This window comes from Vigna radiata, chromosome 2, assembly GCF_000741045.1.
Source record: "Vigna radiata var. radiata cultivar VC1973A chromosome 2, Vradiata_ver6, whole genome shotgun sequence".
Classification (NCBI taxonomy): Eukaryota; Viridiplantae; Streptophyta; class Magnoliopsida; order Fabales; family Fabaceae; genus Vigna; species Vigna radiata.
Window position 1 is genome coordinate 11,717,053 of NC_028352.1, and position 65,165 is coordinate 11,782,217.

The 65,165-nt window shown below is 32.3% G+C and overlaps 2 protein-coding genes across 2 annotated transcripts; one reads left to right on the forward strand and one right to left on the reverse strand.

The window, feature by feature from the left end:
* Positions 1 to 45,660: 45,660 nt before the first annotated feature.
* LOC106776306 (dnaJ protein homolog 1) lies at positions 45,661 to 48,727 on the forward strand. The gene is made up of 3 exons (XM_014663716.2): positions 45,661 to 46,068; positions 46,440 to 46,873; positions 47,972 to 48,727. Exons 1-3 carry the CDS (start codon positions 45,904 to 45,906, stop codon positions 48,408 to 48,410), a joined length of 1,038 nt encoding a protein of 345 aa, XP_014519202.1. The 5' UTR covers positions 45,661 to 45,903; the 3' UTR covers positions 48,411 to 48,727.
* Positions 48,728 to 58,925: 10,198 nt separating this feature from the next.
* LOC106780416 (protein DMP7) lies at positions 58,926 to 59,534 on the reverse strand. Its single transcript, XM_014668706.1, has one exon. The coding sequence runs from the start codon at positions 59,532 to 59,534 to the stop codon at positions 58,926 to 58,928; it is 609 nt and encodes a 202-aa protein (XP_014524192.1).
* Between the last annotated feature and the right edge of the window lie 5,631 nt (positions 59,535 to 65,165).

Below are 65,165 nucleotides of genomic sequence, written 5' to 3' on the forward strand. Positions count from 1 at the left end.
TCACTATAAATAAATATAATACTTTCTACAATTATTATATAACCCACTCACCTCCAATCATAATTAGATATTTTCACACTTTTTATTCATCAACATCCATCCATACGTACCATCCTTTGCAATTAACTATACAAGATATTAATATATATATTTCCACTGTTGATTAAAACTACATGTTAATAAGTAAAAATGAAATTAATTAATTAATTAATAGGGTTCAGTTTCTGTTGTACTTACTTTTAAATTATAGATGATAATTTATTAATATATGCACCCTTAACAATATTTAAGAAAAAAAATCACTTATTGTATAAGGTATATGCAGCTTCAACAAAATAAAATACAAACACTTTCGAAAATTAACAAGAACGAAGAAAATAAATATTGATCGAAACAATGAATATTAAGAAATTAATGGGAGTGAATGAATGAGATAAACATGATAAGGTTTAGGTTAAATAGTATTTTTTGCTGGTTTTCTTCAAATAGGTTTCTGTATTTTTAAAATGATCAATTTGGTTTCTGATTTTGAAAAATTAGAGTAATTAAGTCCATTCTGTTAACGATTTTAAAAATCGTGTTTTCTGGTAGGAAGATGTGTCATTTTCGAAATACGTAGCATATAATCACTTTATGACGTGGACTTAAAGTATTTGTTTAGGATTTAAATTAAAAAAACATGTGCTTTAAAGAATTGGAGAAATTGGTTATTTTTTTTTCTTTTAAAAAAAAGTGAAAGGAACCATATCTGGCCCAAGGATCCTCACAAGCAGAACTTAGGGGTTCTGTTTCCCCTACCCATTCTAACATTCTCAGCAAACCCATAATTCTTCAAACTCTCGCTAATCGACCCCAATCCCAAATCCTCCGGCACAACAATCCCGACTCCTCCTCTCTGCCACCCCTTATCCCCACCCTCCACCCTTACCGAACTCTCCTCATGCTTGAAGGGCACTAGCACCGACAACGACCGAAAAAACTGCTGAACCAGGCCATTCAAGCTGGCCCCAAAGTCCGCCCCAGCTTGCCCGATTCTGTTCCCGATGTCAAAAATCGTCGACATGCCATTGATCTCGTACTCCTGAGTTGCCAAAGCGAAATCCCTCTTCCCGAAGCTCTGCGTTGGAAACTCCAGATCAAAGAGCTTCGATTGCGGAGGGTTCGGCCACGCAAATTGCGGAGGATTCATATGCGTATGAATCAATCCGCTGAAACCCTAGGCAAGCAGGTCAGCCAGGTCCTGCCCGTGACGCTGCACCTCTTCCCATGCCTCAAGCGACCTTTCCATAGACATCCTCAGCAGCAGAACTTAGGGGTTTTGTTTCCCCTACCCATTCTAACATTTCACTCAAACGAGACTCAAAGTCTCTTCTCTGAACGAGATCCCCAAAGAGGGGTTGGCCTCCACTGCACACACACTCGATGAAAGCGCGATGATGGCGCGGCAACGGCGTGAAGGCGCGTTGGCCGTTTTGTTTCGTCTCCTTCCCTCCGGTCTAGGTCACGACGCAAGGAGGGAGACTGGGTGATTTCAGTGTTTTGGGACTTCTGCTTTGTGTTCTGTTTCGCGTTTCCTGTTAGGATTGAATTAGGATTTTGGTTTGTGAAATTTTGGCTTCCTTTTTGAATTCAAATTTGGGCTGGAATTCTTATTCTTTTTTGCAGATCGGCAGCGGGGTTTCGCATTGAATTTGGGGCTTTAGGGATTGTTCTGATGATCGTGATTAAGGGTGAGTTTACCTCCTTTCGTTTCTTGAATTTGATTTCGCGATTCTGGGTTCGGTGGTGGCTATTGTTAGATGCACGGGTGGCGAAGGATGCCGCCATAGGGTGGCGGCAGGCGTTGGCAGTTCCATTATGACTGAGGAGTCCTTGGTTTAGGTTAGGTAGGCAATTTTGGTTGGACTGAAAATTTTGGGTTGGATTAACTAATTGGATTAACCTTTACTTAAACTTAAAGCACGTGTTTTTTTAATTTTAATCCTAAATAAATAATTTAAGTCCATGTCATTAAGTGGTTATGTGCCACGTGTTTTGGAAAATGACACCTCCCCTGCCAGCAAACACGATTTTTAACGCCGTTTAGAGAAGTTAATGGAATGGACTTAAGTGCTTTAATTTTTTCAAATCAGGGACCAAATTGATCATTTTGAAAATACAGAGACATATTTGAATAAAACCAGCAAAAATAGGAACCACCAAATCTATTTAACCTAAGATTTATATAATAGTAAGGAATGACATATATATTTTTAAATTAAAAATAGATAAATCCTATTTGATATATTTATAACAAAATAATTTTACATTTTCTTTTACTTCTTTTAAAAAATCTTTAACAGTGTAAGCTAATTTGATATTTTCTTAGTAATATTAAATCATTTAAATACATTTAAACTTACACTTTATAATTTTCTATTTATATTTCACTTTCTTGTCTTAATATTATAGCTAAATATTAATTTGACGTTGAAGTTTCTAAAACTCAAAACTTTTACATAATATCAAGATTTTAATTTTGAATTTATCACCATATCAACGTGGACAAAGAAAAAATTCTTACAAAGTTCTCGTTTTAAATTTAAGATATTGGCTAAGAACATGATATTAAAAATGCTCTGAACTTACTTTGTATCATTAATCATTGTTTTATGAGAAAAGTTTTCAAATGGGCAATAATTATATAAAGAAAATGAGATAGATAAAATCCATGAAAAGAAAAGAAAAAGCATTATGATGATGCTTAAAAGAATCTTCTGTGTTGGTAGATTATGTTTGGTGAATGGAAATGTTGCATGGAGATTTTTGTGGTGAGAAATAGTTTGTATGTTTACGTATAGAAATACGTATACAAGGAGATTCTCAGATTCTGTCGGCATCGTATTTATTGTAACACCGATTCTTGTTAATTCGTGGGGCACAAGAAAAGGACCCAAAATGTTCCTTGGATAATTGGGCCACTTGGCCCACAGTACTTGCTAATACGAAACCAATCCTGGTTTTCATCAAAAACCACTGCGCAAAAACCTTTAAAACTACAAAACAAAAAACCACTGTTATGAAAATTGGATTATATATAAAAGGATGGATAATGATATTTAGACAATATTTTTTTTACAACATTTGAACATTGATTACGTGTCAATATGTGATTGGTCAAAAATTACTCCACAATAATGTTTATGATTATTATTATTGATTGTGGAGTAACTTTTGACTAATCACAGATTGACACGTAATCAATGTTCAAATGTTGTAAAAAAAAGTTGTCTAAATATCATTATCCTATATAAAAACATCTGGAGTTGGTTGATTTTGTGTGTGTTCTTATTAAACTTAATTCACCCTATATAAACAACATTATTGTGGAGTAATTTTTGACCAATCACATATTGACACGTAATCAATGTTCAAATGTTGTCAAAAAAATGTTGTCTAAATATCATTATCCTTAAGTTATATTTAAAATCTACTTATTAAGATAATATAAAGTTATTTAAAATCCATAATTTTGTCTTTTATGTTGGTTTTATATGATTAAATTAAATTTAAAATTTACTTTTTTTTAAGAGCTTAAACTAATTATAATGTAAGAACTTAAAAAATAAAAAAAAACAAGATATAATTGTTCAAATTCTTATATTTCAAATATCATTGACATATGAAAAAAAATCATAAGAAGCAATAAAAAGTTAATGTAATAGAAAATACAACTAATATTTAAGTGAGACAAAAAGAATTACCTTTTTTGACATGTGAGGAAAATAATATAAAAAATATCTTATTTTTTTTTTATATTTAATCAGTCATTTTATTTTATTGTATTTAATTGTATGTTAGTGTTTATTAAACTTAAACGACATGGGTTATGAAAAATTAAAAATCCTGATAATTTTATTCTTATAATGAAATCGCTTTAAAGCACAGTATTTATTTAGTGATTTTACACAATAAGCAAGCACTTCAGGAGCTTATGATTTCAAATAACACATAATGAAGTGTTATAATTAAGTTTCTGCACATCTCTTTTATCGTCTGTTATAATTAAGTCATAATCATTCTCTTTACATGGACATTGAATTATTGTATGAACTTCATCAATTAATGTTTATAGCTGATATCAACATAATCACATTATCACTGAATTCTTCCAAATCTTTCACAATCCAAGCATCTCTGCTTTATTCAACATAAACACTGAATTAGTCCTGCTTTGCTGCAGGCCACAAATCTGAGGAGGGAGTGGATGATTCAGAAGCAAACACGTAAAGTTTAAGCTGTAGAAATGGTGGAGTATAGGAAGGTATACGTAAGTTTATTCATAGCCATCATTCATTGAAAAGACACGACGTTGATGAAAAAGGAAGAAATAAAGCTGATTCCAAATGTGTTTCAATATTTGAAGTTTGGCCCCCATGGCTGCACTCAGAATTCAGTACTGCATGTCATTCTGATGTAGCATGTGTGTGTATGTGTTTCACGGAAGCTTTAATAGACAAAACTTTCAAAAAAATATACGTACAATTAAATTTCCAAACACTTTAATATTTTAACGTTTAGTTCATTAGTATTAAATGTTTTTATCCAACCCTGAGATGGTTGATGTTACTAGTGAAACACTTTTGTATTCCTGCTATTGTCTCTTCAAGTTATATTCTAAACATTTCGTATTTCTAGATCAACTTGTTCTTTTTAACTCGTTTCACATCATTTGTACCTTTAAGACTGATTTTATGGACTTCCCACATTTTTTGTATTGTCTTAGAAATTCAAATTCTATAAAACTCATCAACCACAACAACAAAAGATATTATATTACGAGCATTAATATCAAATTGAGCTATTCTTTTTCCCTCAATAGTCCAATCTAAATAAGGTTTTTCTTGCTAAAAGGACCATTTCAACTTCTTCTCATATACCTCTCTCAATAGACTCCATAAAGATTTGCATTCCGACTTTCTAGAAAACAAAATTATCACGTGTAAAAAGAGATGGTTTGTTGATAGAAGTATCTCCAGCATACCTTGGTTATAACCAGCCATTTTTGGAAAGTTTGAAAAACTATCAAAGCGAGCTCTGATACCAATTGTTGAGATTGGTATCGTGCAGCGAAACTTTTTAAAGAGCGTGATAAACAGTCATTAACCAAGAGGGGAGGGTGAATTGGTTCTTTTAAAAAATTTTGAATCAACAAATTCTACGTTCAGTCATTAATCATTATAAAGAGTGATTAACTTTTTTCTCTACAAATCAATATCAAATTACAAAGAGAATAATAAAACAAGAAGAATAGGTTACACCTTCCTTCGACACACGATGGAATGAGTACCAGCTCAATCAACTTGAAGAGAATCGCTTGCACCTATAGACACACTAACCACAAGCTTCTATTTTCACAAGACTTGATTGAACCCACGCTTAAACTTAGAGAAATTCCTCATAACTATTATGTGGTCTCTAGTGGTTTATGTAACCTATTAATGGTTTAGAAAGGGTGTATATATAGGCCAAGGGTCAGAAATGACGAAAACAACTCCCAACTGCCAGTGATAATTGATTACCATAAGTGATAATCGATTATTTTAGGCTGTTATCAGTTTTTATGAGAGATTAACAACCATTTCAAGTATGTTTTCATTGATCAACTAAAGGAACCAATCCTCACTAGAAAAAGTGTTTCACTCAAGCACACTAGTGTGTCATTCTCTCATTTACCTCTAATAGCACACAATTTGACTTTGCTTTTCATTTCAAGAACAAAGAATTATCAAAGCATACAAACATAACAAGGACTTTATTTGATGTTGGGACAAGGTAAGAAAGGAAATTGGTGTATCTAGGTAGTATGAACGCGCCAAGAGAGAAATTACATCAATTCCATAGTCTTATCATTCGACTCTCTTTTATCTGAAAACTAGAACAACCAAATGCCAAGTTGCATTCACCTTATTCTTATATTTTCTTTTTCTTTTTTCTATTTTTCTCTTCCTTTTTCTTTTATAGATGACATATATACAAGAATGCATCACATCGACCAAGACCAATTCACAATTGTTACTCGTGTTCTCCTTCTAATAATAACTTCCCCCACACTTGAATCAGACTACTGACCAAGGAAACTTTACTCTCTTACCAAGGTGAGATGGTCAATCATATTCAACAAGGCTTAAGGTTTCAAAAGTGAAGGTAAGTTTCTTTAAATGCTCAAAGGTTTGCACAAGGGTTCTGCCTTTCAAAACACAATTGGCTATTTTGGGTATATGATATAAGGAGGGAAAGAAAGACGACCTTGTTTCAATGTAAGCATCCAAATGAATAACAACTAGTAATGAAACTCAAGCAAAGTTAATTGTAAACCAAAAGTGGTAGCACTCATAGATAAAAACTCTGAGGCACAAAATCCCACCCGGTTTAATTCTTTGGTTTCCTATGGTTTTCACACACGATGTCATAGTCATTAACCACAGTAAAAACAATAACAACATTCTCGATATACTCACATGAGAACAACCACAAACATAAGTTTTCACTAAGTGACAACACATTCTCAATGTATTAAAAAACCAATTTGAGTAAACACAAATTGTTCTCCTCAAAGTGATGCAAAACTCACTCAAAGTCACAACTAAATGCATCATATTTGTTAGACCAGCCAAGTTACACTTATTATCAACAAGCATGAAAAGAAAATAAAAAGGGAAAGAAAAAGCAAACTCCTCTTTTTGTGTGGACCAATTTGTTGCTCAAATTCCTCAACTCCTTGTGTATTCTTCTTCATCAACATTCATACCTATCACTTGCAAGAACACCAAGAAACTTGAAAAACCACGATTTGAGAATTGAAAATTGTAAAACATAAAGATAAAATAAAAATAACATATAGAAAAGTAAAATAAAAAAATGAAAAACACAAACAAAGAAATAAGGAAAAGAAGAAACAAAAATTGCAGTATGTGAGCACACCAACCAAACAACAGTTCCAATTTGCAGAATGATTGAAATGGATTTCCTAAATAACCTCACTCAGATCCCTTTTGTTGCAAGATCACTTAGTACTCTCCCAAGGTGATGAATACTACTTTCCGTGTTCTCTAAGATAAAAACACTTGGATCCTTCTTGTTGCGCCTACGTAAGTCTGACAAACCTTACCTAATCCTTTGGCCTAAAAATGTATCAAATCTTGCATTAAGAACTAGAAAAGTGGGGGCCAAATTCACAATCCCATCCCTGGTGACTTGCAATGTCTGGGTTGATTTAACTAGTTCGATTGCTAAAATCCCATCCCTAGGACCTTCCAACAACTGGATCATGCTCTAAGGCGTACCCTAAAACAAGCTTTAAGCACAAACCAAACCAATGGAAAGTATAAACATTTGTAGGCAAAATGCAAAAAAGAAATACAAACAAAACAGACATACAATTGATAAAGAATTCCACTTTCCTTGTTTTCTAAAGTTAGAACACTCAGATCCCTCTTGTTGTGCCTACCTAAGTATGACAAACCCTCACCCATTCCCTTGGTGTAAGAAGTCCATCAAACTTGTCTTAGGTTCCAAAATAGTGAATCCAAACACAACCCCATCCCTTGTGATTTGCACATCTGGCTTGATTTAATTAGTTTCGCTATTGAAATCTCATCCTTAAGAACTTTCAATAACTGAATTAAGCTCTAAGGCGTACCCCGAGACAAGCATTAAGTTCAAACTAAATTAATGGAAAATCTTAAAAACTAAACCCAATTGCATACAAAATAGCATTCAAAAGGAAAATTCACAACAAAGCCTAAAAGAGTTACAAATGCCTAAATTGCCTTGTGTTAGAACATAAGTCCACAGCAACGACACCAAAAACTTGTTGGCTGCAAAACCAACGGTAAGTGCACCGGTCACAGTGTAGCAAGTGATAAATATCGTTCTCTACCAAGGAACTTGTGCAACACATGACAACTTTTCCTTTTATAACTCAATTAGACATCAAAGTGCACAAAAAACACAATAAACTCTTTTTTGGTAGTTTATCAAATAGTTGATGTGCAAGGAATTTAACATAGTATATTTACAAATTCTTAAGACTAGATTTCATCCACTTCATTCTCATGTATTCATAAACACCTCAATTCCATCCAATAGGTGTTCAATTTCAATTCTAGGTTCAAATAATATTTCTCAATAATCAAGAACCACAATTCATGCATGGGTGATCAATCCAAAGCACGCATGAAGCATAAATATTGAATACTAACATGAATTAGAAAAACATATATCATTAATATCACAAAATATATAAGAATTCCATGTTTTACAACTAATCTCAACAAACAAGAAAAACCCTCCATGGTGGAGAACTTAGGGTTTACAAAATTAGAGTGATAGGAAAGAAATTGGAACCAAAGAGAAGATGTATAGCCTTTCCCAATGTTCTTTGCAGTTGCTCCGTGCTCTAATTGCGCCTCCCCTTTGCATCTTCACCTCCAATTCATGACCCATCTTCTTCCTCAATCCAAAAGGGGAAAAATCACCATTGATGAAGTTTGAAGACCCAATGAGGAGTGGGAGAGCTTCCTAACACCCCCAAACAACCTCTAAGGGCCTCTCCCAATCTCTCTAGGTGAAGAATGAAGTGTAGGAAGAAAAGAAGAACCAAAAATTGAGAGAACCATGCTTAAATAACTCATTTTGACTTGTCAGCTTCGCCACGCTCAACTGCACCCCAACTGTAGCATTCTAGAGAGTAAAGCGCTCAGCTGCACCCCATCGGCAACATTCTAGAGAGCAGACTGCTCAGTTGCACCCTAGCGACAACATTCTAGAGAGCGGATCGCTCAACTGCATCATTAAAGATAGCAGAGTGCTCAATTATAGCCCAACTGCACCCTAGTGGCAACATTCTAGAAAGCAAAGCGCTCAGCTGTAGCCGAGCTACCGCTCAACTACATGCAATTTTGACAACTTTCTAAAATTCAAGTTCTTGTGTGATTTCAAAGGCGTCCAACATTGATATTTGCTTCAAATTAATCTTTTATTGTCCAAAAACATGTTTCCTTAAGTTCTTGCTTGTTTTCCTCTACTAGAATTGTTTCCTATTTACTTATTTCACACACTCAAACAAAAATATTAGAGGTAAAAATCATCATATACTAACTAAAACACAATAAAACTAGAAAACACACTAAACTTAAGAATAAAATAAAGTAAAAATTGTGAAAGAGTTTATTTATTCACTAAAATATATACACAAAAACACGTAAAATCAACTGTTAATTTCGTATTAGTAATATTGATTAAAATAAGTAAAATTAGTATTGACATTAATGTTATTTACCTTTAGTATTTATATATTTAAGTTAGCATTATATTAATATATATTATATGAAATTGTGATATTGTAAATTATTTTTAATTCAAAAATTCATATTTGATTGAGAACGAAAAGTCAACTTGCAATTTTCTTTTCAATTTTATATATAAATTTTCCCATACTCATCCTTTTACTCACATTTATCTTCTTTGCACTTATCTTATTTATCTATATTTATCTTTATCCACAATTATGTATCCATACTTAATTTTTACATCTACACAGGTCTCTTTATCTTTTACATTCATAATCATATCTTTCATCAAAAATTCATTCACACTCGTCTCTTTTATCAATTATAATTTACTTATTATATTTTATTTTATAAAAGATAAAGGAGTTATTCTAGATTTTAAAATTATATGACATTTAAAAAAATATTATCATTAGCGTCAATTTTATTAATACAATTAAATTATAATAAAAATGATTTTTATTTAGCATCGATTTATATTTTTAAATAACAATAAATCATATTAATACAAATTAAATTATAATAAAAATAGATTTTATTCAACATTGATTTATATTTTTCAATAACAATAAATCATTGACAGAAAAACTAACGCTAAGCTAGTTTCCTTTAAAATTAATTTAAAAATTAACTATGAATCAACATCAACAGAGTATTTAGAGTTAACTTTCAAAAATTGACACTAAAGCATTAGTATTTGTGGTTTAAATCGAGTAGGCTATACATGCGATACAAGTACAATACAATTTGCTCCCTACACCTCCCCAAGTGGGATATGTACCTCTTCATTAATTTAATTTATTTCAAAAATATTTTACATCTCTCTACTATTTTTTTTATTCCAAAAATACCCTACACCTCCCCATTATCCTTAACAATCTTTCTCTTTCTCTCTCTACATTAATGGAACATTTACATGACTCATTAATGGAGCATTTAGATGACTTAAATTTGAAGTTAGATATATTTTCTTAAATAAGTTTGATTGAATCTTATTTTGTTGTTGAATATATTTTTTTCTTTTTAAATTACTTAATAAATGGTAAAATTTTGTTCTAAATTTCTAGAAAAATGTTTATATACATGTATCTTTTTTTTTTTTACATATAATATCTATAATTTTTAACATTATATTATGTTTTAACTCACCGACATGTTTGACTCAAATAACTTGAATAAAATATTTAATTTATTAGATAATTAATATAAAAATATTATTAAATACTTAAAATATAAAAAAAAAAGTTATTTGTTAAAGATTTAGAATTTATTTAATTCTTTCGTCATTATAAAATTAGTATATAATAATAATAATATTATTATTATTATTATTTACTATTAATATTATTATGTTTATTATTTTGTATTTGCATCTAACTTTTAATTTTATAAAATGGAAATGGTAGAAGTACTACTGGAAGTTTCTTCTGAATTTTATATTTTGTTGTATGTTACAAATTCAAACCTGAACCACGTGAATGGTCCATTAATGTAGAGAGAGAAAGAGAAAGAATCGTTAAGGATAGTGGGGAGGTGTAGGATATTTTTGGAATAAAGAAAATAGTGAGGAGGTGTAGAATGTTTTTGAAATAAATTAAATTAATGGGGAGGTACAGGTCTCACTTGGGGAGGTGTAGGGAGCAACACCCTACTATTAATTAACTAAGTCATTTTTTAATTGTTAATATTGGTTTACATGACACTAAATATTTATTTTTCTTATAATGAAATAAAATAATAGAAAAATATAAAAATTCTCATAATTTTATTCTAAAAATCAAAGGATAATAATTAATAATAATAAATTAAAATGATTGATTTGGTTTGGGTTCTCTCATGCATACGGTGAATTTAAATGAATAGTCCTATTAAATTGTAAAACTATAAACAAATATATAAAACTATTACAGAAAACTTTATGATTCCCAATGAAGAAATCATAGCCATTTTTTATATAAAACCAATGGGTTGTGATTATCGAAGATAAAAATAAAATAAAAATAAAAGTATAGAGATATAAATATTCGTTTAGTTCTATCTTTATTCGTTTTTTTATTTTTAAATTACTACAATACTTATTTTTTAAACGCATGTAATTATAATCTTTCAAAGATAAAATTTATGTCTTTCTAAAAAATTAAATAAAAAATGGAAATATTTTTAAAAAAATAACATAAAAACTGTGTATTGAATAGGAGAGGTGTAATTGTTATTTGACTCATAGGAAGAACAAAGGCGGAAAAAGAAAAATTAAGAAATCTAAAGAGATGGGCCTATTCGAAGGTGGGCTGAAGGAATTCATGGAGAGGCCCAATAGAAGGGTGTCCAATTAGTAAGTAGACTCGGCCTACACGAGTTGATTTGGTTCATATGATTATTCTTAGTCAAGTAAAAAATAAAATACAAAAAACCATTAAATATAATAGACTCCCCAAATAGGTTTCTTCGCAAGGTTTTCTTGTATTATACAAAATATACATTTAAAAGTATTATTATAAAATAAAAATCTCCACTACTTTAAATACTTTAACTCAATAGAAAATAATTTTTATATTCAGATAGTAATTTTAATTGACTCCATATATGTTCTAAACAACAAGTAATCTAAACATGCATGATACAATGCATATTACAATAAAATATTATAAATACAAAATTGTACCATTATAAGAATTGTCAAAAATTAACTTGTCAAGAATCATCTAAATTATTGACACAAAATTAACGTAGAGAGAAAGAGAAAGATTGTTAAGGATAGTGCGGACGTATAGGGTATTTTTGGAATAAAAGAAAATAATGGAAAAATGTGAAATATTTTTGAAATAAATTAAAGTTTTAATGGCTTCTTTTCTCCCTAGTTTGGTTGAAGTGTGTCAAATTCGTCCCCCTTTTAGAAAAATGTCAATTTCGTCCCCATATAGAAAAAATTTGTATCAATCAAGTCATTTCCGTTAAATACAAATTAATAGTGTTAAAAACTTAAAGTGAGTTTTGAATAATAACCACTTCATGGGTCCGATCCCTGATTTTGCAGTGGATAAAATGAGTTTTGAAAGCAATGATTTTTAACGGAGATGACTTGATTGACACAAATTTTTTCTATATGAGAACAAAATTGACATTTTTCTAAAAGGAGGACGAATTTGACACACTTAAACCAAACTGGGGACAAAAGAAGCAATTAAACCTAAATTAAAATAATGGGAAGGTACAGCACTAGTACAAAAATCATATTTTATGACGTACAAAAACGAACTATGACGTACATAGTTTTGTAAGTTATAAGAATAGGAGATTTGTAAAAAAAAAAAAAATGTTAGTTTACCGATAACAATGGAATTGTTCTTTGTGTCTAAAGAAACCTGAGAATGAGGAGCAGTTGCAGGTGTGTTCACTTGATTCACTGAGTCAAAGAAACAAAGAAAAAATCAATTCAACATAAAATTATTCAAAATAACACCATTCAAATATAAGTAATAAATTATTTATACAACCTAAACAGAAGGAGATATTAGCATTAACTTGAAGGTTGCAAAGAGCTGGTAACTGCAGAGCAAGTGTCCTGTTGATGGGAAAAGAACCGAAGTTAGTGACATTGGACAAGAGGCAAAGACAATGTGACTCTTGGCTGTAGATCTGTTTGAGGTTGCCACAACATAGTAACCCTGGAGAAGGGTCACTACCCTGCACAAATGGGGTGCAAGGAATAAGGGGAATTAGGCTAGATGTGCATTCAGCTATGGTGGGGTTGAAGGGNTAGAGTCTTGTGAAAATATGTTGGGAAGATTAGAAATAAACAACAAGAGAATAATCTGACACAAATTGGGGACAAAAAAGAAATTATTCAGAGAAACCATTTTGTTGTTTGTGTTAGTGTTTATGGAAGGTGTCTAAAATAGATAAATGATCACTTTTTTGTGAGTTGTTCCATATAACTCTTCTTTAAATCTTGATTATTCTTTAAGAATCTTTTTACAGGTTCTGCTCTTTTATTTTATAAATCGTATTGCTGATAAATCTCTTTACATATTCCCTCTTGATCGATAAATCTCTGCGAAGCACACAAAATGCTTCTTCCGAATATAAATCTCCGTCAAAGAGAATTGATGCGATGGATTTTGGTTGTTCCATCAAAAGACACAAATTAGAAAGTGGAGAATATACAGAGGTAAAGTAATTATTATCATTACTATTGCATTTTAATTTACATTTTTTAATCTTTTTTCGTTTTTTTTAAGGTTTATCAGAGACCAATAACTGGATCAAGTATGAGAAGAAGAATTATACCTTGGCGGTATGAATTTATCGAAATTCCCATAAAAGCTTTAGCTAGGGCCCCTGCTTCAACACCCCTGCTTCAACACCCCCTNCTTCAAGCCCATGATACTGAAGAACAAGAAAACAAAGGACTTAATTTACCTATTTTGTTCAGAAAAGAAGGATGGAGAGCTTTCATTGCGGCTTATTGCATCTTTATTTTTCCATTTGTTACTAAATCTGATATTAAGTCTGTAACAAAAGCGACGTGGCGTAGTTTGTTTCTTGGAATTCTAGCTAAGCCGATCATTGAAACTCACGTCTATAAATTTCTAAATATGAAATATGGAATAGCCATATTTTTAGGGATGACGATAATATCTGTATTGGGTCATCTTTTAGGGGGCGGATTTGTTATTATGTTTTGCAGTGCTCTCCAGAATCGCAGCCATAGTTATTCTGGAGAGCACTGCAAAACATAATAACAAATCCGCCCCCTAAAAGATGACCCAATACAGATATTATCGTCATCCCTAAAAATATGGCTATTCCATATTTCATATTTAGAAATTTATAGACGTGAGTTTCAAGGATCGGCTTAGCTAGAATTCCAAGAAACAAACTACGCCACGTCGCTTTTGTTACAGACTTAATATCAGATTTAGTAACAAATGGAAAAATAAAGATGCAATAAGCCGCAACGAAAGCTCTCCATCCTTCTTTTCTGAACAAAATAGGNAAATTAAGTCCTTTGTTTTCTTGTTCTTCAGTATCATGGGCTTGAAGNAGGGGGTGTTGAAGCAGGGGTGTTGAAGCAGGGGCCCTAGCTAAAGCTTTTATGGGAATTTCGATAAATTCATACCGCCAAGGTATAATTCTTCTTCTCATACTTGGTCCAGTGGTCTCTGATAAACCTTAAAAAAAACGAAAAAAGATTAAAAAATGTAAATTAAAATGCAACCGTAATGATAATAATTACTTTATCTCTGTATATTCTCCACTTTCTAATTTGTGTCTTTTGATGGAACAACCAAAATCCATCACATCAATTCTCTTTGACGGAGATTTATATTCGGAAGAGGCATTTTGTGTGCTTCGCAGAGATTTATCGATCAAGAGGGAATCTATAAAGAGATTTATCAGCAATACGATTTATAAAATAAAATAGCAGAACCTGTAAAAAGATTCTTAAAGAATAATCAAGATTTAAAGAAGAGTTATACACTAGTACAAAAATTATATTTTATGACGTACAAAAACGAACTATGACGTACATAGTTTCTAAAATCAGTCCATTTTTAAGACTTATTATAACTTACAAAACTATGTACGTCATAGTTCGTTTTTGTACGTCATAAAATATGATTATTGTACTAGTAAGAACCCACTTGGGAAGATAGAGAAAGCAACACCCACCACAATTTTATCGAATAGAAAGCCCATGAATGTAAAACCATTCACAATGAGGAAAGAATAAGGCCTTTGGATCACCAATTTAGTCACAAAAAGAGGTTGTTGTAACCGATGTGAAAAAAATAAAAAAAAAAGAAAAATTACGAAAAAATAAATGTCAATTATTTTAATTATATAACTAATTGACATCTCATGAACTAGTGATTATAGATTTATATGACTTGATTGTGACTTCTTTTATTTTGTCAAACTTTGTTTTTTTCTTGATTATTCCTTGGTCAACTTATATGAAAATTGAGAAAATGTATAAAGATCAGTGAGGATTTGAAATTCAACAAATCTCATATTCATCGTAAAAGAAATCACTATTTTGGTATTGCTAAGTAATTTGATTTCAAGTGGTTTAGTTCTATTTCTAGTGTTATTAGTTTAGATTTTTCCATTGTAAATAACTCATGTTGCATAATCCTTTATATAAAGTTTGATTTCTATTGTTTAAACATAAGTTTGGTTTAGTTTCTATATTTTTATTCTTGTTTTTTTAAATGGTATGATTCATGTGTTGGATAATAACATAAGAGATAAAAAGTGAAGTGTATTTTTTTTTTTTTATAAATAATTGATAAAATAAATAAATCTTACTGTTAGACTATACTCATCTAATAATAACTTAAACTACATATAGAACTAAAAGTGAACAATTATCTTATTAACAGTAAAGATACAAATTATATTTTTACTACCTCTATTTGTAAATTAAATTTTTAATATTAGAAAAAAAGAAACATTAAAAATAATTAGAAATATTCAAAACATTTTTTTATATATTTTAAAAAAAATATCTTAATATTTCTCTATTTAAAATATTATGTTCAATCCAATGATGACTTAAACTATGTAAGAAAAAAAAATCAAAAGATATGTTTTCTAATCAATATAAATGTTCTTATAAAAGTATGGTTCTCCTAAAGTGGTAAACAAAGTATTATTTGAAAGCCCGGTTTGTAGGAATTGATGACTGAGTTGTTAAAGAAGGTCAAGAAGATATCTACTTTTAAAATATTCTCTTCCAATTATAAAGTAAGAGCATGAGACAATAGTTTCATACGATTTAAAAGTCAAAATTAATGATAATTTAAATACACTTTTTTTCCTTACATTTCTATGAAGTTTGTGCTTGTTTCGAGATGAGTATTGTTTTCGATGACGAGTTTGTAGGTTGCAGTTGTGTTTGAACTAGTTAATATAAGCGAAAATATGACCATGAAAATGCAGAGAAAGTAAGAAAGTAGTACTTCTTAATTTTGGAGAGAAAGCCAAGAAAATGAAGGAAATCAATTGTGCAATGTCCTAATTACCCTTAGCTTTTTCTAGCTTTGTAGTCTCTTTCACATGTACATTCTTCGCCATGCAGAGACACAAAAATTCTCCCCTAGTATAATTAAGGCTTAAGTGTTTATTTGGTTCAGTATTGTTTTTTAATTTAGTATCCAGTTTTAAAAATACATACATTAAGTTTTAAAATTATAAAAATTGTATGAATAAAGTTTTGGAAAATGATATTTTAACACCATTTTTCGACACTATTTTGACACTGCACACGTGTCAAAATGTGGTTGGACGATTTAAAATTAAAAAAATAAACTTTGGTTTTTCTCTTCCAAATATACCCCTGCCTTAACTTTTTTTAATTTGAAATCGTCCAATCACATTTTGACACGTGTACAATGTCAAAATGGTGTCAAAAAATGGGGTTAAAATATCATTTTCCGTAAGTTTTATCCGTTAAATTGACAGTATCTAGGTTTTTCTCTCTCTTTCATTTAATGGTACATTGAAGTTGGACAGTGATATTTTGACAACACTTTTTGACAACTTTTTTTTATAAAGGGACACTATTTGAATTTATGTTTAAAAAATATTTAAAACGGACCAATCACAAACTGCCACGTATGCGTTGTCAAAAAGTTGTTAAAAAAGTGTTATTAAAAGAAGTTTTTCGATTCAGATAAGGTTTTTATTTGGGATAATGATATTTAGACAACATTTTTTTGACATTATTGTGTAATAATTTTTTTGACAACATTGATTACGTGTCATGTGATTGGTCAAAAATTACTCCACAATCAATAATAATAATCATAAACATTATTGTGTAATAATTTTTTTGACAACATTGATTACGTGTCATGTGATTGGTCAAAAATTACTCCACAATCAATAATAATAATCATAAACATTATTGTGTAATAATTTTTGACCAATCACACATTGACACGTAATCATTATCCAAATGTTGTCAAAAAAAATGTTGTTTAAATATCTTTATCCTTTTCTTTGTTTTGATCAGAAACCCAAAAGGCTTCTCCCTCTTATTCCACATATGAGAGGCACGTCTTCATCTGCCAACGCAAGGGGCTTATCAAACCCTACAACCAAGGTCGGAACGTCATTTATGCCGGAAGCACCATCGTCCCTAGACTCCTCCTTCCGTGAGCACAGGTTCTTTGAATCCTGCCCTCATAGGTGCTGCAACGATGATGGCTTGTAAACGGGAAGTGGGGATGTTACAGCGGTGGCGCGTTCATGACTATATGTGTTGAGAAAATCAAGTCTAAGGAATAATTTATGTTTGAATCTAATCTATTTTCTGTCATTGCTCTTTCACCCTTCTTTTGTTTTCTCCTTGTTGTTTTACGATTCATGTTTGTTGGAAAATCATAAAGGTTTTAGAATGTGAGTAAATGGGGGTATATTATTCATTTCTTTGATAATTGCTATTTGAAATATCATTGCACGCTTCTTATTTTGTAGTGAAAACTGAAGAATTCCTTTCATAAAAAAATCAGTGAAAAATTGGAGAAACTGCAGGGAAGGAAGAAGTTGTTATGGTGAAAAAAAAAAGAATGAAGATTCGGCCCCATTTGTAGGTACTACAACGTGTCGGTAAGGCTAATTGACGGCTAGAAAAAAGAAAAAGATGAAATTGGAAACCATTCAATGCAAGATAGATAAAAACCTGAACACAGCATAGGGGAAGAGAAAAAGTTCTGACTCATTTGTCATCTCAGCACAGATTTAACGCAGATACTGTGAACTTAACTGATAAGACTTTATTGATACAATTTTTACAATTTTATATATGTATTTTTAAAATTGAATACTAAACTGAAAAACAACATTTAACATAGGGACCAAGTAAGCATTTAAGCCTATAATTAACTCATGCAGAATCGATTCTCCTATTCTTTGATTCTTTAATAATCGATTCTCCTCTTCTTTGATTTTTCAAGAATCCATTCTCATATTCAGTTTTTAGAAGGAATTTCTTCTCATTCATTTTGACTCACAAAGAATCGATTCTCCTACTCATCCATTACTTTTGGCATGAGTGATTGCACTAGCTTTGAGGATTGGTCACAAGCGGAAGGGTTTCTGTTGATGGGTTGAAGTTGGTGAGAATAAGAGCTTCCGTAGAAGCTTTCGTAGTGGGTGGTGGTTTAAATGTCAAAACAAAAATTATAAAAATAAATAAATTAGGGATGCAAAATGTCTTTTGTATCACGGTATATGAATATTTCATTAATTCCAATACAAGTTAATAAGTATGTTTTGAACTTTTTAAAATAGATATAGAAAAGGTATTTTGATGATATTATAGATGAATTAGAAAATCTTGGACTTGATATTAATGACCTTAGAGGATAATGGATCTAATATGAAAGGAAAACATTAGAGGGAGCAAACAAAAAAATGGTGATATTAATCCTAAATCATTTTATGCTATATGTAGTTGTCATAGTTTAAACTTAGTAATTTGTGATATAAGTAGCCAAATCAATTCCTTTAAGCTATTCTTCAACTGTATAGTCCCATACCTATACAGTCTTTAGATCCCTCTCATTCCGGTGTATGTTCGATTTGTCCATGTACCCCTTCCACTGGAAGCTTACGAGGAGTCGCTCCTTGTCCGTGCCCCCTGCACTATGCCTCTTGCACCGGCGATCACTCCCCGCCTTCGTCAGTGCCCGGATGTCACATGCCCATCAGCTTCCGTCTGGTTCGTCCTCGAACCATACCGTAGTGGGAGAGGCTAGGCTCTGATACCATTTGTAACGCCCCGACAACTAACAGGGACTGCTGACTGCCCCCACACATCAACACGAGGCTTTCCAGTGTGCTTTGTCCTCACTCACACACTTTCCGAGAAAACTTCCCGGAAGGTCACCCATCCCATAATTACTCTAGGCTAAGCACGCTTAACCATGGAGTTCTTATGATTTAGGCTACCGAAAAACAAATTTGCTTTTCGGTAGCCTAACTCATAAGAACTCCATGGTTAAGCGTGCTTAGCCTAGAGTAATTATGGGATAGGTGACCTTCCGGGAAGTTTTCTCGGAAAGTGTGTGAGTGAGGACAAAGCATACTGGAAAGCCTCGTGTTGATGTGTGGGGGCAGTCAGCAGTTCCTGTAAGTTGTCGGGGCGTTACAAAAATGCTTAAATCTTAAAGACTTAAAGGCTTAAATACTACTTTTGGTGTAACATTCCATTTTAGTAGAATAAAACTACTAAAATAAAACATTACATGGATGATAACATACCAAAAACTACAAACTACAATTGAAGAAGATTTTATACTTGGAGAACAAAATTCTATCTATGATGTTGCTGCTCTCTCAACCTCATGCTGAAAAGACTGAAAAGGCGTCCACCCTAAGTTCACACCATTTTAAGGTGATCATTGCAAAAGAGAAAACACACACAAACAAAAAAGACAAAAGCAAGGGTAAGTTAGATACAAGACAAAGCATATCACCTTTATAACAGCATACATAAATTAGTTATATCACATACATCAACCCAAACATCTTAACATGCAAAGACCTAGACTGACTATCCGGATACGGCATGAATGTCGAGCTACGGTGGTTCATGAACTTGTGGTGGCCTCCAACAATACCCATTCAAATCCATATACAAACACCAACCTATGTCATCCACAAGGTTAGTTCGTCAACATTTATATCCTTTACCGGTGACCATGGACTAGGACCTCCTACTACTCTCCACCACATAACGATTCATCTCTACTTAAGATTAGGGTTATTAAGAGCGTTAGGATAAACCTCCAGCCTAACTCCGACCATTCATACAAACAACAATACAGGGCACTACCATGTAACCTCTCCACGAGTCAGGAATTACGTCCATCAATACCATTCACATAATCAACCACATATTTATTTTACAAATCAATTCATACTTCATAATAAGTATTATAAACCAATCATTCAAACATTTACATACATTAAACACACTTTAAGGAAATATATATAAACTTAGTTGAAAATATGATATTTTCGCTCAGCCACAAACTCTTTTCGCTCAGCTAAAAGTGTATGCCAGCCCACTCGCTCAATGCACCAAGGCTCACTCAGCAAAAACAGAAACAGTGGGTTCTACTCGCTCACCTCTTGCTCGGCGAGATTATCGCTTAGTTAGAAGTGTTCTGATTGCTCAACAGGGAGCTCGCTCAGCGAGATTGCATGATTATGCAGCATCAAATCTACAGAATTTGCACCCCTCAACCCCTCATGACCTATCCTATGCATATTTTCCAACTTCTAACACTCCTAGATTGTATTATACACTCAAATGGACCTAAGCAAATGTATCTAAACCAACCTAAACTCATTTTAAAGCGATTGATCACAAGATTCCAATCCAAAATTAACCAAAACCTCACTTTATAGACCCAAATTGTATTCTACTAGTTATAGCTTGTTTCCAAACCACTTAGGGACTTCAACAAGTCCCAAATGACTTACTAACACTCCCCAAAATGACCATTTAGTCACATAACCCATAATTCAAATTCTTACTAGTCCAAACCCCCAAAAACTAGTTTTAAACCAAACTAGACTCTACCATCAACCACCAAACACTCTTACACCATATTTCCTCCATTTTTATGCTTAAAAAAAGTCATAAAACATCTCATAACAAACCCAAATGCCTCAAACTAGTTTACAATCCTTCTCTCAAAATTTCACTATCTCAAACCTCATTTTCCTTCAAAACAACTGCCAAACTTCATCTATAAACTTTAGATTCATTATAACTCAGATTTCAACCCCAACATACACTCAAAAATTATCAATCTATTACAACACATTAAGATTACACAATTACACCTACACTCCACATCATAACATCCAAATTGACAATTAAACACACTTATCAAACACTCAATCATAGTAAATTCTTCAAAATCAACAACAATTCATATATATTCCCAATTATTAATATAAACATAATTAAAGCAAGAATCCTAGCTTCCCTTACCTCTCAAAGAAACTTCCCAACTCTAAAAACGCTTCGTCGATTATTTTAACTGCAAGGAATACCTAGACGAACCTACGAAACAACAAATTGAAAACGGACAGAGTCCTTAGAACTCTAGATTAACTAAGAACAAGTGGGAGAGACATGATTGTACATGCAACAGTACCAAATTATTCTAAAACTCATTTGGGAACAAAAGGAGAAAAATTGAGTCGAAACTTACTTGCTCTATTGAAGAAACTGATTGGGTTGAAACCTAGACCTTATCGTCGTGGTCGATTAGGCACCTCCTGATTGTCAAAGAGATGACTCAAGAGTTTGAACTCTTAGAGAGAAGATAGAGAACTCTAGAAAAGTGGTTTCTAGAGAGATGGTACATTTTAAAATAATGAAACTCATTTATAACAAAACTATTTATAATAAAATCGTTTAATATTAAGATAATCGAGTCTCACTATTTTTAGACTGCCATCACTTCTAAAAATACCATTTTCTGGGATTTTACATTTGGTCTCTCTTTTCATCATGTTTTTTCAATGTGGTCATAGTTTTTTTTTTGTTAAATCAAATTTTAATTTTTGTTAATTGTGTTTATGTTTTTTTTAACGTCATTTAAATAGTTAATGACATGTGAACAATGTATTTATATTTTTTTTCTACTTTTAAATTTTTTTAATTATTTTTTAATTATTGTATTTTTTTTAATTCAGTTCATATATTTGTTATTTTTGTTCAGTTTAGTTTTATTTGTTTTTAAATGGAAAATTTTTGTCTCTTTTCAAATTGAGACCACCAAATTTAATTTTTGTATAAATGTTATATTGACATTTTTATTAAAATTGATATGTTTATTAGCTAGTATTTTTGAAATTATTTTTATACCAACGATAAATATTAAAAATGAAGTTCAAAGTAATAGATACATTAAAAATAATTTCAAAAATATTAAAGAAAGTTATTTTAGAGTTAAGGCTGAAAAACGCATTTAATTTGTTATTAATATCTTGGACATAACAGGGATACGACTTAAAGGTTACGAAGGTCTAAAACAAATTTAAGAATGTGATTTTCTTTTACTAATAAAATAATTTATGTTAAAATTAATCATAATTTTATTTAAAATTTAATTTTTTTTTTGAGTTTTTTGTGATATAAAATTATTTATTAAATTGTTATAATTAATTTTATTTAACATTTCTTCTTAAATAGATAATAATGTCAATTTGTTTAGCTTTTGTTGAGATATTAATAAGTTTTTATTATTTTTAACTTTGAAAAACTCACTCAATGACACTTAAATTGTTAACATTATTCATTATTCTTTAAGTTATATATCTATCTGAAAAAGAATTTGTTATTTTATAAGATTAAGAATGTAAATTAGCTTATCATTTTTCAATATTATAATTTCCTTTAAGAAATTTAATTCTAAAAATAAATTGAATTCATCAACATCTAACAAATTATCATGTTTCAATGAATTTTTAAGACTGGTTTAAATATTACTTTTGTCTTGATGACTGCATGCGATCTCCATATGTCACATGTGTGTTTGTGATTTTTTTTTCTATTTATTCAATTCTTTTTAATTTGTTTTATTTTATTTTTTAAAATTTTAACTTGTTTTCAATTCAATTCCGATATTTTTTAGGGTTACATGTTTTTGTTTTTAAATTATCATGCGATTTTTGTTTTAATCTCTTTTCAAAATTTTGATCCTTCTTCATTCTTTTATTTTTAGAAAGTCTCATTTAATTCTCCATGATTAATGCCGTTTTTTTTTCTAACAAAACTAACAGTGTGCCATGTCTTCAAGACATGAGTACATGTAAGTAATGAACCTTAACAATGTGGACCTTAAAAGCATGCACTAGTAGAAAAACACTTTTTAACGTCGATTATTTTGGGCTTTTAACGTCAGATCCCGAACCGACGTCTAAAGTGGGTGACGTTAATGGGACGTTGGAACCAATAGGTCAGACGTCAGACTATATAGGTCAGACGTCTATATAGACGTTGGACTCTACAGGTCAGACGTCTATATAGACGTTGGACTCTACAGGTCAGACGTCTATATAGACGTTGGACTCTACAGGTCAGACGTCTAAAGTGTTGTCGTATTTGATAGGATCTTTCTCCGCTTGAGGCCTCTCGAGTTGCTCCTGGCTCATGGTGATTCGAGTTTACAACTTTATATTTTTGTTGAAGAGAATGTATTGTACGTTTTTTTTTTTGTATTAGATGGTTTTAATAATGTAGTGGAGGGGATTGGAGGAGTGCAAAACGCAAGAAATCGCCGCCCAAGAACGCTGCCCAAGTATACGAGCAAAACTGCACAAAACCTTAACGAAAACGCATTTTAATCGGTTCAAATGAAAGGTAATTCATCGAAGAGTAAAATAATCGGAGTAAAATTAATTTTAAACGATGCAAAAGTGAGAAAACGAACCTGAAAAACGTAGCCCGTGGAGAGAAAACGCGAGGAAGATGATGAACAATGAGTGCACGTAACTGTTACCTCACGTTCACAGTGCTTTAATGCAGACATTTATAAGTTAGTTCCCTCCATAACAGACGTCTACAGAAGTCAGTTCCCCTAACAACAAACGTCTAAAGTGCTATAGAAGTCGGAGTGACAGGATTAGACGTCTAAATGGAGTCAAAAAATGACTTTTTAAATTTTCGAACTGAGTATTTAGAAGTCGGTTCCCGCCATAACAGACATCTGTAGACGTCAGTTCCCCTAACAACAAACGTCTAAAGTGCTTTAGAAGTCGGAGTGGCGGATCAGACGTCTAAATGTAGTCAAAAAGTGACTTTTTAAATTTCTGGACTGAGTATTTAGAAGTCGGTTCCCACCATAACAGACGTCTATAGACGTCGGTTCCCCCCCACAACAAACGTCTAACGCCAAAAAGTGACTTTTTATATTTTTGGGTTGAGGATTTAGAAGTCAGTTCCCCCACAACAGACGTATAAATGACTTTAGAAGTCGGACCCCCTCATAGCCGACATCTAAATAGTTGTTTTATTTACAAAAAATGCCACCGGTCATTTTTTACGTCTAATATTTGAGGATCAGACATCTAAAAGGTGATGTTAAAGGCCTTTTTTGCACTAGTGATGAAGCTATACAAGCATCGTAGAGCTCCACAACGTCGAGCTCAACAACATGGACCTCAACAATCTTATAATTTCCTTTAAGACATTTAATTCTAAAAATGAAACATCCAACAAATTATCATGTTTCAAACTTTTTGAGATTTTCTTAAATACTACTTTGGTCCTGATAACAACATGCGAACTGTATATGTCACACGCCAGTTCGTGATTTTTTTGCTATTTTTTTTTTCAATTTTTTAATTTGTTTTAATTTTTTAGAATTTTAATTTTTTTTCATTTCAATCCCTATATTTTTTAAGATTAAATATATTTTTGGTCCCTATTATCATGCAATTTTGGTTTTAGTCCCTCTTCAAAACTTTGATTTTTTTTCGTCTCTCTATTTTTAAAAAGTCCCTGATTTAGTCCTTTATGACTAACATTGTTAGTTTTTTTTTTCTAACATGGCTAAGAGTGTGTCATGTTTTCAAGACACGTGTATAGGTAAGTAATGAACCTCGGTAACATGAACCTCTGTAGCATGAACCTAAACAACTAGCAACATTAAGCTCGACAACGTGGACCTCGACAACGTGAACCTTGGCAGCATAGAACTCGGCAGCATGAAGCTCGACAACATGAACCTCAACAGCGTGGACCTTGACAACGCGGATCTCCACAATTCTGTTATACTTGGCAGCTTGGCATCACAACCTGACACCTCGACAAATCGGCACCACAATCGAACAATGCCTTTCTTGTTTTCTATCTTTTTTTCCCTTTGTGTTCTATTTATAGTTCACTATGTATCAGATACTATACAAATCTCTTCTTTCAGTTCCTTCGAATAATTCTTAGTTTTCCATTTTTCTCTTTTCCCTATATTTCGTTTTGCACTGTTTCTTCTTTCATTTTTCTATGGTATTTTGGTATCTCATGAACTAAAACAATGATTTTGAAATTAAATTACCAACATGCCGAAATCCTAGATCCCCAATCGCACCATTTATTCTCATAATGAACTTATGTATTTTCCCGAACACTATGTCCAAAAATTAAAGCTTTTCCAGTTTGTTAATTTTCAAATGCTAGATCACGATTTTGTTAAACACGAACTCCATAAATTACATCTTTACTCTTCGCTCTTCTTGTCTTCATTCATTTTAATTTCACTTTAATTTGAAAATTCAAATATACATGTGTGTGGAGGAAGTAACGCATTATTAGCCACGTCAGAAAAAAAAAATTAACGGTATTGGTCATGGAGGACTAAAACCGAAACTTTCTAAAAATATAGGAATGAAAATGATTCAAAGTTTTGAAAAGAGACTAAAACCAAAATTGCGTGATAGTTTAGAGATCGAAAATATATTTAATCTTATTTTTTATTTTATTCTCAATTCAGTATCAATTCTTTTAAATTGAACAATTCCGTCTATTTTTAAATTAAGACAAAATTTAATTTTTATATAAATATTCTATTGTTATTTTTATTAAAATTGACATTTTTATTCATTAGTATTTTTAGAATTATTTTTAAACCAACTTTAATAGTATTCTAATAATATAATTAGTGTTGTTTTTTAGGTACATATTTTAGAAATTGTATTTTGCATACTATTGTAAACAAAATATTTTTAACTACTGACCAAAACGAGAAACAATTGTTTCCTTAACTACTCAGTGATGTGTGAAATTATTCTTTCGAAATTTTTAATATAGTAATGCTAAAAAAAAATTGGTTCTCGTTTGTGAATAGTATAATCCTTAATAATTCTACTTCCATTGAAGTTCTTAATTGAATTTTAATTTAATTTTGGGTTTTTTTTTCATGATTAATAAATTTTTCATTTTGTTTTTTATTCTCAATCATTTATTTTTCTCATTTTGATTTAGTTTTATTTATTATTTAATGACATATTTTAAGTGACTTATTCGTTAAGTAATTATGTGAAGGACTTATTTATTTTTAAATATAACATTTAAGTTTCAAAACAATACCCTTAAATATGGTTATTGATCTAACACTATTATATTATTTTAAAAAACTAAGAATTGAAACAATAAAAGTAGAGTCATTCTCCCTACACCTCCTTAACCTCATCCTGCACCTCCCAATTTTGCTTTAATATCAATTGTATCCTTAAGTCTACTTTTGTCAGGCTTATGAATTGGTTTTATAAAAAGTTAATTTCCTCTGCCACATCTCACACCAAACTAAACCCTACACCCCTTTTATTATTTCTTCTTTCTTCCTCTGGCTGCACTAGTGGAAAAACGTTGTTTAACGTCACCCCATAGATGTCGGTTAGAGGGTCCACTGACGTAAAAATGATTATCGGTGGCAAGTTCGTAAATAAGTTGGGCATATAGACGTTGGGGAAACTCCACACAAATCTAAAGGTCTGCCAGGTAGGTGAATAGTCGCCATATGGACGTCGAATACCACCACAGCGACGTCTATAGTTGTGTATACACATCGCCCTGACACCACCCGACGTCTATAGGTCTGCCAGGTTGGTGAATAGTCGCCATATAGACGTCGGGTAGCTCCACACAGACGTCTATAACCTGACAGGTAAGTTGAATGTCATTAATGTTTCGCCATATAGACGTCGGTGCCCCTCCTAGCTGATGTCTACAGCCTGACAGTTAGGTGAACTGTAATAATTTTTCCACCATATAGACGTCGGTCACAACTTAACTGACGTCTATAGGACTACAGAGTTCAATTAGGCATCGGTGCACAAGTAACTAATGTTTATAATTCGTGCTAATATTAATATTTAAATCATAAAAACGTCAAATTAGTGAGAACACCGACGTCTATAACATTATAGACGTCAGGTGGCAAACTGAACCGACGTCTATAGTACCTTATACTCCAGAACGCGAACCCGCGAGCAGTAAACACTATTCATCGTCTTCTTCCTCAAGCTTTTCTCTACTGCGACATTTATTTCGAGGTCTGTTTTCTTTGTTTTGGACCGTTTAAATGTAGTTTTGCTCCGATTAAATTAGTCTTTGATGAAAAATCTTTCATTTGAACCGATTAAAATTAGATTTGGTTGTGTTTTGTTGCAGTTTCTGGCATGCGTTTCTAACCTATTATTGGGCGTGCATTTCTTCATTTCCCTCCATTGCTAATTTAATCTTTTAAAAAGGTTAGCTTTTATGTATGCATGTTATTGACTTTTGTATATGCATGCATGTTATTGGCTTTTGTGTATGCATGTTGGCATTTGTGAATATGCATTTTATTGGCTTTTTTGTATGATTTCATATTGACTTTTAGGTATGCATGTGTTTGGAGATTTTTAGTATATGCATAAAGTTTAGTTGTGTTATTAAAATTGGCATGTTATATTATTAGTATAAAATCATTGAGTGAAACTTAGTTTCCGTTTGAAATTTAACACAAACTATTAATCTTATAATTGTTTGTATTAAATTTTGAATTGTCCGATTGGACAGTTTGGGAAAATTATTTTTCATAAATTTGCTATAACATGTACGTTGGATTTTATGCATAAGATTGATGAAATTTCGGTTCATTATTTGTGTTGTTCTTCGGATGCATATTTGATTGTGGTCATCCTTGACTACTCTCATTTCATGTATTTCAGAGACCAATGTGAAATGCTGCCGAAATCTTATCAAATTTATGATGTAGACTTCTTTGCACATGTCTTAGCAATTTATGAAATATAATTTTTCTGAATGGGTAAGGTCTAACCTTGTGAGAGTTACAAAATTGAAATTGATGAAGTATGTTACGAACATAGTATGGATCGAAGCTGGATGAATGAACGTCGCATCTCTGAAGAATATGAGAAGGGTGTTTCAGTGTTCTTGCAATATGTTAAAGAAAATGCAAAGTCTGTGAACGGAACATATTTTTGTCCTTGTGTTTGTTGTCTTAATCAAATACGACAAGACTTGGGCAATTTGCATGACCATCTATTCATGTTCGGCATAATGAGAACTTATATCGTTTGGACTTGGCATGGAGAAGTACTGGACCAGTCTACCATGTCACGAGGAACGAATTATGTGGAAGAATGAACGAGTGATCATTTAAAGGACATGATACGTGATGTTGGTGAAGATAACTTTGGAAGAGCTAATTTGTATGATTCTCTTATCAATGATTCAGAGCAACCGTTGTACCCAGGTTGCTCGAACTTTACACATCTGTCTAGAACTTTGAAGTTGTTTAGTTTAAAAGAAAGGAACGGATGGACCAATAAAAGTTTCACAGAGTTGTTGGAGTTGTTGAAGGAGATGTTTCCAGAAAATAATACTCTACCTATTCGTAATTACGAGGCCAAATTTTTTTTATGTCCAATGGATCTTGAATATCAAAAGATACATGTTTGTCCTAATAATTGTGTTTTGTACATAAAGAAGTTTGCATCGCTAAAGTATTGTCCAACATGTGGTTTAACCCGTTTTAAAAAAAAATTGGCAGAAACACTAGTGATGAAGGTAATGATGGTGCACCTACTAAGGTGATGTGGTATTTGTCTATAATACCTAGGTTGAAACGTGTGTTCTCTGTTAAAGAAGATTCAAATAACCTTAAATGGTACGTTGCCGGAAGAAAGTGTGATAATCTTCTTCGATACCCAGCAGATTCACCACAGTGGAAGAAGATCGATGAAACATTTGCATAATTTGGTGTAGATCCAAGAAACTTAAGACCTACACTTGCAACTGATGGTATGAATCCTTATGGGAACTTAAGTATCAAACACAGTTCATGGTCAGTTATGTTGATGATATACAATCTTTCTCCTTTGTTGTACATGAAGAGAAAATATGTCATGTTGTCAATGATGATATTGGGTCCTAAACAACCTGGCAATGACATTGATGTGTACTTGAAACCTTTAATTGATGATTTGAAATTGTTGTGGGAAGACGGTGTTGAAGTGCTCGATTTAGATGTTGAAGAAAATTTTCGTTTGCGTGCAATATTGTTTTGCATTATAAATGATTTCCCAGCTTATGGAAACTTGAGTGGTTATAGTGTTAAAGGAAATTTTGCATGTCCGATTTGTGAAGAAAACACTGGTTACCTTCAATTGAAGCATGGTCAAAAGATGATATATACAAGACATCGGAAATTCTTTCCTCGCAATCACCCTTATCGTAGATTGAAAAAAGCATTCAATGGAAGTGCCGAGGATGAGGTTGTGTCCATACCCCATAATGGTAAAGAGCTGTATAAAGAAGTCAAAAAAAATGACATTGTGTTTGAAAAACATCATAAAAGCACCTTTGCAAAAAACGTTTGGAAGAAACGATCAATATTTTTTAATCTTTCGTATTGGTGTAAACTTGATGTTAGACATTGTATTGATGTGATGCACGTAGAAAAAAATGTTTATGACAGTGTCACCGAAACTTTATTAAACATGAAAGGGAAAAACAAAGATGGAATAAAAGCAAGACAAGATTTGGCTGAAATGGGAATACGAATAAAGTTACATCCACAGACAATAGGAAGACACACCTATCTGCCCTCAGCCTATCACATTCTTTCTAAAAAAGAAAAACAAAGTTTTTGTAACTCTTTAAGAAGTGTGAAGGTTCCACAAGGTTATTCTTAAAGTAGTAGTAACCTTGTTTCTATGCGAGACCTAAAGTTAGTTGGTTTAAAGTCTCGTGATTGTCATATATTGATGCAACAATTATTACAAATTGTTATTCGAGGCATATTACCTCCTTCTGTTAGGGGTATTCTGACACATCTGTGTTTGTTCTTTAATGTCATTTGCAAGAAAGTTGTTGACCCTCGATGTTTAGATCAATTGGAAAATGAAGAAATAAGACTACTATGTGAATTTGAGATGTATTTTCCACCTTCGTTTTTTGATATCATGGTTCATTTGATTGTTCATCTAGTCTAAGAAATTCGAATATGTGGGCCGGTTTACTTAAGGTGGATGTACCCTATTGAAAGATACATGAAAATCTTAAAGGGATATGTCAAGAATCAGTATAGACCAAAAGCTTCAATCATAGAGTGATACGTTGCAGAAGAAGCCATTGAATTTTGTTCAGCTTATATGCCAAGTTGTGAACTAGTGGGTCTACCCAAGAGCAGACATGAAGGAAAATGTGAAGGTAAAGGTCGTGGTGTGAGGATTCAAAATGTTAGTAAAAAAAAAAGTTGATCAAGCTCATTTGTTCATCTTAAAGAACATTGATGATGTGATTCCTTACATTTCTGAACACGTTAATGAAATAAAGGCATCACACCCAAGAATGAGTGAAAAATGGCTTCTTAACGAACATATCAAAACCTTCTTACAATGGTTTAAGAAAAAGATTTATGCGACTCCACAAGTTTCTGAAACTCTATTGAGGTTATCTCGTGGGTCGAACACAGATGTCATTACATATGGTGGGTACTATATAAACAATATCTCTTTTCAAACAAAGGAAGAAGATGACAAAAGTAGGGTTCAAAATAGTGAGGTAACACTATAAGCTGAGTCTGTGCACTTTTCTAGTTCTAAAGACAAAAATCCAATCACTGCATCAATGAGTTATTTTGGAATAATACAAGAAATATGGGAGGTGGATTATGTCAGGTTTAGAGTCTCCATTTTCAAGTGTAAATGGGTTGATATAAATTCTGGTGTCATGACAGATGGCTCTGGTTTCATATTGGTAGATCTTAAAAATATGAATTACACTAATGAACCATTTATTATGGCTAGTCAAGCAAGGAAAATATTCTATGTAAGTGATCCAGCGAATAAAAAATGGCCAGTGGTTTTGGAAGGGAAAAACATGCACGGGTATGATGATGAAGAATCTCTTGATATACTCGAGACAACATCTATCGCATCAAGACCCATTGAAGACTCAATTGATGACATTGTCGATGACATCCATGCAATTCGTAGTGATCACAATGAAGGGATCTAGGAGAAAACAATATCTTAATAAGTAACGTCTTTTTTTCTGTTTTGACTTTATATGTACTTATATTCGGATGAATATTTGAATTAGTACTAACCTTGTATATATTTTCCAGGTATGTCGACCTCAAACTCAGTATCAGGACAGACCAGACGTACACGAGGCATGACACGATTGTCAGAAGTGACATCCGGACAGGTTCATGGGTAGAGGAGACATCTTGAGATTGACCCCAGATCAGGTGTGGCATCAGGGCCAAATGCTGATAGACTTAGTAGTTATCTGGGTAAGATAGCAAAAACCCATGTTTCTATCCTTCATGCAACTTGGGATGACGTCCCAGAGGTCAAGAAAAACCTCTTATGGCAAGATGTTTAGGTATGTTTACTTAAAAGAAATATGATATACTTATTTCTTTGATCTTATTATGTCATTAACATGTTCCTTGTTTTAAACAACTAAAATATGATGTTCTAAACACACTTGAGATGAGAAAGAAAGTGTTATCGCAGATTCGAAGAGATTGAGGGATTTCATGACAAGGCTGACACATCTGTATGTGTTTGGAGATAGACAACATGAGAATCCATGTAAGGACTATTCCTTCATAGAAGAAGAGTGGATGCAATTTCATGCATCTAGAGAGAGTGAGGAATGGAAGGTATTTATCTTAACAAACAACGTCTTAAAAGGACTTTTTATTATTATATAGTTATGAAAATACATGGTTTTACAAGGTAAAAGGTTAGTCGCCCAAGAAAGGCAAAGGCTAAACGATGCACCACACGTGTTATCACGAGGTGGTTATGCGAAACTTGAGCAGAAAGTTAAAAAGAATCGAGCGGATGAGTTGGGGCTTGAGTCCCAGACCTTGCACCTCCACCTACAAGGTACGAGCTGTGGAAGGCTGCTCGGACGAAATCATATGGGAACATGACATCTACCTCAGCTACATTGATCTCACAGAGAATTGTAAGTTGAAATTGCAAACATTGTTTGATTGTGTATTTATCATATCATGCAATTTAAGTAACAGTTTTTTTTTTATGTGCATGATAAGTTGGTTGAGCAGCAGACACAGGGAACATTTACTCCCCAAGGTAGGGACGACATTCTAACAACGGCCATTGGAAAACTGGAGCACCCAGGACGTGTACGGGGAGTTCCTGAGACAATCGGTCTTCGTGACTACTTTAGCCATGTACAAAAAACAACTCAATCAACGAATTAGGAGGCACTGAGGCAAATGGATCTTCAGTGGGAGGAAAGACTTCGCAAAAGCATGAGAAACATGGAGGAACGATTCAATGAGCAGTTACAAGAACAAAAACAAATACAAAGAGCGCTTGAAGAGAAGCTGCAATACATGACGTAGGGCTCCTTGGGGTTGCCCATGAAACTCCCACACCACCTCGTGTCAGCACTAAAAGATTGCCCACTGAAACCTACTGAGTACAACGATCAGTATGAGTTGTCGGTTGATGGGTAGTTGAGGGAGGCCAGACTATTCATGGTGTTCCCATATTACCTCAGCACGTGCGTGTCATGATTGACGAGGTTCGGGATCCCTAGGCTCAGGTACCTGTACCCAGTCCAGAAGTTTAGTTTGTGGGGGAGGCCATAGGAACTTTTATAGCCTGACCTAGAGCATTGATCATCACACGCATTGCTTCACCATAGGTATAATATTTTAATCATTACTAATTTTATATTTTCATGTAAAAATATTTGTTGATAACTTTGAAATTCTTATCTTCAGTTCACATGTCCTCAAAAGCAGCCGATACATGAGGCACCAATACCTGAATATGATGACATGGCTGAAGCGGAGGATAATCCTATAACAAAACTTTTTTCAAGAATTCCCATGTTCAACAAAGGATCAATACAAATATACTAGGATTTAATAATATTTGGTCTCCCCCCCCCCCCCATATGCCAGTATATATCACATTCAATGATGTATCCGAGATCATTGCGGGAGACGGGATGTTGAATATTTCCATTATTTAACTATGGTGCATATAAGATAGTTAATTTTGTCTACCATAATAGTTTTATTTAGATTACTAGTTTCTAACAACTTAACTTTGTTGTTATAGGTACATGGACACAGTCATTGTAGACCAAGGTCGGTCTTCAATTTACGAATTTGTTGAACCTCAGACCATTCAACGTTCTGGTAACACAGTTGAAAGCAAACAAAATTATTTGCAAACATGGATGGTTGAGTCAAACAGAGACGTGTACCTTGTGTCATACATTGATGGGTATGTGTTGTTTTATGTAAAAGTTAATTAAAGTTTACTTAATTAGTTTACTAACTATTTATGATGTTCCAAACAAGGCTCACTGGCAGTTGTTGATCCTCATTCCCAAACAATGTACAGTTGTATTCTTATGTTCGCTGCAAAGGAAGATGAAAAATGACTTGAGAAACATGCTTCAAGTGTAAGTGTTTCACCAAAAATGACTTTGAAATTCATGTTGACCTTAATTTTTTATGATATCATACTTATATTAATATTAGTTTATGTTTTAATTTAAATAGAGTAATGGGTAAATCTCGAGCTCAGCTAAATAAAGTCCTGTATCCAAAGGTTGGGTGCATTTATAGTTTTAATTCATTTACTATGTTATTCAATGATTAATTCTTGATTACATTTAGTTTGTCATTTTAGTGTAACAAGCAGTTAGATTCATGGAAATGTGGCTACTATGTGATGTCTTGGATTAAGACCATCATTCGAGCTGATATTACAGATGACTGGAATGAGGTAATCATGCTTACCTTCAAAACATCACAAATCAAATTTATCTTTGAACATATATCAAACCATAATGAATCTTTCTTAATTGTGTAGCGCTTCAAGAGTTTATCTCCTATACCCGAAGACACAATAAAACAGTTAAGGCAGGAGTGAAAACTTATCTTTTGCAAAACTGGAACTAGGAAGACTTATATTTGTTGTTGAACATTACTTAGGTTTAACTTAAGTTTATAATTTCATAGTTTTGGTCTTGGATTGTTTTTTAGCTGAAATGCAATTATATATCATAAAAAATTGTTTTGGGACAATTTTCTGTTTTTCAGGTGTGGTTTTATTGCAAAAATAAATTATATTTTTTTTAAAAAATACCCAGTAGACGTCAGTTAATGCGAAGCCTGACGTCTACAGACATTTGTCAGTGCATAAACCAACGTCCATTGAGTTATAGTGGACAAAACATTCCAGGGCCTATAGACGTCGCGTCTGGACACGTTAGACGTCTATATAAACGTCTATTGTAACTAGGACCGACGTCTATGTAGACGTCTGTGATATACACAGCCGACGTCTACATAGACGTCAGTTATATCTTGCCTGACGTCTCATTAACGTCACCCACATAGACGTCGGTTCCAAATGTGACGTTAAAAGTCCAAAATAACCGACGTCTAAAGCCCTTTCTGCACTAGTGTTGTCTTCCCCTCCTCCCCTCTTCCTTATTTTTTACCACTTTTGAACGTGTAGCTGCTTCCCCTCCTCCTCTCTGTTGCTCATTTGTGCAGTGTGCCGTTAGTTGGGTAGCAGGTCTTCTTCTCAGAGACGTATATTAACTTTTTCTGGCGTCCAGGTTAGTTATTTTTCATTGATCTTGTTGATGTTGTGGGTGTGAGAATGATGAATATACGTTAGTATAGCTTGATCTGTGTTGCTTGTCATTTTTTTTTGCTATATGAATTGTGTTTGATGTAATGCCTGCCGCACTACGAAGTGCGGATCTGGTGGCGCTGCAGTTGGATCTGCGGCTGATGGCAACCGTAGGTGGATCTGCGGTTGGTTTTGGGGATGCATGGTTGGCGCACTTGGAAGTGCGGTTATGGTCCTAAGTTGTCCGCAGTTCGATATGCGGCTAAGGGAAAACACAATTCGATTTGCGATTACAACGAACCGTAGTTCGATCTGAGCTTGGTTTCTGTCTGCACTTTGATTTGCACTCATGTATGTTTCTTTCCTTAGGTTTTTAATTGTTATTTTTAATTATTATTTTCGAATTATATTTTTATTTTTATTTTTTGTTAATTTTTTTTTCAAATTGTTGCTTTTTTAAATTTATAATTTTATATATTATTATTATTTATGTAATTTTATTCAATTTTTTTTATTTTTATTTATGACCAGCTTTTGAAAGACCTTCCTGGAAAGACCTTCCAGTGACCAGCTTCTTCCTCATCCGATACCACCACTAGCACCACCAACACCCACCACTAGCACCACCAATATGCAACACAACAACTATTCTTTAAAACTTCAAAACTCTCAATTTTGAATATAATGAAATAGTGAAAAATGTTATTGTTGCAAGTGAAAAAAATGGAAGAACTAGAGGGGTACATGCACTGTTAGGGTTTATGCAATGTGTGGTGGTTAAGACATGATTAGTAGTTAGGAGATTATTATGTCATCATTATTCCTATTTTGATTTTAATTAGTGGAGGGTAAATAGATAAAATAGAAGGTGCAGGATGAAGTTAAAGTGGTGCATGGGAATGACTCTTAAAAAGTATTATAAGTGTTTTTATCTTTGTTTAAAATTTTATATATATATATATATATATATATATATATATATATATATATATATATATATATATATATATATATATAATTGTTACATTAAATGCAATAATCATATATGATTATTAGTATGTTTTTCATTTATTACATAACAATAAAAACATAAAAGACAAAAACATTACTGTAAATTTCTTTTATAATAATTGAGAAAATAATTACTTCTAGTATTTTGGATTACTACTATCAAGTATAACAAAGAACTATTTTTAAACAGCATATTAATTAATTATATATTCATTATCTATATTTGTAAAAATTAAAGTTTTACGACGGGAGAAGGGATTGTTGTGTGAGGTAGCAATTAACATGTCTCTACGATGATAAACATAAACAAAAATGAGTTATAAATTTCTTTTATAACAAAATAATTGTATCTGAAGAACTAATTTTTCAGATATTTTGTCAAATAAAGAAAAAAAATTTATATATATTATTTTGTCTTAAATTCATTAATGTTGGACCACTGACGTCTTGTACAAGTAAGAATATTAACATAAAAGCCAAAAACTGAGCTGTAAATTTTTTCCTAAACAATTAATAAAATAAATGTATTTTGAAGGGTTAATTTTGTTGATTAGAAAGAATTAGAAAGGAAAGAATGATGTTAATGAGTAATTTTAAACATTGGAATAACAGGAATGACAGAAAAGAAGAGCGTGTGAAGAAGGTCAACGAAAGAATAATAGAAGTCATTGGAGTTCTCGTCACGGTGGGGTTCCCAACGAAGTTACATCGAAATCAACAGGACCTTCATTCAAACCCTTTCACAATCTCTCTTCATCATTCATTCTTCGTCTTCTTCTTCTTCTTCAGATTCAGATCGCAGAGAAACACACTCCAATAATACAGTCACTGCAGAGAAAGAAGAGAGAGAAATTATGGAAGGTGAATTTTGCGAGTGCAGACCATTGGGTTTCGTGATTGGATTACCCTTCGCTCTGCTTTCATTGGTTTTTTGTCCTGTAGGTGCTGTCATCTGGCTTCTTGGGTATGTAACTTTTTCCATTTTCTTAAACTTTCTTTCTCATTTATTTCCTTTTCTTTTATTGGTTCATATGTAAGACAAATTTAATAACTAAATAGGCAAAATATGAAGTGATTTTAGATTGATATTCAATCCCTACGAACTTTCTTCTCGTTTATCTGAATAATATCAGTCAATAAACTTACAATATTTACGTATATATATGATTGTTTGTATTTGAATTACTGTTATATTGAGTTTCTGTATATTTTTTTTTCTCCCATGTAGATATAAAATAATTCTGTATTTAATAATATTATGGTATAATTCAAATATGAATTGTCATGAATAGTAAATTTATTTTTGTAATAACTATATTTGAATATGATTTTTTGTTATGGCAATGCAGGTCAATAATGAGTTGTTTGTGTCCATGTTGGAAGTGTTGTGGAGAATTCAGCAACGTGGGTGTGAGTCTTGTAAAGTTTCCAATTATGGTTCTTACATGGTTCATAGAAAAAATTCCTTGTTGATGGTGGCTTAATATTATATTTTTTTCTTATTCTTGTTGATTTTATTTAATACGAGACTCATATTTTTTAATGTTTAATATGCTCTTAATTTTTGTAATTTATTTTTAATGAGGTCATCTTTTATGATGTTATATAAATTATTAACGGTAGAGTATATATGTGAACAATGACTGAATGACGTGTTTGTTTTTGACATATGTGACTGGTCTAAGTATTTAATAATTTGATTCTTGGTACCATCTTACTATATACTCCTAATGTCCTTGACTGGGTTCCTCGTCAACCATTCTTTGGGATCCAAATATGCTATAGTCTGATCATCACCACAAAACTATTGATATGCATGGAAACCCTACTTCCATCCATATTTACTACATATGTGTGACCACTAGCATCTGGTTGAAAATATGACTATAAGATCGTAGAGAGCTTGCCAAAAACTATACTGCATAAAAAAAGAACTGTAATCGATATCTAAAACTGTATTGTATCCTATCTAGAAAAAATTACACTTGATGAACCTACAATTGAACAACTAAAGGAAGGAATTTTAGGTTGTATGCTTCCATTATGCCCTTTACTACCAGATCCTCAATTTTCTCTTTCATGAAATCTATTCTTAGGTTTACTACAAAATGAGAAACCAACAAAACTCCATGAAGCAAATACATAACCGTGGATGTCAGAACTCAAAATCCTAACTACCACCGCTTCTTCGATCCACCACTTCATTCCTCTTTTTTCTTTTTGTTGTCTTGTGTTACTATTCTTTTTCCTCTGTATAAATATAGGCACTGACCTATATCTTTTTATAACAATTAACACTCATATGAAATATACACACAACTTTTATATTCCTTCTTCTTCTTCACCATGACTCTCAATGCTTTCCTCCATGAGTATGGATATGAGATATGTACCTTGCTCATCATTTTACGAGGTATCCTCTTTCCTTCTCTCTCATGCTTTTACTCAAACATCTGGTGATCACTCTTTATTTACTCATCACAACAGTGACACAATCACCATATTATTAATCTATGTTGATGATATCATCCTTACCGACAATAACATGCATGCAATTGATAATATTACTATTCTACTCAATGACAATTTCGAGATAAAAAATATGGATAACTTGTCTTACTTCTTGGGTTTGGAGGTTGCTCATAACTCTACAGGAATTAATCTATCGCAGCGTAAGTATGCCTTAGATCTTCTTAGCGAAACTGGGATGCTCGTTGCTGCCCCCATTAGCATGCCTATGAATTTCTCCACAAAAGTTTCCTCCAAAGGACAACCGTTTGACGATCCTACTGCCTTTCACCGCCTGATTGGGTGCTTCATTTACATCACCAACCCTCGCCCGGACATCACTTACATCGTTAACACGGAACTTGAAATATGTAATTGAATTTCACTATATTCTAAGAATAATAAAACAAATAACGAATTTATATCGTGATAATGAGAGTGATAGTTAATATTAGTCCATTTAATTATTTGTATTTTAGAAGAAGTACTAAATTTTTCATTGTTAGATTTTCATGTCAACCATAAAAGTATAAGAAAAAACTAGTTAAATAATATATATATATATATATGTGTGTGTGTGTGTGTGTGTGTGTGATAAAAATGAAATAATTAATATACTTACAAAGTTAAAGATATTTTGTAAAGATTTTTGTTTTTTTTTTTCACTTTATTAATCTCTTTTATTTGATTTTTGTTCTTTAAATCTCTTTTGTATTTTTGGTATTTGTTTTTTACAGAATAAACATGTGAAGTGTTTATACAAGATTCTTCGACATTCAAGTTAGTGATTTAAGTCACTAATCTAAGTTAGAGATTATGGTCAAAATTTGATTAATGTGAAAAGTAAAGTCAAAACTCGATTAAAGTAATATTTATAGGAATATTTTACTAACCATGGACCTTTGCAAGGATAATGCTCGATTATGGACCCATTGCCCAATGGCCATTTTATTTGTGGTGATGTGTAATTAATTTTGGTTAAGTTATGTGATATATTGATGTCTCGAGTAGGTAGGGATAGGTTTTGGAAGGTAAGCACCTGATTCTAGTGAGAAGCATGTCCATTGGCAAATGACATCTAGTATTTAGTTGGGGAACACAAACTTGGTGTCTGGCTAGCGGTATTCGCTATATAACGTATTGTACTTACTTCTTTAGGGTGCAGTCCTCAGTCTTCGGTAGGCAACTTAACCTTTACAAAGTATTCGGTAATCGACATGTGACCTCTACCGGGCACAAGGTACTCGGTATCGGGTATTCAGTATGTGTTTAGTTAATCAATCATCTATATATCATAGTTGATAGGACCAAAGGATCTTTGAATACATACAAAGACACCATTCTCCTAGTCTTTTCATGTCTCAAAGGCATTGAAAGAATGTCAATAGTTTGTTTGTGGACTTATGATGTTGATATCTGGTAGTTGGCGTGTGTGAATTTGCAAAAAAAATTTGTTATCTTTAGCCATAACCTTACAGTAGCAAAGAAAATTTGTTATCTTTGGTCACAACCTTTGAGTATGGGTCCATTGTCCTATTGGTCCAATGACCATTTTACTTGTGGTGATGTGCAATAACTTTTGACTAAGTTACATGGTAATTGATATCTTCCACAAGCAGGAATAGTTCTAGTAAGCGGCATCTGACTCTAGTATATATTGCAAGTCAGTTACGAATATGAATTATTCTATGTATATAGAGTTCTCTTCACATAACTACATGTTTGATTCCCATTTGACAATTTTACCATGAACATCATTCAACTTTTAAATGTAGCGTCGACACCCATCGTACATAGTATTATAAGACAATAATCATTCTAAAAAATAAATCAATAGAATAATTCATTTGCAAATATAACAATAATCATATTGATTATAAATGAAACAAATATAAAATCACAATAACCAATAATCCCAATTCAAAACCCAAGAAAACAAGTTCACACCTTCCTTTAAACCATAATGATTAACCAATGAAAGTTCCTTCTATAAAAATAATAACATTGGATGTGGAAGCATTCACATCCATCGGATATGGAGAAAAGCGTTGTTCAAAAAGCAATAGAACAGTTCATACTAGGCCAAGCCCAAGCCATTACTGAGAAAGTATGAGAGATGGAGTGCAATCAATAATCAAAAGTGGCAGAGCAAAAGAAATGAACGATATAGTTATCAAAGTTAAGCCCGACAATGATGAAAAAGTAGAACTAAGACTTGAAGTAAAAAGTTAAAAGTGAGAGAGAGACGATGAAGTCATAAGCTAAACTTATCACGGAGACAACTAAGACGTAGCATTGAAGGGAGATGAAATAGGGAGATACAACGGTAAGAGGGATGAAAAACACAATGTTTTTTTTTTCTGCAAATTTAAAGATAATTTGGATTTCTTTTACTTTATTTTAGGCTAGGTTTTTATTTTTTAATCCACAAATTCTAAAGGCAATACTTAAATAAGTATAACGTAAATTATCAATGCTTAATTAACCATGGTTTTTTGGAAGTCCTTAAACCTCATCTATAAAATAATTGCCTTTACTGTGTTTAGGCAATATTTATCTACTGAGGGTTTAGTTTAACTTGCCTAAAGTAAAAGAAAGATGTCATGTCTCTTGATAACAACCAAGAATGTTGAAATTTGAATTTTTCTCCTTTTGTCACTTTTATATACTCTTTTTATCTTTTTGTTTTTCAAATAATAGATTAATATCTTATGAACTCTACTTATTAGATTATTCATTCACTTAAATTAATATTATGTCCTTTAACATCATAAATAAGGTTTTCTCTGAAACAAAATTTCACCACTTCTATCAATTTGAATATTATCAAGTCTAATTGGTCATTCAACTCATGTGAGAAAGTAATGAAAAAATAATTTCCATAGGGTGAAAGTGACATAATACTTATGTTTGGCGTAATGAAAATGTAAAACATGGAGTGTATGAAACATGATTATCGATAGAGTAACCTCGTATCAATGTGAAAGGCCTATATTGCAGAATAAGATTCATAAGAAACTATGGATACATATTGTATAGTATGTCCTATTTAGTCAACAAGTTGATCATATTGTCAACTCTTCGATCATCAAAATAGGTGGTTTTTACTATAATTAATTGAATTGTCAAGATAATATTTTTACTAAAAATCAAGGAGAAATAGTGTAAGATAGAAGACTATTTTGATTAATTTCCTAATCAATGTTAGTGTAGTTTAGATTGTACAAAAACTATAAATAAAGATCCAAGATATGGTGGTAGGTGAATGGTTAATTATTATTTATTACTTTTTTTAATCGAACTAACTTTGACATGGAACAATCTTTGGTAGATATTTTCAATCAGTGTTGACCAACATGAATTGAACTTGGAACAAAAGTATTGGACAAAGAATCATTGAAAGGAAACTTATCAATACAAAGTCGATAAAAAATATTCACCTTAATATATAGTAGTAATTTTCTCCTAATATTATTATTAATAATAATTTTGAGTAGAAAATATGATTAATGAAAAAAATTACAAAAAAATAAAATAAAATTTTATGATAGATAATTAAAAGGATGGGTTAAATTTTTGAGAACCTATTTGTACAATTTATAGAAGGGTTTTGTAAAAAGAAAGTTAATAGTGTCAAAGGATAAGTCATCCACTATGCACTGACTCAAGGAAGATCAGATTGGATCAAATGATTTATTAAAATATTATTTTTTTAATAAAATAATATTTTTTAAAAAATATTGAATAGTAAATTTTTTTTTGGCTATAAATAGCCAAGAGGGGGAAGAGGGATTCTACACCAAGAAAGAGAAATAAGTTAGAAAGAAGAAAGAAAAATAGGAAGAAAGAATTACAAAGTTTTGGTTGCAAAGAGAGTAGAGATTCTGAAAGTTTTCAGAGAACAATCTCCGATCATGAAAGTAATTCTGAAAAAATGATAAGGGGAACTAATCTTTTTAAACTTTTATAATATGATCTTATATTGTTATATAAGTATTCATGTCTTAAAATTTTGTGTGAATACTATTAATGAAAAACCTATGTATTTGTTGTATAACTATCCATATTTGAATTTTTGTGTTAATATTATGTGTTGTTGTTTTGAATATGTAAATAAGAAATTTGTTAAGAACTAGTTGAGGAATACTTTGACTAGGAAAGACCTGGTACTTAAGTTGTTCATTGTGAACACCTCTCTTTCTTGAAAGTCTACTCGACGAGATTTCAACTTAATTCTTATCGAACAGATTATGTACTGTTATGTTATTTTGTAATATATTCAATTGGTATTAAATCTGTGATGGATATATTTTATTATGTTGGATATGAATTGATACATCTGAACATGGTATGAGTTTTGTGGAGGGATTTTGTAATGTCATGGTATGAGTTGGTGAATATGAACATGATATGAGTCTCGTAGAGAGATTCTATACTAACATGGTATTAGTGTACACATTGATTTTGAGGATCCTGATGGGAAGGTCATCCTGATACTCTAATAACTCTTTAGTCTTAAGTAGAGAAGGATGAATTATGTGGTGAGAGGGGCAAGAGGTCCTGGTCTGGTCTATGTGTTAGTTTTGGATATAGGTGTTAACGGACTAACCTTGTGGTGATAGGTTAGATTGTATTCAGCCATGACTTTTGTTGTATGGGGAGTGGAGGTCACCACAAGAACACGACTACCCGAGACTTATATCAATGTTCTATCCGGATAATAGAGTCTAGTATAATAATGTGCATCTTACATGAATTTTATTGTGAATGAGTTATGTGTAATAATAGTATTATGCTTCACTTAAATAGTCTTTCGCATAGTAGTTCATCCTTATTTGTTTGAAAAAAATTATATTTGTACGATAATCATATAACGTACGACGAGAACAGATAAGGAAGTGATGTCTGAACCATTGCAAGTAAAGAGAGAGATAGAAAAATAATAGAGAAGAAGATCAAGTTATTTTTATGAGTGTTGTAGTTAAAATCTGAGTTTAAAAATATCTATTACGAAACCATTTATATATTTCTTGGTGAATGTTTGTACAAATGTTACAATGTATATGAAATGTCAAATATAAAAATTTGGGATGTTACAATCAACCTTACACATTAAAACACGTATTTTTATAAAATGGTTGAAAATAATTGATTTTACAATAAATTAAAAAAAAATTATATAGAAGAAAGTACAACTCTTTTTTAAAGGAACACTATTTTATCATGTGAATCTACCTTAGAAAATGATGGTGTTGGTTTAGATGTGCATATTTCCAACATAATTTTCTAATATTTGAGACCGACAATTATTTTACTTTTCAATTTTTTTCTCTTTCACCGAGGCTATAAACTTTCAACTCAAAGTTGCCTTTCTTTTTTCCCTCTAGTCAAATATTTTCTTTTTCCTCACACAAATCTTTATAGAAGTGACATAAAAGTAATGGTAAAAAAATAAATTATAAACACGATTTTGTAGTTTTCTGATTTTCATTTTACCTGTAATTTTGTGATTTTCATAATTTTTAGTTATTTTAATTTTAATTTTATTTTCATGTTGATAGTTATTTTTTCTTCTACCTCATATTAGTGGTTATCATCTTGGGACAAGTATAACATAACATCTATTCTTTTAAAAATAGTTAGGTCATCAAATAACTTTGATAGCTTATTTCAGCAGTGTAAAATTTCTTAAAGCAATTCCATATGCATTTGATAAACATCTCCCATGAGATCATATCATAATTTTTCTCACAACAAGCCATGATAATATTTTAGTATGCTGAGTGATACCACTAAAATAGTTTTGAATTAAATCATACTTTTGAAGATGTTGGAAGACAGATTTTGAAAACCACCAAATAACCAAATTCAATTAAAATGCATACATCTAAACTACCTAAACTAAATATTTATACTATATATTATGTACTTTTTCAGTAGAAAACATAAATAGTTTTCTAATTGTAAATAATTAAAGCCCTAATTTTTAAATTTTAATTAATATAGTTTAAAATCTATCAGTTAAGATATTTATAAATAGGATAAATAGAATAAATAAAAATAAAAATATCTTAAACCAATATATAAAGAAGAGTTTTTTTATAGTTATTAATTAGATAAAATTATTTTCCATTAGTTTAAAATAATTCTATTATTTAAAAAAATCCACAACTATACAATTTCTGTATTTAAGATTGAGTACATAATCTCTTAATTAACAAAATAATAATATAATTAATTACTTTTATTTTTATACATTTATTTATTGATTTTCTTAAATGATATTTTTATCATTTGGGATGCACTTATTTGTCCTTTAGTGATTTATAATAATTATATTCATATCAAACCACACCACTTCTAATAAAAAAAATGCTTTAGTCTTACAAAAATTATATCAATAAAATAATAGAATATATATGCAGCTAAACCTCTACCATCTCCTATTCTTAGGTGGTTTATTTTTCTCCATGCTTCACAGTAAAAAATTCTTAAAACATAAATGAACATTTCAAAACACTCAACATGCATTTCAATATAAACTCTGCTGTTAGAATTACTTTAAGTGCATATTTAATTGCATCAACTTAATCATATCAAACATTAAAAGAATTAAAACAAACTATGTGTCATAAATAATTTTTTACAACAAGACACAAAAAAACAACCTAAATCAAAATTATTTTTGTATTATTCAATGCTCTTATTTTTTTTTCTTTCTTCAGTATTATTTAATGTTGTTTACGAAAGTGAGAAATGTAATAATTTGTTTTAATATATATATATATATATATATATATATTATATCACCAAATAAATTAATTAAATATTATGAAAATCAAAAAATAAAAGATTAGAAAGAATTATATTGCGTTTAATTTACAAAAATAATTAAATAAAATTATTTTTAAAAATGAATATTAAAAATTAAGAAAAATAATAATCTCTTCTCACAAATAATATTAATTTCTTCAAGAGAATAATACTTTTCAGAAAAGATATAAATTTCTCTCAAAAGATACTAAAAAAAATTAGATTGATTAAATGTTTTCTTAAAAAACAAAAATCAACCATTTTTCTGAAAGAGCCTAGAAATAGAAAATCAAGGCAAAGTGTATAGGCTTCTTCTCGAACCTTCCACCAAGATCGAGATGCTACTACACCTGTAGAACACCAACCTCAACACCCTAATGATTTAAACATATCTTTCTACCATTTCATCAACCTCAAACTCAAAATCTAAGAACAAATTCTCTGAGTTGTCGAAGTTAGATAGAGCATAACTTAACAGAGAGATTGTGCAACAACCGCAAAACTGAAGAGAAAGAGGGTAGAAGAAGAACAGACACCTTCACGGTCAAAGATGGGTGTGGATTACTACAAGATCTTGCAGGTTGATAAGAACGCCAAAGACGATGACTTGAAGAAGGCTTATAGGAAACTTGCTATGAAATGGCACCCGGATAAAAACCCCAACAACAAAAAGGAAGCCGAAGCTAAGTTTAAGCAGATTTCCGAAGCATACGAGGTATGTTTTCATAAAGGTGTTGTAAATTTTTTAACTTTTTCTGGAACTAGGAGTGGAATGATGAAACCCAATGAAATATTTCATCTGGCTTCTGCTTACTTCTTTTAATCTAGTATGATTTTAAACATTTTTCTCTAGGTTGTCGCAAATTTTTAAGTTTTTCTTTCCTGAAATTAGAAGTAATTAGTGAAACACAGATGAAACATTTCATCTGGTAATGCTAATTTTTCTTTATGTCATTGTGCTTCTAAGGTTTTTCCACAAGGGTTCATGCAAAATTTTAAGCTTTTATGAATAAACTATGTAATTCATTAAGGAGATTTATTTGTCTGGAGGTGATGCTTACTTTATTTACCTTGTTATTGTTGAAGGTGCTTAGCGATCCTCAAAAGAAAGCTATTTATGATCAATATGGAGAAGAGGGTCTGAAAGGTCAGGTTCCTCCTCCTGATGCTGGTGGTGCTGGAACTACATACTTTTCTACTGGAGATGTCCCCGGATCCTTTCGGTTCAATCCAAGGAATGCAGATGACATTTTTGCAGAATTTTTTGGCTTCTCGAGTCCATTTGGAGGAATGGGTGGGAGAGGTGGCGGTGGCGGCGGTGGCATGAGATCAAGGTTCCCTGGTGGGATGTTCGGTGATGATATGTTTGCATCTTTTGGGGATGGAGCGGTGCACATGAGTCAAGGTGCTCCTCGGAAAGCTGCTCCCATTGAGAACAAGTTGCCTTGCACTCTTGAGGAGATATATAGAGGAACTACAAAGAAGATGAAGATCTCTAGAGAAATTGCTGATGCCAGTGGGTGAGTACATGTTAATACCTGAATATTTCTTCTATATTTGAGGATCTTCTGGTTTTCTTAGTTTTTGTTGTCTTGTATGTGGTATGATCTCTGATATGCACAATTTTGTGCATGACTGATATGGTGGAGGGTTTAGTACTGAAATTGTTCAAGCCATGACTGAAAGTTGTTTAATTAACACAATGTTTACTGCATAAACTGTTTTCTTGTTTGAAAGTTGTTATTCTGTGCCATTTGAACTTTGTTTAAAGAAGAAAATTGATAACTACTTTCTAAAACTATTTTAATAGCTACTTGAATATTTTAGAAGATACTTGTACTTTGAAACATCATGAAGCATATCCTTTCTGCACTACAAAGTTCGTACAACCTCTGGTACAACCTCTGATCTGTGTTCCTAGACATTCTTTGATTGTTTACTGATGGTTCAGAGGTGAATTGAATCAACTCTTTAGTTTGCAAAGGTATATACAGAACTTACTAGGTTTTAATTTCTAGAATCTAAATAAATAAAAATTACATCAGCTAGTATGTGATTGGTAGGCGATAGATGGGTGGTGGTGGTGATGAATGTTATATTGGTGTTCTATTTCAACTCATTACATACTTTTGGCACTTAGTTATTTTCAGTAATGAGTTTATGGGATTTAAGCTTGAAATAATGAGGGTTAATGATTTAACAAGTGAGAAGGTGTTTGGCAAATTGCTGAACTTCTACCCAATATAGTTATTTGGTCATTTTATTGTTCTGAAAAACTGTTTTATTATACATTCTTATTAGTAATGCCCCTTAGGCATTACAAATTGTAATGTAACAACTAAGCTTGCTTAGTTTATCCATTTGGGAACTTATATATAAAAATTTTACTCATATAAAATATTTCCATTATAGTATGAACTTAGTGATTGGCATTAAGGATTATTCTTGTAAAACTTGGCAGGACACACTAAACTATTATTCCTTTTCCTTTTGATCACCAAATGACTCTTATGTGTTTAATTAGAATGTGCTTTTAGTTTCCTTTTTTGTTGTGATAGTTTCCTGTTAAACTTCATTGTGTCTAAGTCTGGTTACTGACTCTTTCTCTTGTGGTGCAGCAAAACCATGCCAGTGGAAGAGATCTTAACCATTAATGTGAAGCCCGGTTGGAAAAAGGGAACAAAGATCACTTTCCCTGAAAAGGGAAATGAACAGCCAAATGTGACACCGGCCGATCTGGTCTTCATCATCGACGAAAAGCCACACGGTGTCTTCACCCGTGACGGAAATGACCTTGTTGTAACGCAGAAGATTTCCCTTGCAGAGGCCTTAACTGGTTATACAGTGCACCTCACCACCCTGGATGGTAGAAACTTAACCATACCAATCAGTAATGTTATTCATCCCAGTTATGAAGAGATTGTTCCAAGAGAAGGCATGCCACTTCCAAAAGATCCATCAAAGAAGGGAAACTTGAGGATAAAGTTTAACATCAAGTTTCCAACTAGGCTCACTGATGAGCAAAAAGCAGGAATCAAGAAGCTCTTGGCTGCATGAAAAGCCTTGGTTAGTATATAGTATTTCAGATTTCCCTATAGCTACTTTAATGAAGATGTAAGATATAGTAATAAACCTTTCCAAAAAAAAGAAAAGAATGTACTTATAAACATTGTTGTTCCTCTATAAATTGTTTTTTTGAGTGAAAAAAATTTTGGTTTGATTCTTTTGTATGGATTATAAGTTAATGTGCAGGGCTTTGTAATCATCCTTGTTCTAGCAGGGATCAACTGTGTTAGGATGTGCTCCAAACTACACTCAGTATAAATTCTTCTTCCAAATTTTGCTCCAGAGCTTGGAAGTGAAATGTTTAGTTATTTAATCAGAAAACTAAAGTTGTATTTTTAGTGTTATACTGAAATATTAGTTATTTTTTTGGAAAGCTTACTTCAGATGTTTATATCTTTTTAATGTGGAAAGCTTACTTCCTCTTTTAGAAAAGATGGATTAACAAAGTTAAGAGATTAATTTAATGTAATTTTAATAATGTTAATGAAATTTTTTAGATTTATAAAATTCATTGATAACTTTTACATTGTTTTCACATGCGTGGATTTACTGTATGCGAGAATTAGCGAGGATTGATTTGTGTTGATTTACTGTGTTCGTATGTATTGATTTGCGAAGATGGAAAAGCGGGGAAAATGCGAGATTGTACCGTTTTTATCATGTGGCAACTTTGGTAAGATTTGTGATGATTTATAGCGAAAAGTCGTGTATACTCCTGTGTTATTTCTATAATTCCATGACTATTTTAAAGTCATGCACAATTGTATTCGGTTATGCGAGGGAGGTTCTTCACAGCTTCTTATTGTTCTTCTTTAGAAACCCTGCGAATGAAGGTGGAGGATGGTGGAGGGTGGAGGGTGGACGATGCAGTACGCGTGACCAAATGAAATTTGTATTCGGATATACAATGGTTGTATTCGGTTACAAAAAGCACGTGAATGTGAAGGATGTTGTATTTGGATACACGATGGTTGTATCCGGTTACGGTGAAGCACGTAAATGTGAAGGATGTTGTATTCGGTTACGTCCAGGGAGTATTCGGTTCCCATGGTGTATTCATTGGCTTCTTTTTCTTCTTTGCACCTGCACGCAGCAGTCTAACCCTTTCTTCTTCTTCTTTGACCCTCGCAGCTGCTGTTTGCACCTGCACGTAACGGACATTGCTGTTTGCACCTGACGAAGGATGTTGTGTTTTAGGTGGAGTAGTTCGTTAACTGGGAGGTAGATGGTCTCTTATTTCAACTCAGAAGTATATCTCTTATTTCAGCGGTTAGTTTGCATAACAATCTCGTACAAAACTTTTGAAACAAAGTAACATTTTTTTACCGTTAATGTATTTTAAGGGATGTGAAACAAATCATATTTTCAAATAAAATTGAGAATTATAAATTCAAAGTTTAATATGTTAATCACTTCATAAAGTTGAGTGAAAAAAAATATCAAAATCTTACCGTTGAAACAGAGGAAGTATTAGTCAAATTAAAGGGATCATCTATGCCAAAATCTATTTTAATTAACGTTATTATAAAATAGGAAACTATGAACAAGTTGCAGTGTTATGGTATAAAGGAGACAAAAGTTTTGAAAGACTTTTTAAAAGCTGAAAAAATAAACATATATTTAAATATAACATTAAAAAATAATATTTTATATTATTTTAATAATTAGGGGCGTAATATTTAATTTTTACCTATTAAACTAATTTTTTTAATTTATCACATCAATTAAATCCTACACTAATTCTCACAAACTTTACCCTCAAATCCACTCTTAATTACCTACAAACCACTAGAAAAAGTGACAAAAAAATTATTTTCAAATCCATTTAAATCTATTCAAATCATCTCCCTCAAATGTATCTAAAAAAACATATCATTAATACCAATAAATACCAATTACCATGTGTTGTCTTCACTTAATAAGAAGTGAACCTGTGGATTGTCAAATTCATAAGTAGAGTTTTACTTTGGTTTGATATGGGAAGATGGTAAAGAAAATTTGTGGGTTCCACCACAATTTTTTTTTAAACATGTCAAAATATTGACAATGGACTGTTTTGCCCTTGGACAAAATGTACATTCGAAATTGGCTACATTTGTCCCATCGGAAAATAAGTTATAATTTTTCTAATGTTGGTACCGGTTAAGGGTATTAATAATTTTTGTGTGCTTGATTTAATTTCATATTTGATATTAGCATGCTGGATTGATTAGATTCTGTAAATGAATTTAGATTTTTTAAAAACCATTTTTTTGTTAAAATATATTGTGGCTTTTTATTTTATATTATTGTTATAACTTTTTATGGTTGCTTCATATTCTGTTATAAATTTGGGCAATTATTTCGACTTCATAAATTTGTTTCTTCATATATATATATATATATATGGTAATATTTTAATGTTTAAATTTTATTTCATTAATCAAATAATTAAATAAACTTTTAAAATGGAAATGTTTGTCTGTAATAAAAATTTAATTGTAAAGAAATTAAAATAAAACGTGAAGTCATTTGTCTCAAACTCCACTTTATTGAAAAAGAATTACGTATTGAAATCATTACCTAGTAGCATTAAATAGTTAAATGTGTCATGATAATTATATTATTAGTTAAAATATTAAAATAATATTTAATATTTATTCCTAAGAATATATGTAATGAAATATTAATTGTGCAGATATTACAGGTAATATTATAATTTGATAATGGATCAAATTAAAAATATTAAGTTTTATAAAAAAAAATTGATAGAGATTATATAAACGATTTATGTTTTCCATCTAAGAGCATGTTCGTATTATTTATTATTTACGTTTTTTTTATCTTTATAAAATAAATTAAGAGAAAACTTAAAATGTTTTAGAGTTGGAAGTAGGGATGGTATAAAAACCCGTACTCGCGGGTATTCGTGGATAAAATCTGTCACGGGTAGTTAGTATCCGTGGGTAAAAGGTACCCGCAGGTAGCGGATAGCGGACATTTTAATACTCGTTTGTTAACGGGACGGGTTCGAATACCACACTATCCGTACCTACGGGTACCCGCAACCCGTCTTACCTCTTTAAATTATTTTCTAAGCTATACTACCGTCAAACCCTAATTTCGATTTCTCTTTCTCCTTCATTTTCTCTCCACCGCGGGTTGGGGCAAGGATGAGCTGCGTCTTGAGCAGAGACTTCTACGCCACGGACTCCGACTGTGCTCGCTGGCGGGTTGCGCCGGACTCAGAGTCCGACGAGGAGGCTTGCTATTAGAAGTAGAGAAACACAAATCCGATGAAGAAGAAGATGGTGAAGAGGATGAGGAAGACGTAGGCAACGCTCGAAGTGAACACCGAACGATTGGACACTTCTAGAGGGCTTCCTAAGGACACTTGCGGCGAGGAAGCGTTTGTGGCGTGTTTGGCATGAGGAAGAGGAGGCATGGACGTGGAGAGGTGGCAGCTTGGAGGCGGTGAGGCGTGACGGTGGCAGCTTGGAGGGGGTGAGACGCTGGATCTGCGATTCTGCGAGGCGCGGCAATGGTAGCTTGGAGGCTGTGATGCGCGACGGTGGCAGCTTGGAGGGGGTGAGACGCTGGATCTACGGTTCGTTCCGTTTCTAGATGTCGCACCGCACAAGCACTGGGAAGGAGAATGAAGACTCCTCTGAGAAAGAAACCCTAATGTGAAGGGTTTGGGCTTGGCCCATACTGAAGGTTATTAAAACAACCTCAAAAAGTTTGTACTTGTCCAGTTTGAAAAAACAAATAAATAAAATATTATTTTTTTAAAGTATTATTAGGTTAAAACGGGTATCCAATGGGTATCTGCGGGTTGAAAAAAATCCGCGAATTTTTTTATGCGGGTATCCAACGAGTAGCGGGGTAGGTAACGAGTACATTTTTGTACATGTGGGTCGGGTTCGGGTATCATACTATCCGACCCGAACCCGACCCGTTGCCATCCCTAGTTGGAAGATTAAATATATTTAATTTACTTTGTTTCCAATTATCATTAATTATTGGTTTAACCCTCATTTGGTCTTCGTATTTGTGTGTCAATCTCAAATGGGTCCTCATTTTTCTTTTGGTCTCAATCGGATTCATACACTTGTAAAAATGAGTCAATTAAGTCCTCTGCATTTAATTTTCATTAACAGCTTTAAAATTTTCTTACATATTGTATTACGTGGAATTTATTATTTAATTTATTATTAAGTGTTGTATAAGTGTTATATGACGTGACTTTTATGTTATATTATTTAATTTAATGACACCTACCATTTTAAATGAGCTATTAAACGACGCCGGTTTTGACATTTGTTTGTGTAAAAAATGAAAATCTAATTAGTTCCTTCTTCATGTTTGTTATGAGACAACGTTTGCTTCTGCTTTATGAGAGCTTCATCTGAAACATCATTACCTCAACAGGCTACAACCAACCTCGTCGTCGCCATTCCCCACCACCAGCGTCGCCGTAGAGATCGCTCATGCCCAACCTTCATCACGATGCCAAAACAAGATCACCATCTCGCACCTCCAACATCTACGTGCCATCTTCATCACCATGAACCATGTCGCGTTGTGGCCACTGTGCCGAAAATCGCACAACCAGGCCTGAACCATCATTGCGACGTGACACCAACCGAACCCTAAACGCCTAAATCGAACTTGCCGCCGTCGTGCAACCAGTAGAAACATAGAAGGCGAGACCCTAATCGTGTCATCGTCCACGTTGCAACCCTCACTGCCTTGACACTAAGCGAACATTAAACGCCCAAATCGAATTTTTCGTCGTCGCACAACCTGCAGAAACGCAGAATGCGAGACCTTAATCGTGTCGTCGCCCATGTTGCAACCTTCACCACCTCGACACCAAGCGAACCCTAAACGCCCAAATCAAACTCGGAGCCGCGCGCAATGTCACACCCCAATTAATGATTCCCTTTAGTGGAAGCCACGTGTCACGCCCTCTGGATCCCCTAGGCTAGTGGGAGACAAGGTGGACAGTACAATTAATTCCCCCACCATTATCATCCGGGCGGCGGCAGAGAGAATGAGAGCCTCTCGATAGTGGAGGACAAGTGGCATACCGGGAGTGGACTAAACGGCCAGTTTGGTGGCCATATTTAAAGTTGATTTTCGAAAATTGGCACCACTTTCTGCATGCAAACTCTTCGTCTTCAACCTCCAGAAATCTCATTTTTCTCCTCCTTCTCTCTAGAAACCTCCAACTTCTATCTAAACTTCTGACCTTTTCCTCCCCTCTGATCATCCATTTTCTTTTAGATTAATCCTTTCCGGCGACGAGACCTTCACTTTGCATCGGTCTGATTTCCGTTCTGAACCGGTAAGTGTTTCTGGCCGTTGAAGCTTCTTGAATAAGTTTACCTGTATTGTTTTCAAAAGGGTTTGGTTTTATCCTATGCCAGACCGTCTGGTCAACTATTAGAATTCCTTGTTTTTATTCAGTCTCTTATTCTCTGACCGTTCGGTCACTTATTGAATTCCTTTGATACTCAGTTTCCTTATCACAGTTTGGTCATTTGTATCCTTACTGATTTTAAGAAAAAGCAGTAAATGATGAGCGAGTTTATTATGATTTAAGAGTATTCCAGGGAGGAATATCTCGTGATTTGAAAATTGATTTTAGTAGAGTATGACTATAGTCAGACTCAGGTTCTGCTCTATCCTGATATTCCATGATTACGCCTTCTCAGGTAGAGAAGGGTAACTCATGTGTGGGAATGGTAGGAGGTCCTTTAGCCTAGTATTTCTATACTGAGGTGGTTCCACTGGACTAACCTCGGGTGGCGGTCTGTTGAGTGTATCCTAGCCAGATCCACCTGGGTGCTAAGAGCGGCGAGCTACATAGTTCGTACCGTCTGGACAAAGTATAGAGAAAATTGGTTATGATTTATAATAGTGATGTTTGAAATCTTGATGCATGCGGATTATTGAAATGTTTTAAGTGTATGTGAAAATGATTAATTAAATTTACATAAGCTTACCCTTATCTATTCTATCTTGTATATGTTGTCGTTCGGTATTTAACCGTCCGGTATGTTCTCTTCACTGCAATGATCATCCTTTTTGGGTGTGAGCAGAGGGTGATCATGAGGATACTTTGGAAGATGCCCTGCAGACAGAGCAACCATTGGACGTTATGCCGGAGAGCTGTGCAAGACCGTCTGGTCCTTAGTTTAGGGTTTTACTTTTAAATTGTGTATATAGACGTTCGGTTCAGTGCTTTATTAAGAACTGTTAGGTCTAGTTATTCCTTTTGTAATACTGTTCGGTCATGAACTACTAATATGATCGTTCTGTCTTGACTTGTAATTGTATTTGATTTCTGCATCTTGTACAGTTTTAATTCCATATGATATTTCATATCTCCTTTCATTCTAGTTGCTCATTCATCATTGTTCTTTATTATTATTTATGTTAACTCCTTAAATAAATTATAGCTTTGGTTATAGATTTATTGGGATGTTACACGCAACCAGCAGAAACGCAGAAGACGAGACCCTAATCGCATTGTAGCCCATGTTGCAACCCTCATCGCCTTGACCTCACCTTGCCTTATCTTGGTTGCAGTGGTGTGAAATGTTCAATCCAAGCCAATCTAGGGTTGTTTTCATGAATGCAATCAGTTTATATGGGAGAGTCTTTTGAATCGTTGTTGGCTATGAAGCAGGAGAACTCCATGAGTGAATTCATCATTCAATTTGAAAGATATTTTGGGGTTATTAATGGATTGGAAACAAACAAATTTCTTCTTTCTTTTTCCTTGTCATTTTCCTTTTATTTTCTTAATGGTTCTATCATTGTTGGTACTATAAATGGGTATAGTTTGATTTCCTGTGTAATTGGGCAGAACATGATCTTCTCGCTGGATGTGTCGCGGGAAAGGTGAGTGTGAGAGAGATAAGAACTTCAACCCATCAAACTAAAACAAGAAACTGACTGGTGCAAGGTTTTTCACCAAGGGCTATGAGGCGGCGTTTGGATAGTTGTACAAGATTTAATAACAAATTAAATAAAAAATTTCACGTAATATAAGATTATACATATGTGTGCACCACATCATCAGAGTTAAACGACATTACTAAAAATTTAACGAAAAGAGCTTAATTGACTCGTTTTTACAAGTTTATGAATTCGATTGAGACCGAAAAAAAAAACGAAGACCCACTTGAGATTGACACACAAATACGAGACCAAATGAAGGTTTTAATCTTAATTATATTTACTATTTTATAGAATATTAGAGATTGTTCAATTAATTAAGGGTTCAGTTGTTTACTTGTTATTAGTGTATATGAAGACATAAGTATTAAATTTTTGATCAAGTTATGTTTGCATATATCAGCACGAATCCTAATATGCTTTTTTTTTAACTCTAATTCAAAATTATGGAATTTAGAGATTTTATTTCTGAAATTAAATTGATTTTTACTGCACCGCGTGAATTGTTTTGTGTTACGTTTATATAGCATATAAAGAGGCGTTAATTAGAACCTTTCCGTTGTGCATTAGATATTATGAATAATGTGAATGGGTTGAAGCGAAATCCAATTAACATGTACTTTTGCGTGGCAATTCTAATTTGGTAAGTGAATTATCCTTCTTGACGCATGCTCCTTTGCTACTAATGTTGTTGTATTTCCTTTAAGAATAATGGTATTGCAAGTTTATGTGCCTTTGGTCTGCCTTGGCTAGTTTCGGGAGTTTTTGAACCACCGGTCCGGTGCACCACCGATCATGGCGATGTTCCGGTGGATGAAGTGCATTAAAGCAATTAAGGCACTGTTACATTTCTTTATTTATCCTCTTTAAGATAAATAAATAATTTTGGCCAAATTACATATACACATTAATAATTATAAGGTTTTGTTGATTAATGACAAATCGATTTAAAAATAGATTTATTGTTAAATATGTTTTATTATTAATGTTTGATTATTATTTTAAGATATCTTTAACAATTGATATAATTATTCAAAGTTTTGATATTGATGGTGCATATTCTCTGTCTTGAAATGGATTAGATTATTATTTGAATATATTTATAATTATTAATTTTACAACATAAGATTAATTTGTTGTTGTAGTGTCTTTTTTTTGGACAAATTAACTTATTTATATTCATTTGAAAACAATAAATTTATATTTGTCTTAAATTCAAATGTTGTTGAAACTAATGATAATTTATATATGTTTGATATGCTAATTTTCTTAATGAATTCTTAAATATAGAATATGTAGTACTAAGCGAAAAATTTAATTCTCAAACTATGATTGTTGAATGTGTTAAAGGTAAACATAATAAAACAAAAATCCTATGAATAAGGTTTATATGAGTAAAATCATGTCACTTGTTAGTTTTTCTAAAAGTAAAATTGATTATCAATTTTGTCCATTCTTATGACATGTGAAAGTGTGAGACATTGTATTATTGAGAGTTTAAACTTTGTAATTAAAATTTTGTATGGTATAACAATTTCAGCTTCTAACAATTTTTAATGATTTTCATATCATTAAGAGTAGTATATGATTTGAAACATATGTTTAAGAAATCACTTATACAAGCATCGAGTGAAGTCACTTATATGAGATTTTGACAAAATTTCTAAAAATTCATTAATATTGTAGCCTAATAAACATAAAACAACAAAATGTATAAAACACTCATGAACATTGAACACATAACCTAATAAGCACAACACAACTATAATAACAAAAATTATAAAAGTGTATTGTGATTAATAAGTCTTTTTTTTTTGTCCATATAGCTTGTTACACACTATATTCTGTTTTAAGTTTCTTAACATAGGTCTCAATATATAAATTGTTGCACCAACTTTAAGGTTGTGTTCACTTGAAGTGAATGTACTGTTCGAGCGATGATTTGAACAAAATTCTATGTTCGTTTAAAAGGAAATGGCAGAATGATTCGAAGAGATTTGCGGGATGATTCACTTTTCGGTCACTCTCGCAAATGTGGTGAGATTTGAAGGGATTTGCTTTGCAATGTCATATTTGTCCTTCTGAGGACCGAATATTCGGTTCCATATTTGATATATCCAGTTCTAGTACATAGAACAAATTTAACATAGGCTTGTATTCGGTTTTCAACCTTTTGTATTTGGTTCCATTGCATACCAAATAAAACACTACGTTATTGGACGATGACGTTGTCATAGGGACAACGGTTGTGAAGGGAGGCGAAACTGGTGCAGTTGGTGGAGGGGTTGTTAGACGATGACGTTGCCATAGAGACAACAGAGGTGGAGGGAGGCGAAATCGCTGTAGTTGGCAGAGGGGTTGTTGGACGATGACGTTGCCACAAGGACAGCAACGGTGGAGGGAGGCGAAACTGCTGCGATTGGCGGAGGGGTTGTTGGACGATGATGTTGCCACAGGGGCAGTGACGATGGAGGGAGGTGAAACCCCTGCAGTTGGCGGAGGGGTGGAGGAGGCGTTGATCGGTCGATGGGTTTACGAGCCGATTCTATGGTTGTAGAGTTTGCGCTTGATGTGAGTGTGGGAGAGATTGAAAAGAAGAAGGAGGGAAGAAAGGAAGATGGAGTTGCCTCTCTTTAGATCAGGTCTCAAGATATTTATCCATATGAGTGAGGGGAATGGAAGCTAGAAAGTAATTTGTGAGAAAAGGGGTAGAAGGAATATAAATGGGAGGTGGTGGAGAACACGAAGAGGTGCAATTGACTTTGGGGACCTTTCTCCGCTATGTAATTTTAAGTATAACATTAACTAAAAACAAATTTTAATTTAGTAAATTATAATTTACTAAAAACAAATTTTAATTCACTAAAAATAATTGAATATAATTTTTAAAATTTTAATTTTAATTTACTAAATTATAATTTTTCATATTTTTAGAATTAATTTTAATTTTTTACTTTTTATAAATATTTCTACAATTAAATGTAATTTTAACAATTAACATTTTATATTACTTTAATAACTAAGGATATTTTAGTAATATTTAATTTCTATCAATTAATTAATTTTTTTTATATGTCACATGAATCAAATCCTACATTAATTCTTACAAATTTTACTTTCAAATTTACTCCAACTACTTTTAAATCCATTCAAGTAAAAAATAAAAAATTTACCATCAAATTATCTCAAATTCATCCACTAAGTCAAATCATCTCCTCCAAGTAAACACATCCTAAAGCCTTACTTATTTATGAGATGTATGATTTTCATTTTTCACTCTTTCAATCTTTTAACTTTTAATGTGGAGGATTGGAGTAAAGTAGAGTATTGCAAAAAATAGAGTATTTCAATGCTTGAATCATACGTGAGGCAACATGTGTTTCCATTGATTTAAATCCTATTTTATCTGGGTTTTAACCGATCTCATCAGTTACACATTGAGTGAGTCTTGAAACTAAATTGAGAAATTTTGTTATTCTTGTTGCAAAGAAGAAAAGGAAGAAAAATCATTGTGTGAGAATTACATAAAAGCATGGTTAAAGAATGAAGAAGATGATACTAATTACGAGAGAGAGGGAAACCAATCCCATGTCTCTGGGTAGGAAATGCAACAAAAAAAAGGCTACACACAGTGCCAATCCCAACAGGCAAAAGCATGAGAAGCTCTTTGATTTCCTCAGAAGGCTTTGGAACAAAACAACTCACCACACTTCCATCAAAGAGTGCAATTGCCAAGAAAACCAATATTGACATGAATGCATGGAAGAAATCAATGAACCTTAGCCTATACTTTTCTGCCTCTTTTGCAGGAAGTCTCACTGATCCATCCATAACCCATATCCCATTCACTGATGCCACCCCATATCTCACCTTCCCCCTCTCATCCCTGAAGCTGTCAGTGAAGGAGAGAACAAAGCATGAGATGCTGCAAAGGCTCAAGAGAACGATGGTCATGGCTTTGTTTGAAACGGTTTTGCATTGCCCTTGGTGAGTGAAAAGTGGTGACAGGGTTTGGAATATTAGCACTGTTCCTGTTGGAAGAAGCTTCGACAAATGTGCTGTGCCCTTGAATGCCTTTCTCATGGTTTTTTGTGCTGGGGTTTTCGGAGTTTTCTGTGGTAAAACGTTTTCCAAAAGGGGTTGTAGATTACTCACATTAACATCCATATCTTTGGTCTTTCTTCAAAATCTATAGTTCAAAGGTTTTGTCAGTTTATGATGAAATTTGCCTTTCTTAAATACAAGTGCACAGCGAGAAATTAGAAAATGTTGGTTCAGTTTCGTCTTGAGGTTGTGGCAACGTGGTTATGTTATGACATGAACTATAATGTTGTTCTTTTAGGATGTATATCTTTGGTTCAGTAACTGGCTCATTGAACTGGATGTTACATTGTTATTGTGCTGTTTATGGTGAAGAAATAGGTTACATGTTTGGCAATGAAAAAAGAGGTTACATAAATAAGTAATTAAGAAGCTTTTATGGTTATGTTTGGTTTTGGTGAAATGGACATGTTTTCTTTTATTAGCAGTGTTTTTATGCTCCCTTTGATTTGTATAGTGAAATTGTTCTGGTAAAGATTTTAACAGATAAGTGGTTGTTTTGTTATTTTCTCTCTTATTTGAATATTAAGAAGGAAAAAGTCTCTTTAACAACTCTTTTATGATAATTTTTTGACAATGCATAAGTGACAATTTGTAATTGGTCTCTTTCAAATATTTTTTTAGAATAAATTTAAATAAATCAATAAAATAGTGACATATATTTTGTTGTCAAAAAATTGTTAAAAAAAAATTGTTAAAAAAATTGTTAAAATATCATAGTGACACGTGGTCTATTAAGAATATGGCTTTGCCTTGCTGTAAGATATAAAATAATTAAATTACTACTTTTAGTCCATACATAACCAACTTTAACCAAATAAAAGCCAATAATATTAGAATGTTTTAATTACAAAACTCAGCTTCCAAGAAATTGATGCAATAGGATAATTGTTACTCACATTTTTTTTACCGGTATATATATTTTTTTTATTTTTACCGGTATACATTTTGTTTTTGGTAGTGGTGATAACTATTGTAAAATTCCAAATACTTTTCTATATTTGAAAATAATTTTTGAAATTATAAGTTTAAAATATATTTTGAATTATGTATTTTAGAAAGTATTTTAAAATTAGAAAATATATTATAAATGTATAATTCAACAAAAATTAATGTATTTTGATGGTACTTTTATAAGATATTTTTAAATTTAAAAGTATATTTTAAATTACATAATTTAAAATATATTTTTTTAAATATATTATAATTGTATATCCTAAAAATATTTTCAAATTCGGAAATAAATTCTAAATTACACAATCTAAAATATATTAAAAAAAACTATCAAAGTGGGTGTCCCGCATGCTTCTTCTCCTTCCTCTCCCACACTTTTTCTTCTTTCTATGCTTCATCTTCTCCTTCCTCGTGGATATCACAATGGCAATGAAGTGGAAGAGGTGCATCTCCGCTAGGTACAGGTTGAAAAGAAAGAAAGGATAAAACAGTTATTTTATCCTACCTATGGAGTGTCCCTTCTTATTCTGGGCTGTCTAAGGCTGTCTAAGGGTGTCATCAACTTTGGGCTCATTTCCTTTTTAACGGTTTAGAGGATCCATTGAATTTTCAACCCAATGGAGTATTTTATTCTCACACTTCCTAAAAACTATAACCCCATATTTAATTTTTTCATAATAAGTATTTTGAAATTCAATTTTACATTTCAATTTTAAAATAAAAAAGAGAGGAGAATAAATATTCATAAGATGTACAAAACAACAGTTACTCCATAAATATTCATATACGAGTATTTTACTCTCACTACAATAGACTAACTTATACTAAATATGACATGTAAACATGATTAGATCTACTTTTATTGATAAAAAGTGAAACACACACACAAACTATCTTCTTCTAATATAATTAACCTAGGTTGACCTTCACCATCAGACTCAAACTAACCATCTTCTTCTAACTTAATTAACCTAGGTTGACCATGAACACATGACAAAGGACAAACAAATAAAAATTCTTACCCCAATAACAAAACACAACATTCCTATCCCAAAACGAAAATCCAACACCCAACCACCACATCAAATACGAAATGAACTAAAATAATCAAAGATCACTCATGAAATCAAAATCACCCTAATAATCTTCGGTCACATACGAACGTTTAATGAATGCTCAATTTCTACTCAAAATCTGCTTACGTACTCCTTTGATCAACATTCACAATGTATTGAAATCCCTAATTCTACTTATGCTTGAAATTCCTAATTCTACTGAGAAAGCTTTGCAAATAACATATTAAATTCCACGTCAAAAAAATCCACATCACCATTTCTACTGTGCATCGTCATTAACAATTTAGACAAAGTTAACGATTTGGGCCTATTTGTTACACATTAAAAAAAGACCAAATTGAGGCAACTCAAAATTTGATGATCGAATTGACATTTTTGAACAAATACAAGGACCAACTGAAGGTTTAAACATAACTTAAAATGTATGTAATTGAATGTCATTTATTACCTACATATATAGTAATAAGATTTTGCCAAATGCTAAATTTAAATATGTCACATTGTTCAATTCATAATTGAAGCACAAGATAAAGTTTCAAAACAAGTAACTATACTTTGGGTATTTGCAATCTCAGCTAAAAAAATTGTATTAGTTTTTTGTAATCCTTTGATCATAAACAAACAACAACGCATACTTATGCACAATGTTCTAACACGGTTCACATTTACTTCTTTAAGTGTATTTTTTTAAGAATTTAAAACTAAATTATCATTCAAAATAGAAGGAACAAAGAAATGCAACAAGAATGGCAAACAAAAATCCATTTGAGAAAGACACAAAGTATAGTGCAACAAAGAAATAAGCACCAAAAATATTAGGTCATTAGTTATTTTTATGCTTAAAGCAGTTTAAAGATTTTATAGATTTAGAACACAAATATAGTTTTAACTTTTTTAAGAAAGGAAATTATTCTTACAAAGCTTCCTTGTACTTTTTTATTCCCACTTGAAACGTCGTCCTCTTAACTCTTCTTTGTGGTGAATTACTTTTAGTCACCTCTCAACGTACTCTAAGTCTTCTATACATACTTCGAGATCTCATTGATCAGTGGGACAAATGCGTTTAAGGATACTCTTACACTCAAGTCTGATGTACATCTAAAGTAATATATGTGGTAATAAATTAAATGCACGATCATGCCTCGTGAATAGTGTATGTTCTTTTATATTAATAGGCTTTTACTTGAATGGAGCTATGTTGTATAGGTCAAGTTTATCTTGTGTCATCTAATGTATTATGATTTTCCTTAATTGTTGATTTATCGTATTAATCTTATTTGGCATAATTGAACCGAGATGATGTCGTCAGTTGCGACTGACCCTAGAGTTATCAATTTGACTCATGGTCCATGGGTCAACCTTATTCACCTATAAATAAGTCCCATTTTTAGGGGACCCTAAATCATGGGACAAAACAAACCCTAACCTCCAAAGCTCTTCTCAAAGGGATTTAGGGTCACATAAATGTGAGTTTAGTCCCACTACAAGACTTTAATTAGCTCTTAAAAAGCACATCTTCAGCCTAAGTCAAAGGTCAAACCAAGCCATCTAAAGTCGAAGGACATATTAAGTGGCCAACACTGAGGTTGATATAGGCCGTCTTGAGCCAAAATTTGAGGCAAACTATCTTGGACAGAAGGTCGTGATGGCCTAGACTAGGTCGAAGCTTGAGATGGATCAAACTGAGCCAAAGCTTGAGACAGGGTGGACAACATTGAAGGTCAAGATGAATTAGATCAAGTTGAAGATCCAAAAGTGTTTATTGAGTTTGAAGATCGATATGGGTTACCCTTTGATGAAGGTCGAGACAAGCCAACCCATATTCATGGTCGTGACACGCCAACTTGTGCCAAAGGTCAAGACATGATGCTCCAGGCTGAAGGTCAAGATGGCTTGTCTCAAGTCGTAGTCGAGAAGTCTTACTCTCGACCAATCCAAAGGTTGATATGTCCAACCTCAAGCCAACGGTTGAGATGGTCTACTTTGGACCGAGGAACCAAATGCACTAGCCTAAGCCGAAGGTCTAAGCAAGTAGGTTCGGGTCGAAGATCAAGATAGGCTAACTCGAGCCGAAGGTCATGACAGCTAGGTCTGGGCTGAAGATCCAAAAAGATTCTAAAACAATAATATTGTTTTTGTATTTAAGAAAAAAATCATGAACAGACTTTATCCCATAATATTTGTGTGGACATTTTGACCTATGAACTTCTAATAGAAAATTTATTGAACTTGTGAATTTTTTTTACGGACCAAAATCATATTCTATCAAATTAACTGAGAAGTCTAGCTCAAATTATCTTTGTACTATCTGATTCCTATTTGCAACAAAAATTTATTGATATTTTCAACTTTTATTTATGTATTTTCTTTTTTATACTTCTAATTTGTCAATTAATTATTCTTTTTGCAAAATTTATTTAGAAAATGACATTTTTACTTTATCAGTTTGTTTTGAAATATATAAAACTTCGACTATTGTGAACGAGCCACGAGACATATTTTAAAATAGTTTTACTAAAACTAGCACACTTTGTCCATAAATGAATTAGAAGAAAGAATAACTAGTGTCAAATTACGAATAAAAGTTAATATTTTATTAGAAGTTGACTACATTATAAATTCTAATCTATCTCCAGCTTAAAAATTCTTTTAAAAAACTAAAGTGGAGGGATAAGATCACATAGTAACATATTAAAATATTATATACAATTATACTATATTATAAGCATAAGAAATGTATTTTTTTTTTTATAATTTGCACATGTTATTAAGAGTTTTCCCAAAAAGAATCATTTGTGGGAACTTTAGACAAAATCAATAAAAGATTCTCAAGATGAAATGGGCTACCTATTATTTGAGATAGAATATTTCTAATTAAGTTTGCCCTAATTGTTTTGGCACTTTTCTACTTATCCTTTGACAAAATGCAATCTTGGTTAAGATTAGGAGAATGCAAAAGAATACCAAATTTGGAACTCTCTTATCAGCAAAGTGAAAATGGAACCTAGCTCCATAAAGTAATAGGTTTTGGAAGAAAACCTTGGAATCTAAACACAGAATTGGAGAAACTTAAAGAATGGTCCATAGATGAAACATAAGTCTTAGTGGTGGAAAAGCAATTGGTAAATATCGTAGGTTATTCTTTGAACTCAGGTCATAAAGATGGCTTTGTGGAAATGGAGAGAAAGCGGAATAATTCATGGGAATAATGTTAAGAATGAAAAAAAAAAAAGAATGGTTAGTTTGTGGTTTGAATTTTTATGAGGTGATACCACTTGTTACTCGATTACAACTTGAGCTAGTTGTAACTCATTATGATAATATTTATGTTAATAATGAATCTTATCTTGTTATGAATTTGTATGATGGTGTATTAGTGAAGTTTGATTCTTTGGTTTATATATTTTTTTGAATGATATCACTTACATTGTTAATAGTTTGTCGTGTTTATAACAATGTTAAGATATGTTAAATATTCTATTAAAGGATATTAGGCAATCAAATATTGTGTTAGTTATAATTTAGATATTATTTTAATTTGTGTAGATTTGTGCACCTGTCATTCCTTTAAGAGATGAAGAATTATAGGATCCTTATATGTATATATATGGTACTCTACTCTTTGAAATAATACATCAGAATTATTCTTTAAACCTTTTATTATGGT

What these genes read in the sequence shown, in the direction of transcription:
- LOC106776306 (XM_014663716.2), top strand. Translation starts at nt 45,904, where the DNA reads ATGGGTGTGGATTACTACAAGATCTTGCAGGTTGATAAGAACGCCAAA. An exon ending in AGATTTCCGAAGCATACGAG is followed by an intron (nt 46,069 to 46,439) that starts GTATGTTTTCAT and finishes TTATTGTTGAAG; the next exon opens with GTGCTTAGCGATCCTCAAAA. An exon ending in GAAATTGCTGATGCCAGTGG is followed by an intron (nt 46,874 to 47,971) that starts GTGAGTACATGT and finishes CTTGTGGTGCAG; the next exon opens with CAAAACCATGCCAGTGGAAG.
- LOC106780416 (XM_014668706.1), bottom strand. Translation starts at nt 59,534, where the DNA reads ATGGATGTTAATGTGAGTAATCTACAACCCCTTTTGGAAAACGTTTTA.